Source organism: Oryza brachyantha, chromosome 1, assembly GCF_000231095.2.
Source record: "Oryza brachyantha chromosome 1, ObraRS2, whole genome shotgun sequence".
Taxonomy (NCBI): Eukaryota; Viridiplantae; Streptophyta; class Magnoliopsida; order Poales; family Poaceae; genus Oryza; species Oryza brachyantha.
This window is the reverse complement of record NC_023163.2, coordinates 21900874-21971363: the sequence shown is the minus strand read 5'-3', so window position 1 is coordinate 21971363 and position 70490 is coordinate 21900874. Positions and strand designations below refer to the sequence as shown.

General features: G+C 42.9%; 5 protein-coding genes and 1 pseudogene across 8 annotated transcripts; 1 reads left to right on the top strand and 5 right to left on the bottom strand.

The window, feature by feature from the left end:
- Positions 1 to 7582: 7582 nt before the first annotated feature.
- Positions 7583 to 9698, bottom strand: LOC102700844 (E3 ubiquitin-protein ligase At4g11680-like). Its single transcript, XM_006644514.3, has 3 exons — positions 9131 to 9698; positions 8661 to 9015; positions 7583 to 8263 (listed from the first exon to the last, which is right to left on the bottom strand). Exons 1-3 carry the CDS (start codon positions 9556 to 9558, stop codon positions 8120 to 8122), a joined length of 927 nt encoding a protein of 308 aa, XP_006644577.1. The 5' UTR covers positions 9559 to 9698; the 3' UTR covers positions 7583 to 8119.
- An 18784-nt stretch (positions 9699 to 28482) lies between these two features.
- LOC102700570 (myb-related protein Hv33-like) lies at positions 28483 to 30198 on the top strand. The gene is made up of 3 exons (XM_006644513.1): positions 28483 to 28874; positions 28991 to 29120; positions 29234 to 30198. The coding sequence occupies exons 1-3, from the start codon at positions 28730 to 28732 to the stop codon at positions 29865 to 29867; spliced, it is 909 nt and encodes a 302-aa protein (XP_006644576.1). The 5' UTR covers positions 28483 to 28729; the 3' UTR covers positions 29868 to 30198.
- Positions 30199 to 35121: 4923 nt separating this feature from the next.
- On the bottom strand, positions 35122 to 36140 carry LOC102711216 (dehydrin Rab25-like). The gene is made up of 2 exons (XM_040520122.1): positions 35706 to 36140; positions 35122 to 35603 (listed from the first exon to the last, which is right to left on the bottom strand). The coding sequence occupies exons 1-2, from the start codon at positions 36138 to 36140 to the stop codon at positions 35406 to 35408; spliced, it is 633 nt and encodes a 210-aa protein (XP_040376056.1). The 3' UTR covers positions 35122 to 35405.
- Positions 36141 to 36497: 357 nt separating this feature from the next.
- Positions 36498 to 41469, bottom strand: LOC102710938 (chaperone protein dnaJ 10-like). 3 transcript variants are annotated; one of them, XM_015838015.2, is made up of 10 exons: positions 41275 to 41457; positions 41027 to 41201; positions 40857 to 40916; positions 40262 to 40344; positions 39904 to 40066; positions 39558 to 39687; positions 39090 to 39248; positions 38811 to 38983; positions 38455 to 38535; positions 36498 to 36930 (listed from the first exon to the last, which is right to left on the bottom strand). In XM_015838015.2, the coding sequence occupies exons 2-10, from the start codon at positions 41111 to 41113 to the stop codon at positions 36853 to 36855; spliced, it is 1014 nt and encodes a 337-aa protein (XP_015693501.1). In that variant the 5' UTR covers positions 41114 to 41201; positions 41275 to 41457; the 3' UTR covers positions 36498 to 36852. The 3 variants fall into 3 exon arrangements, with proteins under 3 accessions (XP_015693501.1, XP_015693495.1, XP_015693504.1); XM_015838009.2 differs by having other exon boundaries at positions 41027 to 41198; XM_015838018.2 differs by having other exon boundaries at positions 36892 to 36977; positions 41027 to 41198; positions 41275 to 41469.
- Positions 41470 to 42343: 874 nt separating this feature from the next.
- On the bottom strand, positions 42344 to 49959 carry LOC102700283. 2 transcript variants are annotated; one of them, XM_006644512.3, is made up of 16 exons: positions 49194 to 49959; positions 49023 to 49107; positions 48357 to 48459; positions 48140 to 48224; positions 47579 to 47662; positions 47399 to 47502; positions 46496 to 46610; positions 45834 to 46270; positions 45333 to 45414; positions 44984 to 45157; positions 44860 to 44913; positions 44270 to 44362; positions 44122 to 44187; positions 43963 to 44009; positions 43153 to 43833; positions 42344 to 43014 (listed from the first exon to the last, which is right to left on the bottom strand). In XM_006644512.3, exons 1-16 carry the CDS (start codon positions 49308 to 49310, stop codon positions 42627 to 42629), a joined length of 2715 nt encoding a protein of 904 aa, XP_006644575.1. In that variant the 5' UTR covers positions 49311 to 49959; the 3' UTR covers positions 42344 to 42626. The 2 variants fall into 2 exon arrangements, with proteins under 2 accessions (XP_006644575.1, XP_015688169.1); XM_015832683.2 differs by lacking the exons at positions 48357 to 48459; positions 49023 to 49107; positions 49194 to 49959 and having other exon boundaries at positions 47579 to 47655.
- Positions 49960 to 53538: 3579 nt separating this feature from the next.
- Positions 53539 to 57947, bottom strand: LOC102710654 (annotated as a pseudogene).
- Between the last annotated feature and the right edge of the window lie 12543 nt (positions 57948 to 70490).

The window sequence follows — 70490 nt, the reverse complement described above, 5'->3', positions numbered from 1 at the left end:
GAGTGTGGCCTTTTGCCACTTTCCACGTAAAAACACCGTGAATTGGCAGAATTTGGGGGATTCGGAAGAAACGTGTAGAATAATAATTGAGAGAAGATACGAATAAGTAAATGGTGGGAAGATTGTAAAGCACCAACGAAGTCTATAAAGTTTGAGATTTTCCTATAGGGCGTTTTTGCTGTGAACTCACAAAGTATGATTTAGCCCAATTATTCGCATATGATATTATTGCAATATGAAATACTATTGTGGTATATGCACTTAAATCAATACGGGTATAATACATGTCCTAGCGGCTAGCGTATCTTTTGGTCGACATGTTCTTAAAGCTTACACCGGCCAAGCCTAATGAGTGATGGCATGGTCGAGGCATCCCTGCTCCTGGCGCTCGACACATAATTGAGATAAATTGAGATAACTATGATCTTTCGATGAGTTTAAGATAACTATGATTCATGGAAAATATGTTGGCGATCCGAAAAATCAGACTACCCTTGTACACATCAGGTGGTATTAGAGTGACGGTTGATTAATAAGTTTTTTTTATCTACCTATAACCAGAAAATAGTCATAAAAAAGAGATCGTATCTATTACCTAGCCATCTTGAAACGTTGTGTTATTGTTCTTTTCAGTTTTTGGTTTGTTAAGTTTTTGATTGGTTGCAATAACAAATACCCCCTCATGGCTGGACTGACTATGCATCTGTCGTGATTCACGATCGCCTCTAGAGTTGGTGTAACGATTGCTAAGACGTAGCCGGATCCCCAAAGACCCTCCATCAGTTGACTTAGAAAGATCAGGACATCCTCATACACATTATTATGCTTATGATTACAAGCCAAAATTTAAACTTTTAACATAGTTGATTTTAAATATTTTTATCATAGTTTATTTTTTAGTCTTTGTTTTTGTTTTTAGATCGCTAAAAACATTCATATAAAAAGTATATTTACGAATCATTTGTAAACATGTAGTTTTTTTTTCTCTCAGAAAGCAAAATGATCACCACCGTCGAACAACTGGGGTGTCAGGAAAATAAGTTGTCGCATATGACTCGTATGGGTCTGACAACGGCTTGTTTTTGGGTATATTTGAAATGGGAAGTATGGGCTCGGTATGATAAATGTGCGTGGAAAATGTTGAATAGGAAAGAAATAATATGATCTATTGTATATTATTGATCATCGTGGGTGTATTTATAGCGTACATAAAAGATAAAATCTTAGAGTATAAATTAAATATTATATTATATCTTTTCAAGATTTTGTCTTTTATCTCCAGAGTTTCTATTAGACTCTGTTATTTTTAACCGTATATATCTATGTGTCTAGCAATGTGTTCTTGGGAGAAGATAGACTTAAGACAACAGCCAACAGAGATAGGCTTAAGACAACAGCCAACAGACGTGTTGGGTCCGATACCACTTTAACTAGGTCATGAATTCGAATAAACTAATGACTTTGGGACCACGTTGATCAACAAATGTGACAAGTCATATATGTGGAAAATATTGGAGAGGAGAGAAATCAAATGATCTATTGTGATCTGTTATATTCTGATGTGTATTATATTAACCCTCGTGGGTATATTTATAGGATACGTAGGAGATAGAAACTTGGAGTACAAGATAAATATTCTATCGTATCTCTCTAGGATGTTATCTTTATCTCTAGAGTTTCTATTGAACTCTATTATCTCTAACCGTATGTATCCATATCTCTAACATTCCCCCTCAGTCGTAACAGGAGCATAACGAACGATTGCGACTGGATTTGAAATCTTGTGTTTTACCATCTTTTCTTCTTTGTCTATCCATCATCAATTGCATCTTTGATGTATAGTGTCATCCACCTTAGTGACTGCGTCCCCTTCTGTGTTGTCCCTTATCTTTCTCCTCTATTTTCTCCCGCAATCACAGCGGGAGTGTCATGGACGATAGCGATAATACGGACGCTTTTGACTGGAGTTGTCCAGGATGATTTGTTGTAATGTATGTCGAGTTAGTCGATCATGGGGTAGCCGTGGTCATTGTAGACATGGTAGTTGATGTAGCCGCATATAGCCAAAGGCGAAAAAAAATTGGAGACGGAGCTGCGATCATAGATGAGGCACTTTACAGATGTCAGATGATACCATTGAAAACGTCTTTGCATATGTCAGAGGATGCTTTTAGGTCATCTTGCAGATGTCAGAGAACGCCGTTGACGTCGGGTCACCAATTTTTGGTTGTACTCCGTACGTCGTGTAGGAGGTCATCACCATAGTGATGCCAGGTTGATGCAGTTTTTACCTGTCGTAGATGACGCAGTCGATGCCGTCGTTGATGAAGCGTCTTGCAGAGATTCTTGTCAGAGGACGCGAGATGAATGTCCATCATTATGGATGAAGCGGCGGTGTTATTCCCATGCTGATGTAGACCATCGGTAGTGTATTGATGAATGTTGTTGACGGACGTGTTGGTTTGGTGAAGACGTCTATTGCTTGTTGGTTGATCGATGTAGCCGCACCTCTCCTTCTGCCGCTATAATTTGGGGATTTTGTAGAGAGAAGAATTCTAATCTAATCTAATGTATAGATGGGGGTGGCTAAAAAGAAATTGATATAATATTAATTATTGGAAGAATAATCTAATCTAGGGATAATATATGGGGATTACATAGCTAATTGAAAGAAATTGAATGCATGCACGGTAACGTCGGTGAAAAGAAAGCGTTGAATGCATGCTTCGCTAGTGGCTGGAGCCGTCGATGGGAGTGTGCTGTATGGCGCGTGCGTCCTGCTCTGGCGCATGGATGCCGATGACGACGGATGGCTGGCGTCCTCGTCGACTTCCCGCTGGATGGGCTCGCCGGCGGCGAGTTGCCACCGGCGTGCGACGTAGACTCAAAATCGACGGCTAATGTTAGGATCTAGGCTCTGATACCATGTGAAAAATATTGGATATGAGAGAAAATATATGATCTATTGTGATATGTTGTATTCTTATATGTATTATATTGACCCTTGTGGATATATTTATAGGGTACATAGGAGATAGAAATTTGGAGTACAAGATAAATATTCTATCGTATCTCTCTAGAATTTTATCTTTATCTTTAAAGTTTCTATTGGACTCTATTATCTCTAACCGTATGTATCCATATCTCTAACAATATAGCTATCATACAAAGAAGGGGAGCAAATCAAACTAAAGTGAATTAGAGGAAAAATTTGGGACCAATCGTTCTATATGAGGATATTAATTTCATGGTGACATTTGGGTGGAGGTTTGCAATATTACTATAAATGAATACAGAGAATTCTATTAAGTCGTGTTATTTTTTTCTCTTTGCATAATACGCACGGCTACTAATCTGTAGTAGTCTGCGAATTCATTGTCAGTTAACTTTGCATATCTGATTTAGTTACAAACATTTATTATTATTCTATTTGTACTTACGAAGCAACACACGTCACAAGGATAACCAACCATCTCCACGTCAGCCCATTCCCCCACCATCACCCCTAATAAAGTTAGTGCAATTAAAAAATAACCGATAGATATGAGTGTTGAGTCAAAAAATAACTTTCATCACTCATTCAACTCCCTACGTGTGTTAGTTAAAAATTAACTCAAATGCCTAGCATGTATTGTGTTGTTCGATAAGTTAAACTTTAACTGCATAATATAAAAGCATGACGTGCGTTCATTGGCTTATATTCATGCTTCAGTAAGTTAAAATTTGACTGAAAAGAGTCAAAATTTAACTCACTTTATTCAGGGCACCCTGCAAGTAATTCAAAAGTTAAAATTTAACTGTATCTTGTATAAGAGGGGTGGTTGCTCTATTGGTAGGTGGTGTGGGGTCTAAATTGGTTGTGATATATCATGTGTTGTTTATTACGTAGCGCTAAGAGTTGTATTGTAGTTGTATATATGTTTTATTTATAAATTATTTTTTATTTATAAATATATCATTTTGTTTTTTCTTCCGTTTACCATTTTAATAACTATATACCTTTAATACATTTTTATCATACCATTACTATGAAGTATCGGATCTTTATTTTTTTCTAATACAGACCCCGCAAAAGACCTCGCTCACAAGCAGAGGCAGCACCGGCGCCTCATCCTCCGACCACGTGTACCCTGCCGATCATGCTAGCACTGTACTCCCCACGTGGCCATGGCCCACACCGGTGGGCGATAGGATCGAAGTTGCACGCTACTCGGTGGCTTGGATCGTTTTTACAAGTCCCTTATCACACGTTCACGGTTGAACGGTAATTAAAAGCATTAAATATAAATTAATAATAAAAGTAATTATATAAATAAATACTATTTAATTAGATAAATTTTTTAAACCTAATTAATTCGTGATTAGCAAATGTTTACTATAACATCATATTCATAAATCATGTATTAATTAGGCTCAATAGATTCGTCTCGCGAAATAGTCCAGAGCATGGAATATGTTTTATTAATAGATTATATTTAATATTTCTAATTATTGTCCAAACATGCGACAGGACTTAAAAAAAATTGGACGTATCCAACAGGCACCTGGTCCCTTGTCTGCTTTGGTAATAATGAGCAAAAGTTATACGTATAAATAAAAAATAATTTGTAAATAAGTTATTGTATGCGTCTTGAAATAAGTTTATTTTTTATTTTTAGATATGATATTTGAATTTTGATTTTTTTGCGATTAATATTTTTATTATTATTAGATGATAATACATAAATACTACTTTACATTTGACTAAATTTTTGAGGTTTTTTCTATAAAATTTTTAAATAAGACCGATGGTCAAATGTTAGACACAGAAACTAAAAATAAAGTTTTTATGAGAGGGAGGTAGTATATATATAGATATATTCTGAGTAATCTAAAAATAATTATGATAAAATTCTTAATAAAAATTTAAATTTGGCCTATAGATATAAGGGAAAAAAAATAGAAAACGGGGGCCATGATCGACGCTCTATTTCCCCGGCCATCTCCGCGCGGTGCGTCCATCCACCGTCTCCGTCGCTTCCCCGGCCGGCGAACTCTTCCTCAGATGGAGTATTTTTTTTTTTCCTCCCTCGAAGCGTGCCGGTGCATGCCGTTACCATTGACCTAAAGTGGCTGCACGTACGCATGCAACGCATGCAGGGTGGTGGGCACACGATCGTCGCCCGCAGCTCCAGTCGTACTACACGTGAGGACTTCCTATTACGCCCATTAATTCCACGCACGATCGCGCGAGGCGACATGTGTAGAGTGTGTGTTTTGGCGTGGGGCTTCGCGTGATCGCGTCCGTGGAAGAAACGGCACGTCGATCGGCTGCGAGGGCAGAGTCTCGCTTTCACCGGCCGGCGGCCAGTCGTGGAACGGCATCCTCGTAGCCGCCGTCTTCCCGGCTTCCCGCAGGCCGAAGCGACGAAGTGGGCTGGTTGATAAATTGATATAGGTCAATATATTGGGCCAAAAAATGTTGGCCCACTCAGGACCAGGCCTATACAGTACTTGTATATTACAGAGCTTGGAATTTAGCCAATACTAACAAAATATATGTGCATTTCAACGGGAAAAAAACTAAAAATTACAATAACCATTTGAGTTATTAGAGTTCAACTTTCGCTTGAGATTGTGGCATTTTGCATGTGTACATTGTGGGCATGATGGATTACAATGTTGGTTATTATATCATGCTCCCTTCATCCCAATGGCCCGATTGTAAGGAATCATCTAGCCTTAAATCACCGAAGGAAATGAGACGCTAAAAATTCAGAAACAAACCGTGTTGTTTCACACCTCAAGATCCCTATTGTTATTAATAACTAGCATGGTGGCCCGCATATTGCGCGTATAGCATCATTATAAATTTTTCTCTCATAATTACAATATGTGTTTTTATGTTTTATTTTTAAAACATTAAAATTGGCAATATAATTTTTAAACTCTTCCTTGACTTGACCAAATTTATATGTTTGATATTTTAATTATGGACATTGTAATTCATATGTATATAAAGCAAAAGTGATGGATCTTTTACTATTATCATATTTATAAAATAAATTAATGATATCTAACATCTATTGTATATTTGTTTATCTTCATTTTTTCATCTTTATCTTCAGAATATTAGTGATGTCTGCTTAGTATCAGAATATTATTTATTACCAATATTCTTATATTTTATTTCGTCGTTGTTGGTATAGTTTCGAGGATTAAATCTCATTTGTTAGTTGCATTTTTATATGGACACAATTATAAAGCTATTTTCATTTTCTTCAATTAATGTGTGTAACAATTTTCAACTAACGTGAAAATTATATTTCTACATAGACTTGTCTTTTAGTTTTCTCACTTTTTAATCACCTGTATATTTCTCTTAATTAATAGATAAGAGTCCATGTAGAAACATTCTCTCGATTGTGACTATTTTTAGTTTTGTATCAAAATTTTAGTTTTTTCCCTAAATTGTATTTATACCTGGACTCTTTTCTCAATATTAATTTTAAATTTTTATCTAAATTTTATATTTTTGGAATTTGTATTTCTACATGGACTCATATTTTAATTGTTATTCCTGATTTCATACTTTTTTAAAATCGTATTTCTAGTTGATCTCTGATTATTTTTTTTATTTTTGACATTAATTTGATGATTTTTACACCGTCGGAGTGAACATGGTGTGTAGTTAGTATAGTTAGCAAACAAATACTTGTATAGCTCCTAGTTGGTGAGAGACCATAAATGACTATTGTTTTCCAAATATAAAACATGCTTCCGATAGAAAAGAGTCCAAATTTTCTACGTAAACAATACATGTACAGTCCGATCGATTTTTTTTGTTTTTCCTATTGTTCCTACGTAACGTAAACAATACATGTATAGTCCGATTGATGTTTTCCTTGCTTGTCCGATTGATGTTTTTTTAATTTTTCTTAATCTCAGAATTTCTAGCCCGTGAGGAGCAATATGGAGGGCTCCTTTTCCTCTTACTTTATATATATAATAGATAGATAGATAGATTTAAAAACTTGTGATGATCTTCATAGTTTGACCTTCAAAAAAAATTAAAACATAAGCATATTTTCCATACATCATCTTATAAAATCCGCCACTGCCACTCGGTCTGAACCTCTATAACCACTTTGTCTACGTGATGTCTCCACATATTCACAACACCACTCACCAAATTCAAACTCGTGATATCTGCACCGCTCTCCCTATGCTAAACACAAGAAGCTTGCGTGGGTGGGGGAGGGAGTCCTTCAATCTCCTTCTTGAGGGGGTTCACTCTCCAAAGATGGCGTGCTAGGTAGGGGAGTGCGTTTTAAACGTCCTGAGTTTTGCGGCTCCTTGCTCCTCAAGACAAAGTTGCCCCCGGTCAGCGATGGTTTATCATGAATTGAGAGAATATTATATTATTAAGAGAATATTGAACGATGCATCACGTTTTGTTGAACATATGATTTACTATATATTAATTAATATATCAGTTATATAAGTTTGATAAGTTAGGTCAGAGTTTAACATTGTATTACTGTTTTAAATATTTTACATAAATGTGAAAGTAAATATGATATTATGTGGAAAAAAATATCGATGTTAGCCGTGCAATATGTGACAATATATTCAAAATAATGATAAAAATAATAGAGAGGTAATCAGCGGTCTCGATCGACCGGACCATGTATGTTGGGCTGCCATTTGCTGAGAGGCGTGAGCCGCGTGACAACTTTGGCATGTTCTCGTTTGGTTTCTGTCGGAAAAAAGAAAAACTAACTACATACGCATCTCGATCGACCTGGCCTGGCTGACCACATTCGAGAGATGCAACACTACATCAGACAACACCACAAAAACGAAAAATAAAATCTCTTTTACACAGTTGCCGCCTGTATATACCTAGCCTATTATAATCCAAGCCTATATATCGATCACACGTTGCGACTCCAAATGCCGCAGCTGCATGCATAAATATCCCTCTTCGCGTCATCAGCAATATCGAACTCTCTAGGTCAGTGCAACGCATGGTTGGCGTGCCAGAGTACGTTTTTCCTTCTTCCGCGCGTGAGGTGCGACGCATGCGTCGTCGGAAGGCGCAGCAGTATCAGTAGCTCCGTATTCATATCAGCTCGTTCTAGCTGAGCTCTTGCTTGCAGAGAGGGCAAGAGGAGATGATCCTGAGCCATCTGTCCACGCATTTCAGGTGGAACATGTGCGTGCACGGCAGCTGCCTCACCTCCTCCTTCTCCTTGTACTGCGCCAGGCATATGCAGCACTCCTGCCATTCATTGCAGCAAATATATATGTGAAAGCAATGACAATTGGCACTAGCTTATGCTAGCTATAAGGTGTTCATAAGCACCGGACCATCGGGGGAAAAAAAGGCAGGTTTTAGTAGTTCTTATCTTAGAATCCGCCCAAAAAGGAAGACTGTTCTAGTTTGGTACGCGCGTTTTCATCACATTTTTGTTGGGTACCCTATTCTGGCCAATAGCCGAGTTCACCAATCATTTGTTTGGCGAGTTTATCCCCCTTTCTGCGTCACTGAACTTCCCTTACCTCGCCGCACGTACAGACATGCATGCTGCTTTGCTACTGCCTAATCATCTCTGTGCATGCGAATTAACTAATCTGCGATTAATTAACACGGACGCGGCAATGGAACGTGCACCCACCTGATCGTCGTGGTCGCGGTCTCTCGGCAAGTCGGGCTCCTTGAACCGCCACTGGGGCAGCGCGGCCAGCTGCTCGTCGGAGGCGCCCCGGCCGACGGACGCGGAGTTCATGTTGTACCCGAGCGCGTAGCCGACGGCCGGGACGAAGCAGCAGAGCAGGAGGAAGAGGAGGAACGGGAGCGAGTAGACGACGGCGTTCCAGGCGAGGAGGCCGATGCAGAGCGCGTACAGCCTCGGCGCGCGGTGGAACGACCCGAGCCGCGCGTCGAACACCCACACGTTGCCCATCACGAACCACATCGCGAAGAACAGCTCCAGGAACGCGCGAGCCTTGTTCATCAGGTACGAGCTGTTCCTGCATCCCGCAAAAGCAATTTTTTTTACATCAACAAAGAAAGCGAGCGAGCGAGCGGCGGTTAATGTTTGCAAAGTTTTTGCACAGAGATGTACGGTGATCAATTAGCTCGAACCTTAGAGGGTCGCTGGCGCCGTGCATCTCGGGGTCGTCGGAGAGCGCGCCGCCGCGAGCGGCAGAGGACGAATGCCGGTGGCGCCAATACAGGAGGGGGAGGCTGAGCACGTTGCCGACGTTGTAGGCGGCGACCCACACCCGGAGCGGCCACGCGGGGCGCTCCCCGGGGGAGGTCGCGACGACGGCGGTGGTCACGACCATCTGCGCGACGATCACGCCGAGCTCGAGGGCGAGCCAGCCGGGCGAGTTGAAGGGGTTGGAGCCCAGGTCGGACCTCGGGCCGTTCTGGTACTGGTACACCCGCCGCAGGAAGATGAACCACCGCGCCCTCGACATGCGCGCCACCGCGCGCATCGTGAACGCCGACACCCGGCCGCCTCCGGTGCGGCCTGTCCCGGGCGTCGCCGACGACGAGGGCGGCCGCATTGTGGTGGCTGATCAAGGGGGAGGGGCATTGGGCGGGCGTGGCTGATTTGAGCCTCAAGAGATAAAATGGGTGGGAGAGAGAGGGAGAGGAGGCGAGTGGGGTTTGAGATGGTGACCAACAATCTAACGGCTTTGCTTTGGCGCCAAGAGTGGAGAGGTCGTGATGAGGTGAAGATAAAAACGGTTGGCCTAACCGTCTCCTTCCCGCCAATGCTTCTTCTGGCTGACTGGCTCTCAAGCTCTGCTGGCTTGTGTTTGGTTTTGTTTAGGTAGGACGCAAGGGGATCGGTTCGGCGGATGGTGGGCAGATGGCATAACTCAACCAAGATTCCTTGCTTATTTATCATCCTGTAGTACTAATACATTGCATTTTTCCTAACAATATTATATTAGTTTTATTTATCAGATGTTTTGGTTGAGATTTATCCATAAATCAAGAAATATGTTTATATATGTATCTGAATTCAATAACATCTATGTGAATCTAGGTAGAATAAGAACGGATGTAGTACTTTTGAATATTGTGTCTCCCCATTGTATTGGTAAGTGCTAAAGTGCAACAGATAAGAACAGCATTACTTGTCTGAAACTATATATTGTGTGTCATACAGTTCATGTCAGTCAAGGACGATTAGAGAGATATCATCTGATGCATCCGCCTCATCCATTGTGTTCGATCGAAGCTACTAAATGAAGCTTACACAGCAAACATCACAGGAGTTGATTCGTGAAGCTGCCGCCGAGGACCCAGAACTCCTCTGTATAGGTTGCACGTCTTTGTAGATGTGGTAGGCAACTACCAGCAGTCAGCTTCTTCATGTTGGTTGAGAAATCCCGTTTCTGACACGGCAATTTTTTTCTTCAAACCTTTATATGCATATTCACGGCCGTCGAATTACCGAGACGCTCGATGTTTCGGTATCAATTGTCGTGTGCACTGCATGCAGATTAGCAAGCCTCTGCTTCAGCTAGCTCCAATCGGAACTAGCAGGTGAAATGCCGGACGCTATTTCGATCGTTGCATCGCATGGCTCCTTCCTGCACGGGTGATCTGCAAGTTTGGCAACTGAAGTCTTCGTGGGAAGGAAGGTGAAACGCCTCCCTCTCTCTGTCTCTCTCTCCTCTCTTTACGCGACGGCAAATGCCGTGCCTACTACACTTCGCTCGTAAAAAAAAGAAAGAAGACCATTACCAGTTTGGTAACACCTAGCTAGTAAACGGACTGGGTAAACAACAATAAAATGGACATTTAGACACGTTCAAAAAGTGGTATAACTAGAATACCATCCCGAAAACGTGTTTATTTAAAATGCTGTACCGAGGGAGTGTTTCCAGCTACTTTGTCAATTTTTCTGGTTTTTTGAGTTTTTTTAAGTTTTTTGGCTCATCAGCCGAACGACGAGACGAAAATGTCCCTGGTTCTAGTTGAATCAAACGTGGTCTGGTCTAGCCATCTAAGCCGGCGTCTTCTTCCTCCTAGGCCGTCAGTGACGCAGCGACCCCCCTCTGCCCGGATGCTACGTTCAATAAAGGGCCTAGGAGGAAGAATAAGCTGGCTCAGATGACTACACCAGACCACATTTCATTCAACTGGAACCAGGGGCATTTTCGTCTCGTCATCCGGTTGATAAGCCAAAAAACTTTAAAAAACTCAAAAAGCCAGAAAAATTAGCAAAGTAGCTGGAAGCACTTCCTCCGTACGGCATTTTAAAAAAAACGCGTTTTCGGGATGGCATACTAGCTAAACCACTTTTTGAATGTGGCCAAATATCCATTTTCTCTTAAACGGCAGAGCTCACCTAATCTACGAAAGTAAATACACTACGGCCCAATTGAATGGATCTGTGCAGGCAAAAATGTCAGATTCCGGCCGCAAGATCATGATCGCCAAATTCTCTGGCCCATACCTTTTCTGGGTCAGTGAATGTGGACCTGTTTTCCGAGAGCGGAACAGCAAAAAAGGCCCACAATAACACATGGCCGCGCGGTGGGATTTTGGGGGGTTTTTGGGTCGGGCTTCACGCGGATGGACTATGTGATTGTTAAGTGGCGTGGTCCGTGCGTGCGCCCGAAACAGAGCTGGACACCGTTTGGTGCGGACACGATGGCTACACAGGTAGGCGTTGCGGTCTGCGGGGAACAGATCCTCCTTCCAAAACGAGCCAGTGCCCATGGCGCAAAAACGAGAATGCTTCTATGCGGCTGTCCGATTTGGGTAGATCGGACGCGCTGCTCCGCCATCAGGCACGCATGCCTCCGAGCGGCCTAACTAGAAATTTTCGGAACTCAAACTCCGTCATCACATAACAATTCCTTTATACCATGATCACATACATATATATTATCCCATCCATTTCACCTTATAGGGCTTTCTAAGATTACATAGATTTATATGTGTGCTAATAAATTTATACACATAAAAAATAGGGACGGCTACAGTACGGTATCTTATTTTAGAATAGGATGATTCTAACGAGGTATCGAACACGATACCTTATCGGTATTAGATTTTATACTGGAACGAAATGATTTTGACGAGATATTAAACATGATATCTCATTGGTATTAGATCTGATACGGCACATTACTAGGTGATACAAGATAGATAACAACTGATACTCGGTTAGTACCTTCAAGTATCGTATATGGTACATATGAGGTAACATATAGTAATAAATTGATACTATCTAGATATCACCCATATTACCTACTATGTGACCTATATGATTTCTATGAGTATACTTTGCAAGTAACTAGCAACGTAGGAACCGAATCAGCAAAAGTCCTGACTTATAGAAACCAAATACAATAAGCAAATTTACAAAATTACGAACCGATCAGAGATTTTACCCTCGGAAAGCTCCGTCGCGGCGGCAGAGACTCCAACGTTTACCTCGCCAAAGCTCCCCCAATGCAGCCACTGTTCCATCATGCCATCACCCTTGCCTCGCGCCTCCTCGTTCGTGATAACCAGCGCATCACCGCGCTCGCCCGCACCGGCGACGTGGCTGCCGCACGCCGGGTGTTCGACGCCATTCCCTGCAGCGACGTCGTCTCCTAGAACGCGCTCCTGACCGCGCTCTGGTGCACGGGCCGCGACCTGTCCACCACGTGCCGCCTCTTCGACGACATGCCCTCCCGCAACGTCATCTCATCTCATGGAACTCCATCGTCTTCGTCTGTCTTGCGCACGGCGACCTCGGCGTCGCCTCCGCCTACTTCGTGCATGCGCGCGCCACAACATCGCCATCGCCTCGTGGAATGTCATGCTCGTGGCCCTCGTCCAGCTCGGCAACATGGAGGACGGGAGTAGCTGGCTAGCTTTGGACACAATGCTCAGCATGTTGGTCAGTTGTACCGTTGAAACGGTATAAATAACGTAGGATAGTATTTTTCTAAAAAAATATACATTTATACATGGATAAATCTAGATAAACTCAGAAAATCTTATAATATGGAACGTTGTGAGTACAAACTTGGTAAAAATGGGATAGGAAAATAGAAATAACATATTACAAGATTGATAAGAAGTCGAAAGTTCAAAACTTTAAATATTAACATAGATGGTTCAAATAAGAAAGATCCTACGTACACATAGAAGATTACGATGTCACCGTTTATTATCTCTTGCTCACTAATTTTGTAAAATACATCTTGCTTAATAGTACTTAGATTTCACTAATTTGTTATCTCCTTTTCACCAAACACCCAATTGCCCAGCAGAAATCTTACTATAACATATTAACAATATGCATAGAGATTGAGGGCGCATTCTTTTACCTCTCTCTTTCCAATCCATATTCTCTCATTTTTCGTGTGCACATCTATTGAGCAAATAAAATATATTTCAATTTTTTATATAAAAGCTGCTTAAATAATTATATCAATCTATTTTTAATTTTTTTATAACTAATAATTAATTATATAGATTTATCGCTATGTGTTTCACGTGGGTTACTAACCCTACCGTCGAACACGACCTGACTCCTTCACATTTCGCAAGTCATTTGAGCACCAGTAAATAGTAACGAGGTATTGCACATTTGACTATATCTCTTCCTCACAAAATACCCAATTGTCCAATACAAATCCCATAATAACAAATTAACGATATATATTGAGATTGAGCCATTCACATTTCACAAGTTATTTGAGCACTAGCAAATGAGCATTTTTTCCATCCCTAAAAAGGTACCATGAGGTATCATTATTTTCTATGTAAAATTTAATATCTACTAATATTTAATATACCAATAAGTACTAAATTCTATATACGTAACTCCTGATGCTTCTTTCTAGCAAATAGCTACGGGGCACCGAGCATTTAAGAGGAAATGAGGATTGGACATTTGAGACTTTGAGTTACCTCGATTAGACTAGGGTCGGGGTAGTCGGGCAGAGAGAGGGAGGGGCAATGGGACCCACCATGCCAAGGGACGACTATTGAGGGTTCGATGGGTAGGTGGTCACTGGTCAGGGGCCGTCGGGTCGGGGCAGGGTGAGCCGGTGAGTGTGTCACCGCATCGACGCCCTACGGCATCTGATGAGTGACACCGTCACCCACTTGCTCAGTACGGTGACCGGGAGACGAGGCTGACAAATTCTCCCATGCAGGCAGACTAACCTTAATCAAATCTGTTTTCTCTTCTCTTTATATTTATTACATGTCCACCTTTCTTTTCCCTAAAAAGCTTATTTCTAAAATCACAGCTATTATTAGGACTTTCTGATGGACATGTGTACATGAAGGGCAAGACTAAAAACCTCTTTGCCTAAAATCCTAGGAGAATATTTGTAGGCCAATTCAAGAAGGAAGACTAGGCATTAGAGATGTGCAAGCGGTTAACAAAAGCATAGTCTTCAACTTAGCTTGGAGATTAATCACAAATCAGGAAGAACAACTTCCGCGACTTCTCAAAGGTAAGTACCTCAACAACACCTCCTTCTGGAAGGCAAACTCAATTCTATCTTTGAGCAGGATGAAGCTATCAAGATTATGCAGGTACAAATTGTTCATAACTGTTCCAATGATAGACTTTGCTGGAAACATACAAGCAATGCAATTTGCAATACTAAAAGTGCATACAAAGAATTCATCAAAATGATTTGGAAGGACAAATTTATGCCTCCTAAAGTTAAAACTTTTGCTTGAAGGTTGGTCAGAGAAGCTCCGTCCTCTACCAAAAGGCTAAATCAAAAAAAATGATTAATTTTCAGTTGTCTGTGGTAGATGCGGTCAATCTGAAACTTAGTTCTCTAAACTTGTATGCATGTGTCATCTAGGTCCCTGAACTCTCAAAATGCATTTTTGAGTCCCCGAACTCGTCCGGGGTGTCATATAGGTCCAAACGAGCTCCAACCCACTCCATCCGCTGACGTGGCATGCCACGGTGGCGCCTACATGTTGGTGGTGCCACGTGGGTCCCACATGTCAGTTTCTCTCTCTCCTCTTCTTTTCTCTCCCTTCTCGCAGGCGTCACCGTGGCATACCACGTCAGCGGATGGAGCAGGTCGGAGCCCGTTTGGACCTATATGACATCCCTGGACAAGTTCGGGGACCCAAAAATATATTTTTAGAGTTCAGGGACCTAGCGGACACATGCATACAAGTTTAGGGACCGCTGGTGCACTTCACTCTTTTTTTATTGTCCTTTCAGTCAACTAGCTGGTGGCGCTTTATTTGGCAATGGAGGTGGCCAAATTCTCGATCTAGAAGGAATAATGTTTCTCACATACAATCAGACGATTGCGGAGACCATCAAGAAAGTAGAGTTTGTTGCAGATCCAAGACATTGCAGTCTTCTGCCCTTCTGGAGCAGAATTCAAGCTGAAATCCTATAAAGCTTCATGCAGGTCAAATGGATCCCTTGAGACACTAATAGGGTGGCGGATTTTTTAGCAAAAGAAGCAAAGTTTCTTAGCACCCACTTGCCTACTTATAAGTGTCATCACAACAACTCGAATATACAATATCCTAACACAGATTGACATGCCAACTCTCTAAAGAATAGTTTCCACTCTAATATCTGTATGATAGAACAGATATTTTGTTTCTAATAATATTATTTGCTGGCTTTCAAAAAAAAAGAAAAAAACGACACAACTGATTAGGCGGCCTCGGCTAGCGAAGTCATGAGAGCAGCGTCGGTAATCGAACCATGTGTGGACATGACTATGATTTTATATATGGAAATAAGTTTATCTTCTGCACGTTTCTGTCTCGTCGGTAAAGCGGTGTAGCCATGGAAGCTAGCCCTGAAAGGCAGAAGGCATGGCCGGGCCGCAAATCTCTTCCCCTTGAAATGGCAAGCTAAAGATGATCCCATCGATGTTGATCGCTCGAGGATGCAACGAAATTAAGGAGTCGAGAAAATAACATAAAGGAAGAGGGGGTGGAACAACTGGAAAGGCAGAATCAACAGAATTCTATGGATTCTATCACTGCTTGGACAGGAGGAACATACTCTAGGCCCAGGAAAACGACCACCAAAAATATTGGCATGCCTTTTTTAGTTGGGAGAAAAAAACTGGTTTTCTCTGTTAGTACTACAGTCTACAGAGCATTTTATGATCCTAGGTGCACATGCAGAGATAAGGACCGTGCATGTATGCACATTTCATTTTATTTTTTTCTCGTCGGAAGCTGTCCATGTGGAGTATAGCTACAAACTTGAAAATACGAGAGTAAATAAGCTAATTAAGCGTCAACCCAAAAAAATACTTTAGCCGTTGTGTACTTAACCACCCATGTCAAAAAAGCAAAAAAAGAAAAAGAAAACAATATGGGTGGACAGAAAGCTCATGGCTCGTTAGCTCGCTCGACTCGTGACAAATTCAGCTCGGCTCGGCTCGTTTTATTTTTATAACGAGTCGAGCTAGCATTTTAGCTCGTAAGAGATAACGAGCCAGCTCGAGCTAGCTCGTGAGCTGCTCGCGAGCTTAACGAGTTAGACCAAAGACACGTGATTCGCCAGCGTTCATTGATTCCATCCCGGAATGCATGTGTTCAGTACTTCATTGGTTCACCATGTGATTTGTTGGTTCAAACTTTAATATTTAAATACAATTTCATATGATTTGCATATTTGAACTAAAAATTTGCTTATATAATCTATTGAAAAATTATTTAGGTTAACTTTTCAGACATGGCTCACTAGTCTAACGAGCTAACTTGAGCTTTGCAACGAGCTGAGCCAAGCTAGGGTTTTAGCTCGTTACGATAACGAGCTGAGTCGAGCAACTTGTTATCTTAACAAGTTAGACCAAGCCGAGCCGAGACGAGCCAGCTCGTTATCCACCCCTACAAAACAATATGAAGATGGGGTGGGGCATGTTGGAAGTGGGAACGATGGGCTATCGGCAGGTTGCTGGTATACCGTTGTATACTGTAGACATCCATCCAGTCACTGTACAGTAGGCAGATTAGACATATACCGTTGTATACTGTGCATGCTACTTCGTACTACCAAGAAAAGGTCAGCTATCAATTTTTAATCACCGCTGTAATCAAGCTGTGCCGCAGGAGAAGGAATTCTAGAAGCATTACACGCCCTCGGCTTTTCTCGCTGATTGGCTGACGGAGACAGCGACGAGACGGACACTAACACAGAGAGGGGTCCAAAGTTTTGATCCACCTTGTGCATATATAGTTAGCTCCATGTTTGGGCACAGTGGTGTCACCCAGCCCCATCACCATTCGATCGACGTGTTCTTTCCAAATCGCGATTAACGTAACATTGAAGTCAATGATCCCCACGGTGATCGATTAAGATCTCTAAACCAATGCGATTACCGGGCGATTAATTAGGGCCTGGTGTATATATATATATATATATATATATATATATATATATAAAATCCGTCAGTCGCTCATACTGAAACAAGACCCTTTCTAGAGATACATTGCTGTCGTTCTACACAGAAAATTAATTTCTTAGTTCTTTCAGATGGTGGCATCGCTTTGTGTGCTTTTATGATGAGATGTACGTGGTTGTTCGACGTCTCATGTAGGGTTACTGTTACGTTGGACTGTGCTAAAACTCTTCTTTAGTTTCCCGACTTGCTGTTCGACCTGAATGAATGGATGGACGGATGCGACGATGGATGGAACGAGGCATGCACACGTCGTCGTTAAAGGTGGCGTTGGTTACACGATCTCCAGCGCACCTCGCCCGATCGACATCTCGGGTGATCAGCCCAACTAGCTAGATAGATATAGCTTGGCTGTCGTGCACTTGTCGAGCAACCATTGCGGCGGCGCCGGCGAGGGACGGACGGGAAAACAAAACAAAAAAAAAAAATCCTCAAAATCACCGTTGATTCGCTGGCCTGCGGCACGCAGGCGACGGCAAACTCGCGATCGCGATCCTCGTGTGAGATAGGCCGGCTAATTAAGCTGATAGCAGATCGCCTCCGGCTTTCCGCCGCGATCGTGCCGACACTCCCGGCGGCCACAACCTGGCGAGTGCGCCATGCGGGGCCTGCACCGTCGGCATTGGACACTGGCGTCGATCGACCCCCACACCCCCGCGGGCCGCGGCACACTCTATAGCAATCTATCCTTAGGTGGAATATCGCACAGCGCGCGAAAGCAACCGCTTGCTCAGCTCAGCTCTGCCATAGATCGGTGGTCGGTATGTATGTCGTGCCAGTGCTACTGATGATGGCATGATTGTGGCACGCGTTCAATCGAGGTAACTAGCTCCCTGAATCCTGAATTCCTGGTCGAGATTGCACGGAGAGAGAGAGAGAGACCACGCACCGCCGCTGGGCCGGGCCGCGCATGTCCATCTAGTAGAGTAGAGTCTTAGCGGGTGTCTGTTTAGCTTTTTTTTAATGGAATATTTATAAATAAAAAATAATTTATAAATAAAAATTATATATACGTATTTTTAGCGACATAAAATAAATTCAGGTGGAAACACCAAAATTAACTTCAAATTAAAAATTAAAAATTTAAATTTTGACGTATAAGTATGTAGCAGCGAAAAGATAGATGTGTTAGACTAGGTATGGGGTGCACATGGGGTATTGGGGGCCGATTAGTCAGTAAGGCAGGTTTGGTTTATAGTACTAGTCAATATAAACCTTACCAAAATATAATAGCAAGCCAAAGTATTGACAAACTTAATTAGGGTCTTATCAAAATTTTGGTAGAGTTACCTTGGTTGTTTTGGATTCTGGAACTAATGCTCGGACAATTCTTGCATCGCTTGGCATCAACTATGTGTAGGGCCGAAAACGGTACCAAATATCTCTGTCCATAATGCATTTTTCCTTGTACCGACCATTTATCTTGGCACTTTAAGTAAATAGAAAAAATGTCCATGCGTGGCACCACTCAAGTTAATTTTAATTATCCAAATTAAAATAAATTTTGAAAATAGTATTGAAAATAAATTATGTACCGAGTTGAAAGTAATAAATTATTATCAACATACAATTGATTTGAGAAACATACATTAAACCTGGTTATACTATTTTCAATCAAGCTCTCTAAGTCCGGCTCCTTTTGATTTTTTTTATTTTATGCAACCAAATTAAAATAAATTAAAATATTGTGTATAGAGAAAAATATAAAGAAGTCTGAGATTGTGTAGAAAAAACACAAAAACTAAATTTAGATTCTATAGAAAAACACACAAAAAATGAAAATGTGTAGAAAAATACAAAAGTTTGTACACAAATTACTGTGAGTAGAGAAAAACACAAAAAAAAGTTGAGGTTGTATAGAAAAATACACAAAAAATAAGAAAGTGTAAAAAAATAAAAGAGTAAAGTACATGGCTGGTCCTTAAACTTGTGGCGCGGTACCACTTAGGTCCATAAACTTAGAAAGTGCATATTTAAGTCCATGAACTCGTTTTAATGTCTAAAATCATGGACCTGGATGGTACATTTAAAATAAGTTCATGGACCTCAACGTGTATTTTCTAAGTTTAAAACGGGAATGAATGTGTGTGTGTGTGTTTTTTTTAAAAGATCTCTACACAAGGCGTGTGTGTGGCGTTGTACGCCGTTGTGGTCACGACCAAGCTGGGAATTGAACACAAACTGTCAAGTTCGTAGAGTTGCGCGCTATCCACCAGGCCAAGAAGCAGATTATGTACTTCTTATGAGCGCAATTCAGTTGAAAAATCATTCTTGATTCGGTTTTGATGGACGCCAAAAACGTTGCATATTTTTATAACAGTAGAGAAAATATCCTACCGTTAGAAGCATAAGCGTAACCGGGAATGATAGATGGTTTTCATAATTGTTTGTTTGTATCTCACTATAGCGTTTCATAAGTAATTTCAGGAAAAAAAAAACCATACACAACACAAATAAATCTTTAGAGTAAAACACACCTCAATTAGCCCTAACCCTTATAAATTATTAGTGTTTGACAGCTATGCCATCATCATTAAGTATTTCTGTTAGTTGCCTCCAGCTTTGACTCCTCATCGAGATAAGGGCATGTACAGCGATGAGACAATGGTTGTCTATATATATTCACGTCAGATTAATTATCCTACGTGGCATTATTTACTCAAGAAAAACTTGGACGTCGTCTCTTCGTTCATCTACTGCTTGGGCGCGTGCTTCCAATTTCCATGCAATCATTTTTACATAAAAACTTTATGTATTGGTTGCCTGCAACAAATACAAGACATAAAAAATAATGTATTAAATATTATAGAGAACTAAATAGATAATCTATTGTATAACTTATCTATTTAGTTGTCTGTATATATAAATAGACACCAGTTGTCTGTACTATTGTATAGGCCCTAACGTGTACATGATGGTGTGGTAATTTTTACTGATTGGCACGCGTGCAGCCATGGCAAGCAATTTCCAACAGGTTGTATCAGCCCACACATTTAACTTTTTGTCACTTTTAGAAATGTTACCTAAAATATTTGCCACCCGTTGTCTATGACACGTGGGGCCTCATGTGTCTATGACATGTGAGTCTAGTGACAAATATGTTAGTGTCATTTCTAAGAGTTGTAAAAAGTTAATTATTCCCGTATAGCAAGGTTTCGTGGCTTTGGAAGGGCATGAAAGGATGACTCTCCACGTGCGAGCACTGTGGACTCAGTCGTGGAGTCATGGCCTAGATGCTCGGATGGGCCTATATGAGACCCACTAATTATTTAGTGGTAATATAATCCTTTGAATGCTTTCTAAATAGATTTATTTTAATAGAAATTCTTGAGTTGCCATTCTATGGTTCTATTAAAAATTTGAAACTTTCAACTTGAATTTAGAACTCTATTGAAAATTTAAATAACTCACCCAAATTTTGAAATTTTTAACTCAAATTGAAAAACATTATGCTTGACATTTAAAAAATCCATCATATTGAAAATTCAATAAATTTTGAAAAATTTTAACTCAATCTTTCAAAACTTTTGACTGAAAATTTAAAACTTTTAACTCAAAATTTATAACTTTACTCAAATATTTATTATAGAAAGTTGATACTTTCTATATAGTATATAATCTAAAAAGGAGGGATTAGGCTACGGAGAGGGTGCGTGGGACCATGAAAACCGAATCAATCGTAAATGTGTGCACTCGGGAAAAGAAAAACGGTGTACATGGTCTGTGCGTATAACTGGATGGGAAAACATGTGATTTTGTTTTAGAACGGAGGGCGTGAGTGTATACTAGTTATCTCTCTTGCTTGACACTATATGTTGATGTGTTTTTGTTATTAGTTTTTGAAAGATTGAGATATGATTCTGTTCAATAATTCTGCTTCTAAGCTACCGATGGCGTTAATATCCTCCCCGTTTTTCCCTATTCTACTATTATGGTCCGTGTTTTCAAGTATAGCAGCAATTTTGGCTTTGGACATTTTCCGAACATTTCAACTCCTGTTTTGACCACAGCTCCATCTACTTTATATTGATGCAGGAGTGTACATAATTTAGAAAAAATAAAATAAAAGAAAACGTAGGCATAATATGCTTTTGTGGACATGCATGATAGGAAGGTTCCTTGCAGAGGTTAACGTCACGAGAGAATCATGAACAAATATTCGCTGGGAAGCAGGTGGCATGCAAGATTTTACGCCCACCTTTGAAATATTGCATGATCTCCGGTGAGGTGAACTATGGCTACGGCCACGTTCTTCCTCTTATGTACCTAATCCAGATTTTATCGTTTTTCACGCGCAAGTTTCTCGAACTGCTATCCGGTGCTTTTTTATTTTCTACAGGAAACGTGCTTTCAAAAAATTATATTAATCTATTTTTATTTTTTATTTTTATAACAAATAAATAATTAATTATATACTAATCTATTACTATGTTTTTTTGCCGGTTACCTATCCAACTACCGAAAGCGACATACGTTCTTTTATTAGAGGAAAATTATCTACTTTTTTGATAATATTTTATAGCATAGACAATGAACTTAACTATTACAAAAACAAAGTTATAAGTCTACTGTAGAAATACGAGATGATCAACTCTATATAAAAATATTTTGTGAAAAGTGCAGCGTTTAATCGTTTGAGAAGTACGAAAGTTGATGAATAATACCATGGAAAGTTGTCTGATATGATTATTCACGGCGCAGGTTGCAGCTGTATCATTTTCACTGAGGTAATAATGCTTACAGTTGACATTATCTCGCACACACAAATAAATGTCATATCATTTGAAAAAGGAGGACATCGAAATTCAAAAGGTATGGCCAGACACTGATGAGCTCTCACACGAAACATGACAGATGAACATAACTGCAAAGACTAGGGAGTGCCAGCCCTGCTTCTGGCGTGCATGTCGGTCGGCAGATCATTTCTGAAATTCTGAAGCCGCAGCTCGGATGGCAGACACACACAAATATACTTATAAGTCCAAATTTAAATTTTTAATCTTAAATTTAAAGTTGATTTTGTGATTTTTTACTAAATTTTATTTGCTAAATCGCTAAGAATAGTATATAAAAGTTTTATTCATAAATTATTTTCTATTTATAAATATTGGATTTTTCCATGCAACCGCCCTTGTATGATTTATGCTGTTGATAACGGTGTGCTCCATTTGGTAGCACTCAGTGCTCCCTTGCTCTAAAATAGAATCATATTGCTAGTTTAGATAAACTTATTTGAACATAAATATGAACTCGGAGCGAATACAATAAGAGATGTAAGTTGACTATAAAAATTACAAAGTCATATTTATCTCTTATATTTAAGTTCTTATATTTACGTGTAGGAGAGAGAAACGTGGGCTTAGATTTACATGTAGATTCTAATGCAACATATGTGTATAGGAGGAGGTGGGTCATACAATAAAAGATGTAATATATATTTGTGTGTAATTATTATATAAATTGACTTTTTATTAACTCTTAATAATATAAAAAGATTTTAGGGCAAACAATTAGCTCATCTATTGAACTTTGCTCCTGTTTTACGAGAAAGAGCCAATAGGCTAAGGGCTGAAGGCACCTCTGCTGTCTCTGCAGTGATTTATCCCCATTATTCCATTACTTTGCAAAAGCTCTGCTTGGAGTGCCGGTAAGACATTAACATCCTTACGCCCGGAAGCTCGAGCTCCGATTGACCAAATAACGGTACAATTAGCTATTTCCGTAACATTTCAACGTTCACCGTGGGAACAGTACTGATAGTTTGTTATCAAGCAACGAAACTTGCGTACGGCGGGCCATCCTCGTGGCTGGATACGGATTACACTCGCACGGTCAGATGATTAACTGTTGCTTTGCCCATAAGTTTTTCTAAAATATGCATCTGATGCACGCATATCATACAGGCTGATACGCAGTAATGACGCGCAAGATGTACTCTAATTGTCTTGGCACGCAGCACGAAGATAATTATGGCCGTGAAATCAAGCCCGGTAGGATTCCGTTTCAAATCAATCACACCGGAATGATGATTAGTCAGTTAAGTATAGCTCGGAATGCACCAGAAACTGGTTCCATTTCTAGATCGGGCGGCAGCTATTGAAACGACGCAAAGGACGGCGGGAAGAAACAACGAATCCAACAGGAATCGTCTGAAGAACGGAAAGTGCAGTAAACCGAGCGTACGGACACTCTCCTTAGAGCAAGGCTAATAATATAGCCAGCAAGCTGGCTATAAAATTTTTTATAGTCTTCTCTTAGTCCACTCATATAGTAGTTAGCTCTTTACCATTAATGCAAGACCCACATGTCACTCTCACAGAGTTTCTTGGTTCTTGTACCTGAGCTGGCTACAAGCTTATAGCTCACTTACACTCTTTCACATCTCCTCTCTTCTCCACATAAGCATTTAGCCAGCTTATAGACTGCGGTTATACTTGCTCTTACTATGAAATGCGGCTAGCACCCAAGCTTTCCGAGCTCCAAGCATCAGGACAGTTGGGACAGGAGAGTACCACTGATTACCGATTAGTTATGTTGATTGGTTTCCGTTGCGTAACCTCCATGGCTCTAGCTTAGTTGCTACTAGCTATTAGGCTATTAACTACGTACCTTAGCCCATATCTTGTCAGTGTGCCGTGAGAACGAGAAAGAGAAGAAGGAAAGGAACAGTACGCACTATCCAGCCAGCCAGCCAGCAAAGCGGCCTCCTGATGAAAAAAAAGGGCAAGCTGAATTAGGTGGGAAGGAGAATTAATTAGTGCACGGTTCGGTTCTGCATGGCTTGAGCAGGCGCTTTCCATTGCAGCTAGCCAGCAAGCTCAATCATGCAGGTTACTCATGCAAGGCAAGTGCACATCACGCCATCTTTTCGTGACAGCAACGGCCTCTAACTCGTAGCATTAGTAGTACGTAGCGGCAGCGTCGGGCGCACCAACCTCGTGAGCCCAGAGCTAGCGGTGACGTCGTCCCGATGAGTAAACAAGTAGTAACACACATGTGGCCGCGCCGAGCCAGTGTGTGTGTGTGTGGCGTAATGTGATGTGTAATGCAGCCACTTAGCTGCTAGCTTTGGGTTTGCATAACTTCAAAGAGGAGCCACCATGATGCACCACCTCTTTTAGTTTGTTTTTTTTTTTCCTCCAAGCTCTCTCTCACCTTTGCCCTTTTACTTACTTTCCTTTATAGAGGAGGCATGTCAAGATCAAGGCTCAGGTAGGAGAATCCTTTTGGCCACAATAGAGACATGCACTTGAGGTAGTAATTCCTAATTGATCGATCGGCAACTTGCCGGGCGATTCTTTTACATGTCACCCATGCATCCTGCATACTACCACGTAGTCGTCGTCTTAGTTAGTGCTGTGGAGGTTGGGGGAGCGGTAACAAGTTGCCATGTACTAGTGGCTACGTAGCTCGTAGTCGGTAGTCGGTAGTGCTAATTCTTCCTTCTTTTAGCTGTCCACTTGTAACTCTGAAATAATCAGCGTCAACTGCAAGTATGCACTGCAGTTGCCCGGCCCCCTTGGTACTACAACTGGAGTTCCTTTGAAGAAAGAAAAAAACAGAGTACAAGAGGGAAGGAGGATGATAACAGTACAAGTTGTCAACATATTTTGTGTCCAGCTTTCTCCCCCCTGAGCCTCTTTTTTCTTGTGGGTGAAAAAGAGGGCAGCTTGTCTTTTAGCAACTGTTGTAGATCGGTCGAAAGGGAAAAGCTGCCTACCCTGGTCCTGGTACTCGGGTAACTTCGTCAGAAGAATTGGAGAAGAAGCATTGTCGCATATGGAACACGTAGATCATCCCAATTTAGCAGAAGTGTAACATTACGTTGACGCACATTTCTTGGGTTTCACTCATGCTGGTTTACCTGGCAAAAAAATTTGCCTTTTTTTTTTACGGGTGACACGCAAATCCTGCCTCCAGCATTATAGTGACTCCGCATTACTATCACCACTTAGCCACCACTTACATACTATGTGTTGTTCTTTCCAAGCAATTAGCTTTTGCAGACGATGGTTAGGCAAGTGATCGATCACTGAGCTTGCCTAGCTAGCCGAGTAGCAGTCTCTGAAGTCAAAAGAGGGGAGAACCAGACAAAAATGCTCTGTACTAGCCATTCGCAGATCTGACCAGTCACCGCAAACACAACTGTTGATCTTGTTACCCCAACCCAACCCGTGAATGCACACCCTCATACATGCATCCATCCCCAAAGAAACATCACGCAGACGATCACATATTAATGAGGGTGCTATGGCCTGCCTATAGTGGGTTAATTAGGGTGCAATTTGGAGTGCGCATGCAGCTGCAGTTAGCACCGGCGGCCGTTAGGCATAGGTCCCCCGACTGAACTGAACTCGACATGTACATGGAGCAGGCTGGGAGCTAAGCCTGAGCCTGATTGGCCACCAAACTCGCCGAGGCCGTGCGCGCGCGCGGGGTGGTCTCCGCGCTACGCTAACCCCAGCGCGCGGCATGCTTTCTCCGGCGCACGCTAGCTTGCCTCCCCTCCCCTCCCCTCCCTGGACGGAACGGACACAACCCCCTCGCTCCATCATTATCCTTGCGGTTGTAGCCTCGATCCACGCTGCTCTCGTCTCCCATCTCCTGCACAGTCATACTGATGAACTAGCTGCCATCATTCGGCACGAGCCTTTAAGCTACACTAACCAGGGTCACGGCACTGGCTATTCGGTACAGGGGGCACTTCAATTAAGTGGTAGTTTCAGATCGTTTTCGCGCTAGCTAGCTAGCTAGCTAGGCTGCGTTAATTGGCCTGCAAGAACAACATGAACACGCACGTACGTACGCACCACCCGGTGGTGTGTACCGGTAAGAAATTCGTTGCAAACTTGCGATGCATGCATGGAAGGTTAATTTCGTGCTCTTAATTAGTGCCTAGCTAGGGCCTCCAGATAGACGGAAACGAAATAAAAAGGTTGACATGTACAACTCGATCGATCATGCGTGTGCTTTGGCGCACAAGTTTTGTTTTGTTTTTTTTTTCTGGCGTGGGAGGCTAAGTGCTGGGGGTTAAGCGGGTTGCCCTCCCCTGCATGCAATTGCTAGCAGCTATGGCCAGAGGCTTTTGGGGACCCTCGCTTTTAGTGTACTGAAAGCTGAATGATTGCACGATTGATCGAGGCACGCACTGCAAAGTACGTAGTACTCGAATTTAGGATGGAATCGATTGATCGTTCGATCGAGCCGTCTGGTACGCTGGACTGAACATCTGTATCTCGCCTTTTCCTTCTAGTGGTACGAGGGCCAGGGCCTGCTGTACCGCTTTCGTTCGTTTGTTTGTGCCCGTTTTGTTCTGCAGTAACTTCGGCTAGGCAAGGCGGTTATTCAGGCAAAGGCCGTCATCTCTAGCTCTTTTACTCAGGTCATTTTGTTGTCTCTGATTTCTGCTTAATTTCTTGCAACTGATGAGACCAAAGCGTATGTGTTATTTTCACCTTTCGGCGAGAGTAACTTTCACCTTTGCATGTCTTTCTAGAACAAGCAAGGTTTTTACCCCCAGCACCTAAAATTAAAGATATTTTACACTTTCAGCATTTCTACTGTGTTACAGAAATTCCACTTTCTCTTAAGAGAGAGAAAAAAAAAAAGAAAGCATCAGTTCCTTGCTCCCCTGTCATAAGTCTACCTTTGGACGGCTTCTGTACATAGGTAGCGAGCTGTTCCCATCGCATTAAACATTTAAACTTACATTGAGATGAGCAACCATCTTTAAAACAAATAAAATTTGAGAGATTTTTCTTGGAACCGAACAAATTCGGCCCTGTAAAAATTCCTTTTAGTACCTCACAAAAAGGACTCTCTACGTGGAAAGACGTAGACGTGGGGCCAGCACTGCAATTCTAACTGTCGGCTGCTATCCTATCTCAGGATCTGGTGGACAGTGATCAGTTTAACCCCATCCATGAAAAATAATGCCGTATTTACACGCACGAATACGACGTCCCCGACCGGCCGCAACTTGGATGGCAGCTTTAGCTTCCGCTGTCGCGCGCTTGCGCGCGCACGGGGCTGCCTGCCTGCTGCCATGCCATCCGCAAATCAACACGGATGGAGCGCGACAGTCGGCAGCAGAGGCAGTAGCTACTACCCCTATTGGCGTGCATGAGAACGGGCGCCGCACACAGTCGGTACGGCCCTTGTCGACTGTGCCTGGCACTGGGAAAATCTACTGAGGACGTGGCCAACAGCGCCATCTCTGCGTTGCCCGGCGGCAAACTGTTTCGAGCACACGAGTGGATGTGTGTCTTTATGTTATCTAAATAATCATTAAAAAATATTTTTTTAAAAAATATAGATTAATATAAGTTATATCACTCCATAAACATATAAGTTTAAATTTAACTTCTACAAATTGTAGAAAAAAACAAAAACAAACTGTAATATACGCATATTCATAATTATTTTTGTTACCACATATGAAATCGAATTTAAACTTGTATATTTGTGGAGTTATATAACTCATATTAATCTATCTTATTAATTTTTTTATATTTTTTAATAGCTATTTAGATAACATCCACATGCGTGCTAAAGGACTGTCCATTCCCTGGCACAAGCTAATTAAGCAATACGGAGTACAGTGGTAGTACTATTTAGCAGCAGGAGGTTAGCCGTACGGTTGATTTAGCCCCACAACGAGTACGAGTGCTGCACGCTCGGGCGTGTTTTTTTCCCCCGCTGCTTAGCTTAATTAACTCGGTCGTGTAGCTGCAACTTGCACAGGTTCCTGGGAGAGATTAATAGTGACATGGTGTACCGCGTTCTTCCCTAACCATGTGTTGAGGCAAAAATCTTTGTCATAATCTCCAACTAACCCAGCTTTTTTTTTTCTATCTCCGTCCTTTCCGTCCTGTACCCGCGGGACCCTTGCCGCTCGCTTTCGCTGGGCCTCTGCGACTGTGCTCCTCTCTTCTGTTTGATTTCTCTCACGAATTTCTCACACGAACCGGCGGGGTATCTTAGGCTCCAATCCATTGCGGTGCAAGCACACCGAGCCGCACGCACCCCGTACGTACGCACACCGCGCCGCGCTGGCTCCGTTTGCTCGTTGGCTGCTTGCTTGCTTAAAGCCCACTTGATCGCTGCTCCGCTGCCCCCTCGATCGCCTCCGCGCTCTCCCGTCCCGCGCACGAACACGCGTACGTGTGCAGTAGTTCTCGGCACGCTTCCCCATATATACCCCTGGCGCGCGCGCCCAGCCGGCGGCCTCGACAGATCGAACACACGCCGGCAAGGGCAACGAACCCGCGGCAGGTAGCTGCTCGCGTGTCGGGCGGGAATGGGACGGCACGCGTGCTCTGCCGCCGCCGGTGTCCAGCAGAAGCTGCGCAAGGGGCTGTGGTCTCCCGAGGAAGACGAGAAGCTCTACAATCACATCATCCGTTACGGCGTCGGATGCTGGAGCTCCGTGCCCAAGCTCGCAGGCATGTCGTGCGCCCATACCACTCTCCTTGGTGCTCTGCTCTTTTGCGTGCATGCGTCTCGGTGTCTCACCGGTGTGTTGCCCGTGCATCGCTTGTTGTGTGCGTGTGCTTTACAGGGCTCCAGAGGTGCGGCAAGAGCTGCAGGCTGCGGTGGATCAACTACCTGCGCCCCGACCTGAAGCGGGGCAGCTTCTCGCAGCAGGAGGAGGACGCCATCGTCGGCCTGCATGAGATCCTCGGGAACAGGTTGGTATTGTGCACCCGCGCGCAATGTGTGCCGGTCTTTGACATCATCGTCGCAATGTAGGGGTGCTCTGTTTGAGATAAGTGGCCTGATCAGAGAGGTGAATCCGATGCAGGTGGTCGCAGATTGCGTCGCACTTGCCGGGGCGGACGGACAACGAGATCAAGAACTTCTGGAACAGCTGCCTGAAGAAGAAGCTGCGGCAGCGCGGCATCGACCCCAGCACCCACAAGCCCATCTCAGCGTCCGTTGTGGCGGCGGCGGCGGCATTGGACCCGTCACCGGAAGACCAGAAGCCGGCAGCCACCGCCGACGGCTTCGCCCTCAAGCAGCAGCAGGTGTTCGACCCGTTCCCGGTGACCGACAGCTTCGGCGGCGGGTTCGACTCCACGGGCATGGCAATGTACGGCCACCTCGGCGGCAAGAACGCGGCCGGGTTCGTGGACTACAGCAGCGTGCTGGACGTGTCGGAGAACCTGGGCTACGGCGAGAGCTCTAGCAACAGCAGCAACTGGAACTGCGGCGTGGGCGCGCCAGAGGTGAACAATGCGCTCGAGAGCGAGGCGCTGCATTGGGCCACTGAGAGCAAGGCCGAGCCTTTCGTCGGCTACGGCGGCGAGGGGGACACCATGGAACACAAATTCGTGCTCCCCTGCCATGGGCAGCAAGAGCAGAGCATGCCACATTTCGACTTCGACGTCGGCCGGGGCATGGTGGTCGGCGACTTCAACCTCGAGTACTTCCGATGAAGTTTTTGTGAATTACGCCATTATCGTATATATATATTGTTCCAACCCATTTTACACAAAGGGCAAGACCAACCGGGAGCGTAGAGACTGTACTATGTTAATTTTCACTAGTCCATACTCCTTAATTAACTCCTTTCTTAATGTTTTCTGCATGGCTAAAAATATAAATAAAAGGTATAGAAATGTGAACACTCTGTAGTTACTAGTATGAGATTTTGTAAGAATAAGTTTCTTACACTTGTACTCTGTATGTTGCTGTCACTGGGAGGACTTGTGTGCTGTGTATTCCTCTCCTGAAGAAGGAACAATCAAGGTTCTCACTAATTGCTTGGTCAGGTCGCTATCCTGTTTTTTTAGCTTTTCTTGATTTGTGTCCCACGAAAGCAATGAGAAAGATAGATACTGTTTGGGAGCACCATCCATGATAGTCAATTCCAATTATTGTTTAGGAGCCGTAGTAATGCTTGGACAACAATTTCGTGGCATCGTTAATGCTTCTGTTAGCTTGTAATCCAAATTTCTCCTCAGGTCCCTTTTGCCAAAAGCTACGTGCATCACTCCCATGATGTAGTAGTAGTAGAATGAATCTAGTGGTGCTTGAAGAGAAACAAACGGTAATTGGGATTAAACAAAGACGCTAACCACTCTGCTGTACCTTACTATTCTAAATACTCCAGAAACCAAACAGGCGAGAAGTTTGTTTAGATTGGATCTTTTTCATGGTACACCCAGTTTATTTTGCGCAATCCATTGTCCACTGATCCAAGGGCTAAATGTTGCTCCTACCTTATGTTATTTAGGTTATATTAAAGCAAGCTGTTGTAGTAGGAGTAATAAGAAATGATCGATGTCTCCTTAACCTGATTGAAAATTCGTAATTATATAAAAACATACTATAATATTCAATTTTAAATTAGAATTGCAGTGCACACATTTATAATTTTCACAAAGAAATATAACAAAGGTTAAATTCAAAAACCGTGAATCGCATATCCGCATATACATCATTGCCATTTATTTCAAATTCAGATTAGTATCACCTCGTCTATTTGCTTCTGCCTATGTATATAGGCCAAATTTTGAATTTTTCAACCTTAGATTTGGAGTTGATTTTTTGGGGGTTTTTACTGGAGTTTATTTTTAGACTTGCCTTTTAGATTGCTAAGAATGCGTATATAAAAATTTTATTCACAATTTTTTTTATCGTTTGCAAATATGCCGTTTGGCACAATCACCCCCTATGTAAATGGATGCTTTTAAATATGTAAAATCGAATCTACTGTAGAATTACTGTTCAACTATATGCATGTAAAATTCAAATATTCTGAATCTGAAACATATTTTAATTTTATGTCTCATATTTCAAATGAACAAAGTTGAAAAATCGTTTGTTTTGCGCTGTACTTACACGCGTGATTAGATTTCCTTTTTTTGCACAATTGAAATTCTGTTCATGCGTGTAAATTGCATGCATGTAGAGTACACCTTTTCTTGCATAGTGGTTAAAATGTGGACAAAAGTAACTATGGCAATGGCATCAACGTTTTCCTGTCATGTTGTGGTTCATTAATTAGGATGTGAAAGCATATTTTGTTCATAGATAAAGAAAATAAAAATCAATTGCGAGGAACCTCCGTCCCATAATAACTGTCATTTTTTGATTTATGTGTCCAATGCTTTAACCATTTATTTTATTTGAAAATTTTGTACAAAAATTAAAAAATAATCACGCATAAAGTACTATTCATATTTTATCATATAGTAACAATAAAAATATTAATCGTAAAAAAATTTAAATAAGACGAAGAGTCAAAATATTATATCTGAAAATAGAAAAATAACCTTATTTCAAGACGAAGGTAAGGTAGTAGCTCTTACCTCACATGAGGTAACATGGAGCACTCTAAAAGAGTTTGTCTGGTATAATTTAGTTGGCAATACACAGATCATGATATGATGATAGTAAACAAGTTAATTATTCATTCAATGGTTGATAGTACATATCAGTAGTAGTGTAGAACACATCATGGGACGCGAGTCCGTCAATTTTGTCGGGGCGAGCCATGATGGTTTGTTCGATGCCAAGCCCCTGACCGCTGTTAGCGACAGAAGCAATGCACGATGGCGAGAGACATCGTCGTGAACTTCGTGTATCAAATCAAGCCTAGGCGCCAAAAGAAGCGTCAAAAAAAAAAAACGAACAGGCCAGTCAATAGCGGGTTTCTTTACCGTGCAAGCCATCCGTGCCGTGGGACGGTGGATTCGCGGTTACCGTGGACGCCATTGAAACCATGATAAATTTAAATTTAAAAAATTGAATTCAAATTCTGGTAACCACGCGGTTTGTCACGGTAACCACAGCTTATACAATCCGAGACATGCAAAATACAAAATAATTTTAAAATAATCTAAAAAATAGAAAAATATGTAACAAATAAATTTGCATTGTAAGTTAAGTACCAACATGTTACGAATATGACCAAATCTTATGTAGCACTGCCGAGATAAAAATTATAAAAGAAATTTTAAAGAACTATGAAATTATAAGAAAAATAAGAAATTAGTAGTTAACTATATAATGTTGACAGTTCGGATATGTTTTTAGAAAAACATGGTCATGACTCATGAGTTCTCCATGTTGCTACACAAGATTAGAGATTCTATCTGCCATAATGCATCTGCATTTATTTAACTAACAAATAAATCATGTATTTTGTACCAAGAATTATGTGTATTTATCTTACATACATATCAAGTTACAAATGTAACCTAAATTAATTGACATGGAAAGCTATCAATATGAATTAACAAGTTATATTTATAATTTTGATTTTCTATATAATCTAACCAGACAAATGTACAAACATATCAAATACATGTCCATAAGTCAATCTCATAAAAAATACTCCTCATGCCTAGTTTTTCATATAAACATGTACCTATAAACAATTTTTACCTTATAGATTATTATAAATTTCCTTTTTTCCCCTCTTGTTTAGTAATAAATTTTTAATCATTCGTTTCATCTATTTCTTGCACCAAACTTCACTATAAATTAATCTCTAACACATATAATTTTTCTACTAAGCTTCTCAAAATTTTTAAAATCTTCTTAAATTTAAATGGTCATACCATGGTATACCAAAGCCATACCTTGGTGGAGACCACGATTACCACGATGGTAAGTACGGTAACGTGAGGACAGGTGAATACGACGTAGCATCTTCCAAGCAAAAGAGCACAACAGCAAGTGCAAAATCATCGCCCCCACACCGACGCTTCCACAAGCCAAACCAGCAGCCACACCTGCAAGCGCCTCAGCAAAAACTTACCACCGTTCCGTAGACACCAAGTTGGTGGCATCGTTTCCTAATTCCGAGAGGCCCCCGCGTGCTTCGAACTCTGCAAAACATCCGATCGATCTGATCCGTTCCTGATCTGTATTGGTGGCCTTGCACAGTGGCACTGGCCGATCAGCAGTCAGAAGAAGGACCAGACAGCGAGAGGAACGCACTCATAAATGGGGGCACACTGCGGCGAGATCTCGCATATATAACGCATGCGCTACGTGCACCGTGGTTCCCAGTTGCTGGGGTCGATCGATCGTTCGACTGGTCACGGCGAGTGAACAGCGCCGGAGGGACGGACAAGCAAGCAAGCGATCGACGAGAGGACGGGGGAATAAAGGTGGTGCCGCGGCGGCCACCGGACAAGGTGGCCCCTGTCGCGCAGCAGCGGGAGGGGAGGCCGCCGCGGGTACGGCGTTTTCCCGCGGCGTGAACGGATGGTCGTTGAACAGAGGGTGCACTGGTCACCGGAGAAGGCGCTTGCAAGGGCGAGGGTACGGTGGGGGCGGCGATCGTTGTCGATGGGATTGCTGTAATGCTGTTGGGGATTGAACCGGAACAGCGGCGGCTATGTAGGACGACGTAGCAGCTGGGCTCCTGGGCCCCGTGGCCCTTGGATTCTTGCCCCCGTGTGGCTAGCTCGTACGCATTTAAATTCTAACGTACAAACGCATATGCCGCTGTCAAAATTTAAATTCTAAAACGTATAAAATTGAAGTTTTAGAATAGTTTTAGGTTTTTTATCATACTTTTTTAACGTTTGTGTTCAAATCATTAAGAGCTATAAAGGTTTTAAATACAAAATATTTCTTTTGTTATCCTTGGCTAACCAATGACGCTCTATGTCTACGTAACTATATTGTTGTGTGTGCATTTATCATCTTCCTTTCTTTTTCGACGGTCTACCACAATACCACCGATCTATATACATGTATAGCCATTATCACTACCGAACTAGTATAGGATTATTACTAGAAATCTAGACTGAGGGCTATTGTTGACTGATCAATACTGAGAGCGGGGATCCGGGCTGGTCTCTTATTTGAAATAATTAATTTTTTGTCGTTTTTATATTTGGTCAGATTTATCATTGGATCTATAACTATAACATATCTAACATATCATGTACACATAAGAGTCCATATCCAAGTGTTAAATCTGTTATCATTATTCTTAAGATCATTCTTTAAGAGTGAGAAAAAGTTAAATGCTTTTTTTTGAATAATTAACTTTTTTGTATGGTATAGACAGTTAGCATAATACCCCAGAAATAACCGATATATACAGGCCGGTGTAGACCACAGTTAGCATAATACCCTACCTATGTATGGTATCTTACTTACGCTTGCTAAGATGAAGAAATTGCTTACGATCCAAAAGGATGAGGAAGCGTGCTATTGTTAATGACAGATCCGTATTTAATTTCGTGGGGGCACTTTAAAAACTCAACTATTCTGCATATTCCAGTCTATTACAGATTTTTGTGCTTCCATACAGTACAGCTTGATGATGATTAATTTTATATTAAAATAACAAAATAATAATGTTATAATCAAGACTAAACCGTGTACAACTTACACTATTAATTATGAATTTTAAAATTATGTTCTGAATCAAGAGCGTGAATTCGTTTCTAGTCGAGGGAGCAACCACGGACTGGTAAATTCTTCTCTCTTCCGGACCGGGGCCGCTCGATCTGCGTAGCGCGAGCACCATTGGAGGCATGTGCACGGCAGCAAACGCGTTTCCATCGTGGAGTCTTGGTCGTTTCGTAGCCCACTAGCTCATTTTGCAGGCCCGCCTCATCAGCCCGTAGCGAGGACACCACTTGCAAAGAAACATTAACCGTGTTGTGGCTTTGTGCAGAGGGATTCAATTCGATCCACACATTAACAATTCTGTGCGAAACGTAAAGCACTCTCAAGTCTTAAAAAGCACAAGTATAACAAGATCCCGACTCTCGATTACTGGATACATGCCACTGTACAACTACCCATTTAATTAAATACCGAGAACTCAACTAGAGCCCTGAAGCAAACGGGCTTAAACATTTTATGGTACAACACAACGCCTGAAACAAAAAATAGTGCGAGATTCAAGGCCACCGATAAACTTACAGGCTAGTTATTGATCACGTGTATTATCATATAGGAGTACGTGCAGAACGATGAGTGCGTGCGCGAGCTCTGGCTTAGTGGTGGCCGGGGAGTTTCTCCTTGATCTTCTCCACGATGCCCTTCTTCTCGTGCTTCCCCGCTGCATGCGTCCCCGTCCCGGCGTCCCCGGCCTTGCGCTCCTCCTGCTTGTGGCTGCCGGGGAGCTTCTCCTTAATCTTCTCCTTGATGCTCTTCTTCTTCCTCCGCCCTCCTTGCCCGTCATCCTCGGACGACTGCCGGTCGATCGGCACAGGTGAGTCAGAAGCTACCTTTAAGGTACTAGGAGCACATCGGCCAGGCCAGGGCCAGGCACATGACTTGAAAAAGAAAGTTACCGAGCTGGAGCTGGAGCTGGATTTGGCGCCGGAGCTGCGCAGCGTTTCGCCGAGCGTCGCGTGCTGCTCCTCCCTGGTTGGAGGGAGCTGCGCGGCCGTGCCGCCGGCGCTGCTGACCATGCCTTCGTACGCGAACGCCTTCTCGCCTGGGGGCACGCCGCCGTCGTGCGGGTACGCCGCGCCGCCGCTTACCACGCTCTCGTGCGGGTGCTCCGCCGCCCCGGCGAGGCCATAGCTCACGCCGTCGCTGCTGCCGTAGTCGCCCGTCGACACCGCGGCGTCAGAGGGCGCCACGTACCCCGCCGTCGCCGTATCGTCGGTCCCGTTCGCCGCCGGCTCGTCCGGGATGGGGTTCCCGTACTGGTCGACCGGCGGGACCGGGTACCCGTACTGGTCGACGCGCGGGTACGGGTGCCCGTACACTCCTTCCGCCATTGGTTGGTGTGTCGCCGAGCGAGCTCGTACGTACCTCCGTTCTAACTCGGTTTCCCTCTGAGCCTTTGAGCCAGTGAGCAAGTCGGTACGTGAAGAAGCTGATGAGAGATTCGACGTGCCGAGTCGATGTGCTCGTATTTGTACGAGAATCACAGAAACGGGAGGCGAGGGACGGTACGTGCAGGCGAGCCACGTGTGCGCTCATGCAGCTTCGTAAGGACGGCGCGCGCGACCGGAGAAGGGCACGTACCCGCCGGGTACGCCACGTACGTAGCGGCCTGATCAGGAGTCCGGAATGTTCCGGGTGAACAGTAAAACGACACATTTTGCCCGAGCAGATAGCCATCAGAGCTCCCGAAAAACCGATTGTGTTTTCGCTAACATCCAAAATTGCCTCCAAAACATCCAAAAATATTGATGAAACTGTAGAGGATATGGACCAACACATCGGTCACTAACCAGATCGTTCGACATTAGTAATATTTTTTTTACCGTTCTTAAAAATATCTCTCAAGATATCGTTAATAAAATTTTATACTAAAATTAAAATTCTTGATAGGTCAAGATTCTTAAAATGATATAAAAGCCCCTTCTGAACACAACCAATGCCAGATGCCTCCCCATGGTACGTATGGAAAGTAACACACCTTGCAGTTAATCACAAAATGAAGCCTCGGCGGAGCGGTGGCAGATGCTGGTTCTGATGATCTGATTAGACCGACGTGGTGGCTTCTGCAGTGCCGGCCTCAACACGCAGGCTGTTTTCGCGCCGGCAGTGTGATTTCGCACCCTGATTTCACATGGAAAACGGGACCCAAATCGTTATGATTTTGCAACCTGATCATCCATAGAGAAATTACAAGGATGGATTTCAAGTCAACATGCCAGGTAATAACAGTTGCCAGTTAGCTTGACAATGAACACATAAAAGGACAAATGAAAGCAGAACACGCATTGAGAGAATGAGAGGTAATCATTTTTTCTAAAAGGAACAAATCAAGAAAATACAAAGACAGGTAGGGGTATGAAACCACTCATACAACATACTGTTCGCGAATTCCGAAAAGTGAGCATGCTCCATTTTTTAATTTGTGGTACTTTTAATTTTCATTTTGAAAAGCAAACTGTCCTAAAATTTATTTTCAAAATATGTACTATTTAACAACATCATCCCACGTGATGAGACAATATAACACTATCACGCCATAATCTATTTGGTGTGACAGTGTTTATGAACATCCTGATCTAGCTAACATGGCAAAACTGTTGCACATTTTTAATATTCATTTTTAAAAATAAATCATCTCAAAACTTATTTCTGAAATATACGTGTTCTCGCCACAAAGGTGTAAGAAATTAAAAAAAATCATGGCTTGCTAACTTAAGAGAATAAGGTACACGAAATTTTCTTTTGGAAATATGGCAGGAGCCGCCTTCCTGCCTTTTTCTCATTAAAGGGGAGCGAAATTATACGAAAATAGTCATGAAAAATGTTTCTCTAGCCTTGTTATGGATACTACGGCAAAGACTGTAGATGAAAGTCATTCCCATACTTGCCTTATTTGTTGGTTATGTTATAAAAGAAACTGTGCACGAAGGCAAAGTCAGTTTCTGTTACGAATTGCATTCCTTCGAGAATTGTTGAAGAAAGCCGCCCATCGGACAGCGGCTCATCTACAAGACAAGTTCCCTTGCTGTTTTTAGCCCCACTACACACTACTACCCCTTGCAGGATAATTAACTGATGGTAGTAAAGGGTTGTCAAAATGTATAGTTTGCACACATATACCTATCATCGTTGTTCACCTTCCAAACAAAAACACTGAGTAGTTCTCTCGAGTCTGAACTAGCTTTCTATATAAATTTTCAAGCACCACTATACGCACTAATATTTTTTTACAGAACTCTTATGAACAAAATTCTTAACCATTTGATTTAACTATATGATAGTTATAGCAAATCTAGATTTACTCACAACATGCCACAACAGACTTTGTAAGAGTTCAGTAAGAAATATTTTGTACACATAGCCTTTTCCTAAATTGTCACCTCTTTGATAATTTTTAACTGCATAAGAAATTCTCCCCATAAAACAGGCCAATGGTGCATTAATTTAGCCAAATGCATCCAATTTCCAGCCAGGTATTTGTTCCAAGTTTTTAGTACCAAAACTAACTTCAATGTTTTGCGATTTGTAACAATATTTGCCAGAATGATCGGTAGTACTCAAGCCCTGATGACTAGAGCAATCCTTCTTTGACCTTTAGTGCACACATACTAGATGGAAATGTAAGAAATATAAAGCAAAACTTACTTGGAATATTGTCCCTAGCTTTTTCAGTCCTTTAGCTCGCACCTTCAGAACATCTTTGGGAACAGTATTCTCTTTCAAAACCTGCAGTCAAAATGGATGTCACAATTATCCATGTTTATATGTTGTTTCTTGGGTTTTTTTCCCATCCTTAAAAATTATCTCAAGGTACCAAGAATTTTAGTATAAATTTTTGGTACTTCAAGTTACAATGTATCTCAAGGTATCACACTTTCTTGAGGTACTTTTTCAAGAATGGTAAAAAAACTCTTGTTTCTACTATATCTCGAAATACAACCATATATGCACGGTACTGTAAACACTAAACATAAGCTAGAAGCTGGGTGGATAATGCTTACTGCTTGACAAACACGAGAAAGCGTTGATTCAATATCGACCACATTAATTTTCCACAAAGAATTCAACATTGCATCCTTTTTCTCCTCAATACTCTTCATAAAGTGCTCTTCCTTGTCGTCGCCCCCCTCAATCTTTTTTATCCCCTCTTGTAGCTGTATCAGAGAAATTGCACCTACATTAAAGGATCAGACTCGTCAAAAAAAGAATGATGTAGAATACCGAAGGGTCGGACTCATTAAAGAGTATAAGAAATGGTAGTACAACATCCTGTGATGTACCTGCAGCTGCATTAACCTGTGACTTTACGTGGTGGCCCTTGTCTCTCACCCACTCAGCTATGAACGGCACACCCATATACATTCTGCTTTTTCCAAGTTCTCTTGCCGCTTGACGAGCATAAATGTAGCCAATAGTGTGAAGCATAGCCTCTCCAAAAGCTGAAGAATCAATTAATATAAATTAACAAGCTGAAAAATACAAGCGCAATCTGTACACTTACTGTACAAAGTTAAGAAATGGAAATCAATAGATTGGACACTAATATCCTTGTCTGATTAAGTATCCTAGAAACTTCAGTCCACTAGAGACAAAGGAATTAAAAAAACCACTAATTCAGTATGAATCTTAACAGAAAATGCAGTAGCATGAGTGTATATACAGGCATACAGCAGCAAAAGTTGAACGAAATGCCCATGCTTATCAGAATATACAGGGTTGCGAATAGGGCTGAAGATGGATGGTTATACCAGCTTGGGACAGACGCTGGGCTTCAGCACCTGCCCAATCTCCAAATTCATCATGTTTTCCATCAACATATGGTTGAAGTCTATCCTTAAGGCTTTGAATAAGCTTTTGCTCTCTTTCAGTTTGCAACTCCTGTGATCCATAGATGTTATTAAGGTGTAAGCTTTGTGAATTCTGATCTTAATGAAATTTGGATGGTCTACTTGGCCATCCCGGCAAAAAAAAGTTATTAAGGTGTAAGCATGAAGAATGAACTACCAACATTGAGGAGATCGACACTATCAACCTGGGAACCCTACTAGATAAAATCTGCGACACAAGTAACAGAGCATTATTGGAGCATCGTACTTTTATCTTGTCTTGGATCCTTGCCCTTGCCTCTGTAGTATCGGATTCTTCCTCAGTCTCTACTGATGCCACAGATGCCAGTGCAAGCTGGCCGACATAATCTTCAAAATAGTCGCTCCCAAAAAGCATGCCAAAGACAGCAGTTGGATCGATCATGTTATCCCTGAGAAGACATTTTAAAAAGATCAACAACTTTATATTGATAACTGATAGAATGTACATGCAGCTAAAACTTCAGAATGTTTGTGCAACTGAACTTTCTTTAACAATGTGGCCAATTCCGTGCTATAGCAACGAAGCATTTGGAACTTAATTTCAATCCAAAGTTGATATAGTGACCGACAAATTCAAGACTTACTGCGGAAGACCTTCTTTCCCATGCTTATCATAAGACTCCTTTCTTACAGGATCACTGAGTACTTGATAGGCCTCACCCAGTTCCTTGCAAATGTAACCAATTTAATTCAATAATCCTCCTATATGGGTAGTGGGTGCATCAATATGACATTTTAAATGCAGAAGAAAGTCATCGCTTTTTCAAGTGGTGGTATGGTGAAATGTTTGGCTGGAAAGGAATTGAAGAATGTTCTTTCCCATGTTTAATTCAACAGAGAACAAGTTGTGTTGCTAGTAATCCAGAATATTAACCAAATAGTTTTAGCCCTCAAATACATAGACTAGATAGAACTATGAAAATGACAGAAAGTTGTAATTGTTTTTCTGGTATTGAACAGTGTATTAAGATCTAAACTCTTCTATTCCTTCCTACTATCAGTAGGTAGAGCTCCTACCCTTCCTCTAAAAAAATAGTTAAAATGAACCATATTTTATCAGGAAAGGAAAAAAAATGATAAAGAACAGACTTAACCAGAACTATCATCTCGCTGCTTCCTTTCCTAGAACATTGACAATCACGCACACAACGTAAAGCAGAAGCAAAAAGATTCTACTACCTTGAACTTCTGCTCGGCATCAGGATTACCGGGGTTCTTGTCAGGGTGCACCAACTTGGCCTACAGAAACCCAAACAATCGCAACAACAGCTGAAACCAAGGAACCATCGACAAACACATTGCACTGCAAAAAAACACCGGCGATTCGATCTCGCCCAAGAACCGGGCACCTTGAGGTAATACGCCTTCTTGATCTCTGACGCGGAGGCGTCGGTGCTGACCCCCAACACGTCGTAGTACGTGCTGTCCACCACCATCGCTGCAGGGGTCGTGGCCAGCGCCGCCGCCTCTTTCTGGATCGCGCTGCTGCAACTGAACGTCGGAGCCCGACGAAAAGATCGGCTGCTGGAGAAAAAAGAGAGAGAGAGAGATGACAAGGGCAATCACGAACCGGAAATGCTGAGGAGAGAGTGGTCACCTCAACGGATCGGGATTCTCTGAAGTCAGGGGAGTTGAGCCCGGAGATGATGGGAGTTGATGCGATCATGTGGTCAAATGCGGGGAAATGGTTCCTGGGTCAGACGGAGCCCACCACTTCCTCGTCCTCCACTCTGGCTAGCTCCCGACCTCCCGTTGGCTGCGTTGGGAGGGAAGCATCGGTGTCTGCCTGTCTGCTTCCTCTTTCCAGGCTCCCGGTGGGTCATGGATCCGGTTCACATTAGGCAACTTAAGCATCACACTAGGGCCATCCAAATAGTATCTAATGGTTGAGTATTGTTTATTGAAGGTAAAAACACTGTACATGCACTGTAGCAGTACCACTGTAGCATTTGATCTATACCATTCACTGTAAAAAAATGAAGGGATGAGATTGCACGCAGTCATTATCTTGCGGTCATAGTGATGACTGCATGAAAAAAATGAAAGGATGAGATTGCATGCGGTCATTATCTTGCAGTCCTACTGATGACTGTATGTGATCCCAATTCGTGGGTCATGTGTACATGCAGATGCAGCAAAACTACAAGGCTGTTTGGGAAGTTAGATTTTAAGAAGTAGCTGCTAGGTAGTCATCTTCTAAGAATCTGAAAAAGCTCATGCACCTAGTTTCTTCAGTTTTTGTATTTTTAGTTCATTTTTCAGAATCTATAACCACAAGTTCTTAGAAACTGTGGACCATTTAGAACACTTCTAGTAGAAGCAACTTATGAAAAAATTACAGCTGGAAGAAGCTCCCTAAACAGCTCCTACTTCTGGCCTGGCTTGGCAGTTTGGCACATATGCTCTCCACACTGGGCACGTTCGCAAGGAGTTGTTGTGTTTGAAATTAATGGCGCACATAAAACAAGAAATATTATTAGCATATAATTAATTATGTATTAGGTATTATAAACTATAAAAATGGATTAATTTGATTTTTTTAAAACAACTTTTATACAAACATTTTTAGCAAAAGACATAGCATTTGGTAATTCGAGAAACGCGGAAAAAGAGATAGATATTAGATGGCACATGGTCAATCGAACGCGCACGTTGATAAATGTGTTGCCCGCTTTATTGCCAAGTGCTAGAAATGTACATGTTACACCATGTTACACGGGTTGTTACACGGTGACGGGGCCAAAGCCTTGTACTAACTAACCATGCCACTAGTGGCACGGCTAATGCTTAAATATCTTTTTTTTTTTGAGAGAGAGAGAGCTAATGCTTAAATATCAGCACAGCTTTTACCAGAAACAAAACTCACAGCGCTATTACCTACTAGCCTATTAGTGATGTAAGCAAAAATGTTGCAACTTACAACCGGAGGCTGCCGAGTGCCACTATCTTCTATACCGGGGAAACAGAGAGAAGAAACCCCGGCTTCATCTTCTGCAGCAGTACGCCGCAGAAGGGGCAATATGGAACGGCCGGCGTTGACAAATCAATCGATTCGTTACCATGAGGGGCATCATCCCAAAAGGATGTAGGCATGGTGAAAAATATTTCCGGCAGCAACTTGTCGACCGTTCCTCCGCAACACACGCAGTGCCATGTTGGTTGAAGAACAGAGCACAGCCGCATCGATGCTACGCATCTTGACATTTTGTGAGCTTCAGCCGGAGGAGCAGCAGGGTTGCTACCACTGCACATGGCTGCATCTGCGGACTCGAAGGGGACCGGTGCGGTGCAGTAGCTGCAGTATTCTTCAACTGAGTACTCGCACACTAAGTTGATCCTGCATGGCACCAAACAATTACTATACAGGTTGATTGGTTCAACATCCAATTTAACTTTTTCAATGGAGCCATTTCGAGACAATTCCACTAAACTAGTTTCACATATTCTATGTCGTTTCGCAAGTGAAATGGTTTACCTGTCTCCTAGATCGCTGATCCTCGTTCTGAGAAACTTGAGCCCGTTGTGCACTTCTCCATCATTCATGGATGCCCAAGAATCCATCTGCGCAACTCCAATAGGAAACCAACTGTTTTCAATATGGGCACCCTTGAGCAAATAGGCTGCTCGGTTCAGGACAGCAGAAAAAGTGAAAGCCACGAGCCTTTTTCGCAGCTCCCTTTCACTTCTTACCAGAAGATTGTTCCACAAATCAGCCATTACATCATTACCTTGGTCTATACCAGGAGAACACTGCGCACGATCACTAAGCATTACTTTCCTACAGATGATATTCAGCAAGTGCAGCTTCCGCAAGCTGACTTTGGGCATGTCATGAATTGAATGTGACGGAATGTCGACAGAAGCACATTGCGGACCATCTGGAAACAAACCTGACACCCATTTATGCATCAATGTCTCAAGAAAGGTAGGTGCAGATTTCTTAAACCCTTGTAGTGCAGCAATGAGATCCCATAAGACAAGCACTCTTTCACAATTTTCATATCTCTTCAGTGACCAAAAAATGTTAGATCCCCACCACAAGAAATTAGTCTCAGATAAGGCTGCAGATTGCAGACTGTGGATAACGCTATTGTCTGGTGGAATACCAAGAAACTGACCACCAATCCAAATGAACTCAACCACTGCCTTTTGTGTCCTGTTGTTTTTATTCATAAAATTATTGTAAGGGCAATGCATTTTCTAAATGTTAGATAAAATAAATCATTAATTAGATTCAAGCATAGGACCTCACTACTTCCCATACTGAACTCCCAAACAAAATTACCTGGCTTGATACATCTGATTTAACAAGTTTGGATCCAAACTGCGCACCTGAAGGACATAACATTCATCAATTGTTTTAGCTTATATATGCAAGCTCCAAGTACAAATGTTTCACAGTTAAGCAATATGTGTCAGATATAAGAGATAGCCTAAAGCATACCACAGCAAGCATTAGTTCTCCAGGTGCTAGTGCAAGGCCATAACATCGATCAGATACTTCTGTGAGCTGCATGAACATTTCAGATGTCAACCAGAAGAAAAAACATGTACATTCAGGATAAAGGGATAACAATTGAGTATCTATTTACATCTATGGACTCTTTCAGCTCCGGACTATGTGTGTGCATAGGAATTTCTTCTAGATGTGTTTTGTTGAACATCCAACAATGTGCAGAATTATCCTGGTAAAGAAACAAATATTATCCATAAGCAAGTAACAAAAAATCAAGAAAAGAAGTTAACACAGCGCATAGGATTTTATGATCCAGCAGCAAAGGCATAAAATATATCTTTCAGAAACTTCAGCTTTCCAAGTCTAACCTAACACAATTCCAAAATACTACAGAAACCAACAAGTCTCTCCTCAAACTGTCATCAGTTATTTATGCAAATAGCAATCAATAGGACTCATCAAAACCATCACATGCATCGATTTATCTGAATTAATCTAGATGTTCCGTGACAAGTTATATAAAGTAGATTTTTTTTTCACATGGATCTTTCCATTTTGTAATCAGCAGCTAGCAACATTGCGAAGACACAGAGTGCATATAAGAAGAACACAGAAAATAGTTTACGCTTTCATAGGAAAGCAGAAAGCTAACATACTGTCAAAGGAACTATGGTTTTATCAAACAGTCAGAATTAATTACAAAATGCAACGACGTCCTAAACGCACCTGACTGCAGCTGTATAAACAATGCCCATGAAAACCCCATGACAGACCTGTCACCTATGGTAATATTAGATACCTTTTTTCTTTTATCATGATGGAAATACACTAAACCAAAAGGAAATTTTACCACTTGATCATGAGCGTCACATGTATCAATCTTCTCAATTTTGTTGCCCGATATGTTCCACGACCATGCTTCTAGTGACCCAGATGCTCTTCCAATTGCCAAATTAATGGAGTCGTCATGCTGAGCTGATGCAGATAATGAGATTGACGAGATCGGTGCTGAATCAGTAGTGACCTGACAGTGGAATGTTTGGAACAGAATATTTAATAACAGGAAGGCACTAGCTGGAACTACAAAGTGCAAGATGGGTATTTCAATTTTATTAATAGGATATTGGATGGGTTATTAGTCATATATCAAATCAAATATGTATATCAATAGACAACAGAAGTTAATGGTAATAATGTACCTCAGCCACTAATGTCAATGGCACTTCTTTTGCAGATGTACATTGATTTAACCCTTCAATATCACCCATCCATATCTTTGAGCTGAAAAACCCCAGCAAAAGGAATTTGAAAGGCTTTGAGTAAATGAGGTATTCCCTCCAGTTTTTAATATTTGATGTTGTTCATTTTTTGACCTATGTTTGACTATTCGTCTTATTCAAAAAATTTGTGTAAATATGCAAAATAAAAGTCATGCTTAAAGTAACTGTAATGATAAAGCAAATCGTGGCAAAATAAATGATAACCTATGTATTTTTTTATAAATAAGATGTGTGTCTAAAAGTTAATGACGTCAAACATTAAAACTAGAGATTATTGGGAGGACTAAGGAGGCATCAAAATTTCAGTAGTTTATGCTTAAATTGTGAAAAGAAAAAGGATACACATTTAAGAGTTGCCAAGCTGTCACATCACAGGACAAAATGTAAATTCCTTTACAATGGTGACAGAGTTGTACTGACCTTCCGTCTGAGCATCCAGTTGCCAAAAGCAACAAAGGTTTTGAAGAGCCTGAAGCAAAAAATTCCCAACTTATGGCAGTGACCCATGATAAATGAGCTTGAACAACCCCAATGAGCATTGGATCTCTGGTAACCATGCCAATATCTATTGCGTAGTACTCAGGTTTGTGTATTTTCCAAAAGGAAACACTCCCAGACTTGTAACCAACAGCTAGAATGCACCAATTTCCCGTGAAGTAAGAGCTTCTGTCAGGTGATGGCAGTACTGGAGACCATGCAACTACGAGAGAAGACAAAAGTGCTTCACGACATGAATACTGTTTTGCTGTAATAAGAGGAAGAGATTTGTGTTCTCCATTGCAGGATAATGGTGTCTGAATATTTTGAGAGTTGCCTTGACCATTTCTGACAGCATAGACATGTCCAGGTTTTGTAGCCTACAATTACAACCAGTTAAAGGATACAGAAGGAATAACATCATAGAAAATAGGGTATGTACTAGTATGAATTAGCAGGACAAACAGTTCTTTCCTTAGCTAAGAAACAAGGTTTAATTAGCAGGACAAATAGCTCTTTCCTTAGCTAAGAAACAAGGTTTACCTTTTAACAACTAATGAGTGTACACTGGGACTTAAACCTAAATGTGAACATGTAAAATCTACCTTCTTTGATGATTTTTTCTTTAAATTAGAGATGGGATCAAACAGAAAGTCTGCATCCTCTGAAGCATCTGTGCTGTCCTTATCATCATCATCATCATATACGTAGCCTACAAATCTGTGTTAAAAATGAAATGCAATAATTCAGGCCAATATGGTGATAGGGCAAAAATAGGTTCTTGCAAGATAATGGACGAAATAAAGGTATGTGAAAAGGAAGGCAATATTCAGTCACGGATAGGTTGATAATTGTTGATATCAACAAGTAGCGCTCTATAATAGTTTAGCAACAACCCATCTCAAATGCCTACAGTTTTTCCATCAGCAATAGTCAGAAATTCAGTACCTGAACAACATAAAAATTGGTCAATAAGAGCCTCTAAAGTATCAATCTTATTCCAAAACAACAGATGACAAGTGTGACACGCTAAACAAGAAAGAACTACTTTAGACAACCACATTATAAGCAACCTCTCTCCACCTAATGGTAGAAAAAATGGCCATTGTGCAATCCTTGGAAATTTTGTCTGATTGTCTAAGTCAAAGAATGAAAGACAAAGGAAAAAACTGACAGTTTCTATTATTCCATTTTCAATTTGTTGGAGATTATCTTCGATTTTTCCTAACTAGCATTAAAAATAGCATGCACAGAATATTCATTCATTGACAATGTACCACCAGAGAAACCCAGTATAGTCAATACAAATTGCGCTAGAACCAGTCTGCCAGTGATGAATATATATCTTTCCTTGGAGTGTCATACAAATAAATTTTATACTCGTAAGCACTTTATCTTACATGAAATTGTAAGCATAGAACCCAACATCTCTTTTTCTTGAACTAACCCCTTGGACCATTTTGTTATCCCAAACTTTGATGGTGAGTAAACAGAAGAGTGTGACTCACCTTGCTGCTTTTCTTTTTCTTCGTTCTGTACCCCTTCTTGGAATAGGATCTTGTAGTTCACTAATACACACAAATCGCTGATTTTGTTCAGTATTTCCCTTTCCCTGATATATGGAAGACAAACTTTCTGTAAGTTCACACAGTACCGTGCATTTCTGAGATAATCAATGAAAGGGGTACCTGAGGAAGTGAAAGAGGACCATCATCCTCTCCAAATTCTATATCTTTGTAGTACTTAAACAGCAACTGAGATATATCTGCAACCTAGACCAATAGATTAGGTTGACAGGAAGAATACGAGAAAACAAAAGAACACATACACCCAGAGATATCATAAGCATATGTAACTGATAGGTTCACATGATCTCACATGGTGAATGAAAATATATATTTTGCCTAATGGTAAAAGGAAACATGCAAGGGGCATGACAAACAGCAATAAAAACAAAGAGAAATACAAATAAAACTGCCAGTGAACAAGTGGTTGAATGTCCACTAGGTGGCATGACGATTGCTAAGCGTATTTTAACTGCATTGCCTGTACAATATGTTTTGATTCCTATAGTGATAAACTAATGTAAGGGGCTACATGGTTGCATGAGACATGGAAGATTGAACATGCACAGGACAAAATCAGTGTGGATAACAGGAACTTGGCAGGTAATCAAGTTGCCCAGCTGTCAATGTTTGTATAAATTAAGTTGGTCAAGTCTTAATAATACATTAGCTGAACATGCTTACCTGAACCCATTCATCACAGAATTCACAATATGGTGACCGATAAAGCTTTACATGACCATCAACAGTGCAAACAGCCAACAGACAACTGAAATAGACATCATATAGAAAAAAAAAAAGAACAGAGACCAAATAAGCAAATGATCCAAATAGTACTTAAGAATAAATCTTACAGAGACAAAAAAATTGCTGTGATGAAATAACTTAAAAAGACATATACCCGGAGTTAGGAGCAAACCCTTGTTGAGACCATGAAATAGACCGAGCGCACGGTTCTGTTTCACGTGCTAAGGAAGTGGGCACTATACATGGTTCAAATATATCTGCAAGATAAGCAATAAAAACTGAATGCTGATCGCACCGTCCATCTAGTTTTACTTTCAGTTGTCACAAGACAAGTTGATTGCCAAAGTTGCATGTGATCAAGATAGTTACATTTAGAGTTCCAGTTTTTTTTTTAATTTTAGTAGAAACTCAAATCCACGCTGCTGAATTGATGTTTAAGAAAGAGTAACTTCTACATGCACATTGTTGAATTGCATCTTCACATGCAATTAGTCCAAGGAATTGCTTAATAAAATTAAAGAAAACAAAGTTATTGATCATCTTCATTGTCATTTGGAGTTCCCCACCATGATTTCAAGCACAACACTCACCCACAAGGCCATATCATTTAAGTTGTTGACAGACACTCAAAAGTAAATGCTAAACTCAAGCTCTCCCCGTCATTTTTCTTACTATGCAATGATAACATAAAGAAACTTGACACTGAGCATCTCTTCCACTTCGCTTCTGAAATCAACTGTCCATCTAAAGTCTAAACTGATAACACGTGTAAAGAAAAAAGGAATGCAACACAATTCCTGTGTTTCACTGGAAACCATACCTTCTCTGTTAACGACTCCTATGGGAAATGGGTCGCTAGGACGGAGAACAACCAGTTCCCGAGGCCCCTCTAATGCAGCTGGGTTCTAGAATGAAAAAAACAGATGAACAGTCACAACGCCTGAGAGGACAACATGGCACGAATGCATTAACGTAATGAAATCACACATACCAGGATAGTGATAAGGTGACCAGAGGCAACAGCCACCAAGTTCTCACTTGACCAAGCGATTGCATTTGGGTACGACGGTGAGGCAATCAAGGTGGCAGCCTGGTAGTGTGGAGCCATGGCACTCACAACCAAGCCAGAATGGACCACTGCCTACTGCACCTGCACCTTGTCTAAGTTCTATCATCCTACATGTAAGTCCACATATTGCTTGCTTGACATGTGAGGAAAATTTTCACTGGAGAAGTCGGGTTAATCCCACACCAGCCAGCTCCCCTCCACTCCACTATGGAGAAATTCAGCTAGCCCTATTAAAGGAAAGAATAGTGGGGGAGATTTCAAACTGCAGGAGTAAGAGGAAGGAGGCTTTCTGCTCCCTAACCCTCGCAGCCGCCCGAACACGGCCGGCGGGATGGTGGCGGCGAGGCTTCCGCTGGGCTGGGGGCGGCGCGTGCGGATCTGGCGACCGGGAGACGGTTGGCCTGGATACAGCGGACAGGAGCGAGCGGTGGTACGGGCGACAGCGGGAGCAGGCGCAGGCGCTGGCGGCGGCGGGCGACGACAGGCGCGTGGGGCGGTGGTTGGCGATTGTGATGGAGGCGGCCGGGAGACGGCACAGGCGCTGGTGTTGGTGACAGGTATTGGCGTCAGCGGTGGAGGAGGGAACCGGCGGCGGCTTGCCTGGCCTCGAGGCGTCAGCGGATGACGGCGAGTCGGCGACCGGCGCGCCTGCCGGTGGATTGTGGAGGTTTTATGGATTTGGATCACAGTGAATAGGGATTACAATTTTGCCCCGGGCTGGGTATCGGTATGTAATCAACCCGATAGGTATGAATACGGTATTTGGAAATAGCTTCAAGTACGATATGTTCTTACAATCCGAGTACGAATCAAACGACCCATATGGAACTGGTGCTGACAGGGCGAGTGCAACACTCACGGTACGCCTAGCGCTCGCCCAGGTTGAACCGTCAACCGTACGACGGTGGTATGAAAAACGTCATACGCGTAGCATCGCTTTATGTATTTTTAGGTATCTGACCCAATGATCATGGATATGAATTTGTTTTTTTTTACTTGTGGATATGTCCATCCATGATCCGAAAATCTAGTAGGTGGTAGCAGGATTCTGTATTTTATCCATGAGTTAATCATATCTAACCCGATATTCATATAGCGATTGATTTTAGCCCATCTCCCGTATCTATTTTTCATTGACTCATTAAAATAAGGGAAAATTATAAATATGTCATTATAATTTTGTAAAATTAGAGATATGTCATCCTGATCCACATGTCATTGACTCGTACGGGTCTCATATATCATTGAGATAACAATGGCATATTTCTAACTTTGCAAATTATAATGGCATGTTTGCAAATTTCCCTTAAAATATTGAACTTTGATGAAATTATGTTAGCCTGGTGATGATTTGTGTTGCTCTTTTAAACCATTGGTGAAAAAAATTACAATTTATTGATTGTGTTGCTCTTTATTTAATTATCTATCTATTGATATATTAATTATGGGAAACTCATTGATATCCACTAGGTATATCCATGCCTGACGGGCATTGAGTTCTATCCGTCAACCATATCAGCTATGAATTACGCGGGGTGAAGTTGGGTATAGGATCAGAAATGGATTTGCTCTACGCATACTTAACCTGACCCATTGCCATCCCTACAGGTGAAGTTGCTATTGTTACTACAACTTTAGTTGTAACCGATCAGAATTGTTGATAAGAGATTCGACGGTTGACTAGCAACACCACTCCAACTACACTGAATATCTTCTTCTTCTTCTTCATGTCAAGAGAGCAGCTCGGTTCTTCTTATTAGCTCTTGACAACCATGGGACCTTCGAGCAAATTATTAATACTGATGCGTTCAACTTGATAAGGAGATTCCATTTTTGTGTTTTGGAACGGTTCAATACCCTCGGCTCCTACCATGTTACTATCATTGTTATGTTTTTATGTGAACTCCCATGAGACAAGGAGCATGGCTTATCCACTAGTATGGTGTAAGCAAAGAACAAAATCTTATATACGCAAGGAAGTAGTTTCCATCAAGCAGCCCAAGGTCGTGCTCGTTAGCTCATCTCCTCCTTATTTGACCATACCAGTCCCCTCCTAATCCCAATCTACTCACCAACAACATCACGAGAACATCAGCCAACAACAACAAAGCTCTTGACTCTCCTCATGATTCCCCCGTTTTGGTTGGTGGCATGTTCTAGCGTTGGTGCTTCACTTACACCTCCACCGGTCCCTCTTGAAGCATAGGGAAGAAGAAGACTAACGAGTTGTTTATTTGTAGACCTCCGATGCTTCCTGGATGGTCAGATTAGGTACTACTTTGTTGTAGCAGCAATAACAACTTCGTCTGATCTGAATCCAGGTTCTATTGGGCATTCTCTTGTGGCAATGGCAGTAGCGGTCACTGGATCAGTGTTTTCTGGAGCAACGACGTGGACGGCCATGCCGAGGAGGCTCATCGGTGATGGTGGCACTAAGCGGCTAGTGTACTGAGGTGTTTCCCACCACAAGGCTGCGGATGAGGCAGCGACGAGGCTTATTGGTGATGGTGGCACTAAGCGGCTGCTGGATCAGCGACTCACTTGCGTGGGTTCTTGGATAGGAGCGACATGAAGATTTCTTGGCACCGGTAACATGAGCAACCATCTGATCGGGGCTTCTCGACAAGGTGGGTGGACTAGCTATTGAGCTTTCTTTCGCTCATAATATTATAACGAAGTTTGGGATATATATTAGTGTTGCTTCCATACTCTTTTGTGTAAGGTGTTGATCCTAAGTGTTCAGTTTGTTGCCGAGGGTTGTTGAGTCCTTTTTGTGAGGGTGTGAGTCTAAGTACTCTTATATGTTTATCTTGGTTGTTTACATCTATTTGGATGTAGAGAATGATTTAATATAAACCATTATCTAAAAAAGATGAAGGAGGTTGTCTATAGGAAATGTTATGTAGAGGTGGAGTAGTCGCAAGTCACCAGAGTCATAAGAGCGTGACAACTCTTTTCTGAGGCCAGCGGACTCGTTGCGCTAACTCATGCCCCCAACCACTACGATGACGTGGGGTAGTGTAGATGGACAGGCGAAGTGGTGCCCCAGCAACTGGTGGTAACTACCGTAGGGTGTCAGAGAGTGTGTGAGAGAGAGGGGGTCAAGCGAAGTGGCGCTCCTCCTCCAATCTGCCATGTGTCGCCTGAAACCACCCTCTGCAATTTTGTTGGTCAACTCATGCCACCTAGCACTATATGTTGTAGGCTCAATTGTTTTTTTTTTGTGATTTTAGGCTAGTTCTATCGTGCGCGAGGACATGTGTCACACTAATGCATGATGGTTTTGGCCGCATGGTTTGCACTTGGGAAAAGTCTACGTTATCTCCCTCGTATTGAATGAGTTCCACTCATGTCTATTAACCAGAAAACTGGATATGGATATTGGCCATCCCTAATCCCAACTATCAATAATAAGGAAAATAAAATCCCTTGGTAGTTTAGACTATGGTTTTATGCTATATTGCGCATGCGTGTCTTTTTGACCTGGTATTTATCCTACATAGTGGCCCAAAATATCAGTGATCTCATTCTTTTCCACCACCTCACTATCCTTGACTGATTGACATGGCTTCATGGGGGACTAGGAGAGAGTGGGGGAATAGAGCATGTCGTGGAGTGTCGCAAAGCCCAAGGTCAGTGAGATAGAACACACTGCGATTGGGGGGCTAGTGATTGTTGAGGATGGAAAGAGAGAGAAAGTGTTAAGGGAGAAATCAACAAGGTTGTAGTGGGAGTGAGAGCTCGATAGGCCAATACTATATAGGAGTTCTAGGAGGTTGTGATGTCGTGGAAGGTCAAAATGCTGGCAAGGAAGAAACTTGAGGAGGCCGCTAGCGTTGCTAGTATCAATGACTGTTACCTTCCTTACTGCTTTTGCAAAGCTAGAGGGGGAGAGAATCCAACATCGATGCCATTCTCACTCGACTTCTTAGATCTAGAAGCTGAAAGTGCAGCAGTAGCCCACTTCTCATTCATGTAGGTGACGCTGGTCACCAATCCTACCATTGTCTTCTCCGTCACCACAGAGATCCATCTAGCTTCTAGCTTCTGCTGCCTTCGCCTAGCTTGATCTGGACAGCGGCATAGAAGAGTAATCTACCTACCAAAAGATACAACTTATAGTATTCTAAATTTGCTACAAAAGTTATTGTTAATTCTCTAATTATTTTCATCGAATCAACTAATCACAACATTACTCTATTTAATTTCACCTACTTCTTTAATATCTGTGATCATTTTAAAGGTTTTTTATATTTAAGGATGAGCGCGGATGATTACATCATTTGACTACCACGAAACAAATTTAACCATCGAATATATAATTAGAAGAACTATTTGGATCTCACATTGGTCTGCCAGATAAACACAAACAAATGGCTTTTTGGATGCAGTGCAGCCAATAGGAAGTGAAGAAATTAATCCTCTGCTCTCTAGTCAGGTCTCCTACCTGTTGAACCTTCGCGTGACAACTCAGAGTTATTCCGTTTCCATTTCTAACTCGAAAAGAATCATATCGATGACCCCGTGCTACCCGCAGGTTGTCTTGGCAACGATGGCGCTCCGCACGCGATGCTTGCGGTCCGGGTCCGACTCCGACTCCTCCGACCACTCGATGCTCCCGAACACGTAGTTGGCGGCCGCCGTGGCGTCTTGCACTTCCAGCCTCACCGTGAACTCCTTCTCCTCCCCGACGTGCTCGAAGCTTAGCACGCCCGGATCCACCGTGACATTCACCCCAGCCAGCGCCTCGGTGACGCTGACCTCGTACAGGCAAGGCGCCGCGCCGACGTTCTTCACCCGGCGCCTCACCGTCGCGGAGCCGGACAGGCAGGGCACGGCGATGGACGGGTAGTTGAGGTCCTCGGGGCGGCCGTGCTGCTCGCCCTGGCTGCACGCGAGCGGCTTGCCGTTGACGAGCAGCGGGAGCGGAAGCGCGCTCTGCTGGGTCGTCGGCCTCTGCAGCGAGCAGAGGAAGCTGGCGTAGTCGGCCGCCGTGGTGTCGTACACGAGGCCCGGGTCCAGCGCCTGCACGGCGTTCACGTGGCCCGACCCGTAGGCGAACGGCGTCGCGGCCGCGCCGGTCTCGTCCCGGACCTTGCTGCCGTCGTTGTCCACGGTGATCGCTGCAGTGCCCAAACATGCGTGACACGGTGTTAAGACGTGAGATCGTACAGAGTTCTGTGGGTGCTTGCGCTGGCTCGATCGTTCGATCTGTCTAGCTGCAGTCTAGCTCACCGGTGGTCATGATCGCGGACTTGATCATCGCGGGGGTCCAGCTGGGGTTCTTGGTCTTTATCAGGCCGGCGATGCCCGACACGTGGGGGCACGACATGGAGGTGCCGGACTCTATGTTGTAGGGGACACGGCGGTCGTCTAAAGGCAGGTCCGTCGGTGAGACAGCCTCGCTGTAAGCTGCGAGCACGCTTACTCCTGGCGCGGTGATGTCAGGCTGCAAACAAGTGAACAACCACGTTATATCTTATTCCGTACTATCTTAGCATACTGCATACGTGTTTTTTTCTGTCGAGTATCTGTACGATTTACGGAGGAATGAATACGATGAGCATTGTGCGGTCTGTGCCAACCTTGAGGATCTGAGGAGTTATCGGGTTTGGTCCACGGGACGAGAATGCCGCCATCACCGGCGCTGGCTTTACGCCAAGCCTGGCACCCGATGTTGTGATGTAACCAACCGGGTTGCTACATAAACAGAATGAAAGACGAATTAGTCTTACCAGATGTACTGTTGAGCAGTACTAACAGGAAAAATGCTTGCTAATAGCGGCTTGTTTACTCTGTTGACCCAAGGTAGTTGAGCAGCTTGCTGCACTGGGAGTAGGAGACGTGGGCCGCCGCGATGACGTGAGGTCCGCGATGACGTCCTCCCCGTTGCCGGCGTCGTTGCAGAGCACCATGCCGACACCGCCGGCCTGCTTCACCACCAGCCCCTTCTCGGCTCTGGCGTTCACCCCTCTGGTGCACACAACCAACTTGCGGCTCACCTTGGTGGGGTCCAGGGAACCCGGCAAGCACAAAGTCCTGCACGCAGAAATGCAAGCAACGTCGATCGATCTGTAGGTGTCCATATGATATCTGTAGGTGTACTAGTATCACACGTTGTGGTGGTCGAATTTGATTTCTTACGAGTTGTTGCCCGATCCGTTTGCGGCGTTGGCGTTCTTCGCGTTGATCATCTCGTACCGGTGCCCTTCGGGGAGAGTGCTGTCTGACAGGCTTTGCCCCTGTAAACTGCCAATGGCATGAGCAAAAGTAATTATGTATAGTATTGTAATGAGTGTAAATTAACCTTGATGGTCGTGCTGCTGGTGTCGCCGCCGAAGGTGACATAAGCCGGGAAGTCCCTGTCCATGGTGCTCGCGCCGACAGTAAGGATCCATGGAGCCACGTTGGTGACCGATCCCGGCTTCGGGCCAGAGTTGCCGGCGGAGCAGACGACGGTGACGCCATTCTGGACCGCGTAGAACGTGCCGATGGCGACGGGGTCCGAGAGGTAGTCCGAGGCCGGCCCGCCGAGGGAGAGCGAGAGCACGTTCACGCCGTCGCCCACCGCCGCGACGATGGCCGCGAGGATGTCCACGCTGGAGCAGCCCCCGGAGTAGCACGCCTTGTAGGCGGCGACGCGCGCCAGCGGCGAGCCGCCCTTGGCCGTGCCCCTCCCGTGGCCGAACACGCTTGCGTCCGGCACGAACCCGCCGCCGGCGGTGGACAGCGTGTGCGTGCCGTGCCCTATGTAGTCCCGTGGCGAGTACAGCTCCGCCGCCTGCCCTGGCAGCCCTCCCTGCGGCAAGCTCGATGCTAGGTAGCCGAGATTGAAGAACCTCGCGGCGATCAGCTTGCTGCACGTACGAAATGTCACACGATTAATTACCTCTTTCCAAGAGAAGTCAAATAAGCTGTGGACGCTGATCGTGTTACTTGTTGCATTTGAAGGTCGTGTCGTTGCCGGTGATGCACTTGTAGCGCCCCCACAACGGGACCTGCGCATAGCCATCGTCTTTGAAGCTCGCCGATTCCGGCCATACGCCTTCATTTGAACGTTTGCAGAAAATATGAATCAGGACACTAGAACAGGTTCCGGATAGTGCACAGCACTTCAGTATAGCAGCTAGCCAGCTAGGTCGACGACAGCATATCTGAACCCATACTGCGTGATCCAGCGTAGGAACAGACGAACAGTGCCCATGCATGTCAATGCTATGCTACCATTTTGCGAGGTTTGAGTTGATCTTTTCAGTTCCGGTATTCTTGGGATTTGTTTTTGTTAACCTCAAGAGGGAATCATCCTGGGGTGATTGTTTTACTAATTTCGCGCATCTCATCGGCAAGCACGCACACGACGCACGTTGGTGATGCTCTATGCCGGCCGGTCAAATCCGCGTTCCATAGTTTTTTTTTCATGCTCCGGCCAAAAAAACAAGGGTACCCAAAAAACAACTAATTCAATTAATTTAGATAATTTAATACTCAACAAAAATGATATTCATTTTTCTATCTATTTGCTTTTTGGGTGGAAAGATATGATAACACTACCTTTTAACAAATGTAATAACTAGATGGATACCCCTCGCGTTACTACAGGAAACTGTGTGATAATATAGTAGATATGAATTCTAAAAAAATTCTTACCTATTATACAATTTTTTTCATGTGATATATTTTTATGTTTTTATCAATTATCCATAGGTTATAAATGTTTGAATTTTATGGTGTGCATTTTGGGAGAGAGATGTAATTTACACTCTTGATGAATCATCTAAAGACTAAAAACAATTGAGGTGATGTGAAGAGATGCAATTTACACCCTTGATGTATCATTCTAAGGCTAAAAATAATTGAGATTAATGATGTGGATTAATTTACACTCTTGATATATCATCCTAAGGCTAAAAACAATTAAGGCGATGTGGCAGAGAATATTATTAACTTTATAGTAAGTAGGGATTATGCATGTCTCTATTTGTTTCTTTTTACTTCTTCGGTTACAAAATACCCACGTATTTTAGACAAAACTTTTGACCTAAATAATAACGAGTTAATTATTAACCAGCAGCCGTGTGTATATCGATAAAAAAAAATCCGTAGAAAGTGCAACCGATGCTAACCAGAACAGCGGGCCGGGTTTACCTGTGTCGACGTTGCCGATGATGGCGCCCTGACCGTACTTCGCGTCGTCCTCCCACGCGGCGGTGGCCGTGCCGTTCTGCTCCAGCCCGAGGAATTCCCACGAACGCGTCGTGTGGAGCTTGTGGAGGACGTCGGGGATCACGGCCAGCACCCCGGGCAGCTCTGCACCCACCCATCATGAGTACGCGAAAACCCTCGTCAGCGACGGATACGAACTACCATTTCCAGGGGAAAACGAACTACATCAAGATCACCGTCCGGTTTACGGGGGATATATAGCGCGTACGTTTGATGGGTCCTGTGAAAATCTCGTCGATCTGCACCACGATCACGTTGATGGGGCTCAAGACGTACAGTAACTGAAAGCTGCAGATTTTTTTTTCGACACAGTAATTGGAACATTAGTTGCCTGGCTAGTGCCGACGTCTATAACGGCCACGCTAGTATTTTCTAGTACCTGGTGACGACCGTAGCGAGAAGACCAGAAGGAGAGGCCGGGACGTCCTTGAAAACGATCACATAAGTCTGCATGGATCAGAGATCGTCAATATAGAACATTTAATCGCAATTACATACTTGCTGACTTGCTGTGCATGTGGGAAAGACATTTTGCATGTCCCCTCGTGGCTATCCAAATAGAGTAATTTTACATTCCAACGACAAAACTATCTCGAGATACCGGGATCTCATGGTACCAAATCGTTTCCGATCGTTAGATCTAACAACACACATCCTACTCAGCTAGATCTAATGATGAGAAATGATTTGGTATCTTAAGCTACTTTTTGTTGGACCGGAGCAAATATCATCTAAATAACTGTGATTTTTTTCAAAACAATGATCAATATGTGATACACTCCTTCTATCCCCCAAAAATTCACTTTTAACCTACATCTCATAAACCAATACAAATCTATAATAAGTAAGTGCCATTTGCTTTCTCAAAATCTCAATACACATGTCCTTTTTTTTAAAAAAAATCAATGGATTTGTCCTCGACGTTACCAAACTACAATGCAAGAATTGTTTTAAGAATAAAGTCTGGTTGGATAAATAAGGATAGCTAAAAATAAAGTTTTCATTGAACGGGTGTAGCAAATTTTAATATCAGTTCACGTATGTATAAGTCTATATGACTGCACACGTATCATATACATGTTATTTATGTTTCTATTTGCATAGGGTGAGTTTAAACTTGCGTATTTGAATGGTAATGATATATTATCCTTTTAAAAAACAAATATTAACTAGTATTTGAATAATATGCTAGAAACAAATGCATCCTCAAAGGAAAAAAACATATACATGCGTGTTGAAAAGGGCATCTTTTAAAAAAATTGTTATAACCATTTTGAGATTATGTGCAAAAGATGGAGGGACATTAACTTTTTTTTAAAGGTCACCGGAGAAGAGAGATTCCCCAGCTGAATTTAAATTTAAACCGTAGTAAAGTACACAGCGTCTAGAGCCAAAAGAAGGAACAGAACAGGCGGCCCGCGGACCGCAAAGAGGTGCGGGATGCTAATAAAAATAACAGAAGGAACAGTATTGGAGGGATACCAACTTAATGGGCAAAATGACTTTCCCGTGTATAATGCATAGTTCAAGAGAGGGTAAGAGCGAGAAGTGCAGGAGCATTGCCTTTGTGGCAGCCAACGACGGCGTATGCAGTGTGAGGAGGAGCACCAAGGCGATGAGAAAGAATACTCGGGATCGTCCCCTCATTCTGGTGATCTGGTTGATCTGCTACGCAGCTTGATCGGGTTCTACAGTGGCATGGTGTACATGTATACAATTTATAGACTTCAAGGTCAACACTGCACGGTGCTTAAAGTTTATTATCTTCATAGGGACGAGCACGAGCTCAGGTACTCACTGCACGGTGCTTAAAGTTTATTATCTTCATAGGGACGAGCACGAGCTCAGGTACTCACTCTGTCCCAAAATAAATCAAATTTTTGATCATCTGTGTCCAACGTTTGACCATTCATTTTATTAAAAAATTTTTAAGAAGTTTTAAAAAATAGTCACACGTAAAATACTATTCATGATTTATTATTTAATAAAAATAAAAATATTAATCATAAGAAAATTTAAATAAGACGAAGAGTCAAATATTATAGATAAAAAGTAATCACGTTGGGAGTGATCGATTTATTTTGGAACGGAGGGAGTAATCACGTTGGATAACCTAGCAAGCAGCAGCAGCTAAGTCAGTGCTTGCCAGATTAATGGCTCCGTCCACTTGCGTGCGCATCATGCAAAGCAGCTAGCTGCTCAGGATTACCGCAACAACGAAAGGGTAACAACAACGTATGACATGAGTTAACTCATGAACACACTACGGGCCTTTTTCAGGGTCAGCAGTGTGCAGAAACTTCGGCTCCCATCATTTCGCTTTCTATACAAATAAGCGAAAATACGTTTTTATAAATAAAAAATAATTTTCAGATAAAACTTTTATATATATGTCAATAGCGACTAAAAACAAAATGCGTAAAACAAACTATGATAAAAAAATCATAAAATTAAATCCAAAATTAAATTCTAAAATTAAAATTTTAACTTATAAGCAGCTACAGCTGCGAAACGATAGGAGGCTTCGACTTGCACCTAAGCAAGACCACAGTAGTTGTAGTTTTTCCAAAGCTGTATTCAGAAGCGGCTAGAGAGGGTGAAGGGGTGTTTGGTTATTGGTCCCGCTTTGTTATCATGTACGGATACAAACCAAATTAAGATTATTAAATTATTAAATTTTTAGCCACACTACGACAAGGCTAATAAAATATTGCCATACTTTTTTTCACTAATACTCTCGTATTTTTTATATGACGCTGTTTATTTTCAGGTCCATGTTTAACCTTTCGTCTTATTCAAAAAATATATAATTATTATTTATTTTTATAATATGATTTATTATTATAGAAAATTTAAGTATGCTTTATAATTTTATATATTTAGATATAAATTTTGAACAAGACGAACGGTTAAACGTAGATGTAAAAGTCAACGGTGTGGTATAAAAAAAATATGAAGAGGATATATAAGATCCAGTCTAGTTTACTAGAAGAGAGAATCTTATTATGATTGTAGCTGTGATCAAACAACTACCAAATTTATCACACCTTAGATGTGACAAGTTGTGGCCATGAACCAAACACTATGAATTTTTTTTTTCCAAAACGGAAGGCAGTAATTTTAATTGCTAGGAGTATGTTGTTCCTGAGTTTAGAAGCTCCTTACTAAGAGAAGTTGCTGAACTGAATCAGAATTAATTAAGGAAATGATGTCTATGGTTAGTGATTGAGTAATTTGTTTTTCTCTGTTAAGCAACCAAGAAAAGTATATGCTCACCAGTAATGCATGAACAGTAAGATAATGCAGGTAAACTAAATATATTAATTATAGTTGGACGTGGCCAGCTATCAGCCCTGAACTTTTGTTCTAAATAACAATAAGAACACGATATGAAATCTGAGATAGCATGCTTGTGAGCTTTGTTAATTTGCTGGGAATTGACTCGAGTTTATTTATTGAAATCAGGTGACAGGATTTGGAGATCCGCTGCAGACTGATAAACTATTTGCCCTCCTGATTGGAGTGACCAATATATGAATAATGCCCAGAAGTGTATAGCTTAGTGGATTTTAGGTCATGTAATATGGTATAAATAGAGGATCTAGAGCGGTGCATATCTCTTAGATCGTGACCTAAGCATAGTAAGAGGAATAGTTAACGAGGGGATCTTCCCTTTTTCTCTAGCACTATGCTCCTAATGTTTCATAACATAAAACTTTCTAGTGTGATCTATATTTATATGGATGTGTACGCGTGCACACATATATAATCATATACATTGATCAATGAATAAATCTAGGTAAAATTAAAATACCTTATAATACAAAATGAATGAAGTACCATTTATATTCCGATAACTTAATGCTCAGGCTCATTTACACTGCATGATTTAGAAAACACGTAAACTAGGTGGTATGCCAACTTGATAAGGAATGTCAAGAAAACATAGGAACTGCTCAATCACATCGTTTGGATGCTTCGAAGGAAAATAGTGCAATAATTTGGAGATAAAGTGACATGAACAGAAGTTCTTTATAGGTTGAGGTTATGCTAGATTTTCCCTGGAATTCCTAATTCACAAGGATTTCAAAGGGCTCATTTTTCTCCCAATTGAGCCCATATATTTTTTCCAAATGATTCATAACTACAAATTTCCTCCAAAAATGAAAGGACCTTCAAGCCATCTAGAGTGGGCAAATAGATATACCTGAAAAACATAGTACTGGAATTAAATTACTATTGAGAACTTACCAATCTTTTCTTTCACACAAAAGAGATTGATAGGAACTTCAGATCTCTAGGTTTAGCCCCTCAAGAGGAATGCAACGAAGGCAACAATCACATCAAGAATGAGCCAAGGAAAATGAACAACATGGTATAAGCAGAAACACGAACAAGTAAGGAAGTCACAAGGATAAATGCAAGAAAGATGATAGGGACGTGCTTTTTAATCGACGTTCGGATCCTAGAGATCCTACTCTCCATTGAGAGACTCCAATGAGTTGGACCTCACTCAATCCCAAGCCTCACCAAGATCGCACCGTAGAAGAAGCCTATGCCTTCAAATTTCTACCAAGGCAAAGTCGTTCCTAAGCAACCACCGACTCCACAGAAGGGCAACCATCTATTGCATCTGATGAAGATTGATTGACCTAGAAACCTCCAAGTCCGAGCTTAGTTTCTACTAAAGTTACATCTTTCCCTTGTGGACTTTAGAGGAAATCGTATAAACTCTCTTAGGCTATCCACAACGATCGAATGCTCGCGGGTGACACCTAGCTAGCAAGGAGGATGACCTTCACGATTAATAAGCTTAAAGACGTAACACTGGAGTCGATCTCCAAGTGCTCGATGTGTGTCACGCCCAGAAATTCTTCACACGAATTTCTGAACTTAATTGTGTATTAAAATTCCTGTCCAGGACCAGTCAGGGTACACAAACAGACAATGTTGATTACATAACCATCATTCTTAGAAACAACAGAGAATAACACTTATTCTAATGAAAATGCAGTGGAAAGGAAGGTAGACTAGCTCCAGCGGATAAGGCTCCAGTCCACAGGCAAAGCTTCAACGGTAGGCCAGCTTACTCCTGAGAGTCTTCTCCATCGGACTCAACTTCTAGCTCTGGAGGGGGAAATTGAGCAAGGCTGAGTACAAACCACCGTACTCAACAAGTAGCACGGGAAAGAGGGTAATAAATGATACATAAGGATCATCAAGGACAGGCTTAGGGTTAGTTGCAATAAAGCAGCACTTAAATAAATAATAGAGATTAAACCGAATAAAAGTAATTAAATACGTTAAAAGGATAAGTAAATAACAGTTGTAAAATACCACAACACTGTCCAATGTTACACCACGTTTCGACAGGTCCAACGACTACTCAACGTTACACCATGTTGTAGTAGTCCCAAGTAAAAACCAGTTTACCCAAGTCATTAAAGGTTCACTAATCACAGTGAAGCTGGGAGTTCGCCCGTAACCGTGGGCACGACTATTCGAATAGGTTATACTCTGATTAGAGGTGTACTACTGTACCCACAAGACACGACTCCACTACACTTGAACGTGCGCCGACAAACCACCATGGCATACCGGAAAGGAGACCGTGATAGGACTCGTCACATAACCATTCCTATTTAATCGTACCGCACTTCAGGTTTCATCCCCTCCTTTACACCAAGTCGAGCAGTCCCCTCTTGTGCCTTGGTAGATCCGGAAGCAGCAGAGGCTTTCGTTACACAACGATTGCCCGTCCATACTCCATCACGCCTACCCTTCCCGTGAACCGGTCCTTAATTGCTATGGGTGCGACTCTCAAAACCGTGCACTCACAGCCCACCATTAACAATATTTTAGTTGCCATTAACCCGAACCGGGTAATGAATCATTATTACAGCTATTCTGAGCTAATCATGATTATTAAATGATACCATAAGCTACTTGATCTAAGCACGGCTAAGCATTAACCTAGGCCTAACTCTAGTCAAGTTACCCCTGGTCTAGCATGAATAAAGTTGGATAATCAACGGCATAATAATAAGGATTACCCGAGAAATAAATACAGTAAATACTTTAACTAAAACAATGCATATTTAAATAAATAAAGCGGGGAATTTGCAATAGTAGGTTCAATATGATCAAAGATGAGTGCCACTTGCCTTGCTCTGGCCCCTGGGGTACTTCGACGACGATCTCGAAGTAAATCGACTCTTCGGTGGGGTCCGAATCTAAGCGACAAAGCACAAAAATAAATAAAACAGGTACAAACTCTACTGAAACAGCAAAAGAAAGTATTTTAATGGATTCTTGACAATTTTATGAATTTAATAAAATTTGAATGGGCCTAAACGGAGACTAGATGAATTACTTATGAATTTTACAAGTTTTCTGGGTTTTCAACTAAACAAAAAAGTCCTAAATCGATTATTGCGCAATTAATGGGGCTGCTGACGTCAGCGAAGGGAGCGGAGGGCGGCGCCGACAAGTGGGCCCCACAAGCAGTGAGAGGGAGGGGTGAGGGGAGGATGACGTGCGGGCCCGGGGAAGAGAGAGGAAGAGGTGGCGCCGACTCACGAGTGGGCCCGGGGAGGCGAGAGAGAGACGGAGAGGCTAACGGGTGGGGTCCACCCGTCGGGGGGGGAAGGAAAACAGGGGAGGAGAGAGAGATGGCGACCGGCAGCGTTCGGCGGCGGCAACTGGCGGCGGGGCGCGGCGGCCTCGGCGGTGCGCACCGACGTGGAGGAGCGGCGACGCGCCCGCGGAGGGGAGGGCAGCGCGAGGTGACGCGGAGATGGCCCGGAGGCGGCTCCAGCGCGGGGAGGAAGACGATGGCGATGGGCGGCCGAGATGGCGACGGCGTGCGGCAGCGGAGGGCGGTGGCGTCGCGAGGTGGCGATGACACGGCGGCCGCGAGGCGACGACGACGTCGGGCAGCCACTTGGCGGCAGCGGCAGGCGGCTTCCGGCGCGAGGCAACGGCACAGGCGTACCGACGACGACGGCGGAAGGAAGGGAGAGGGAGAGGGGAAGATGGAGGCGCTCACCGGCGACGGGGGAAGTGGCGGCGAGGTCGGCGACGACCGGGAACGGGCGACGGTGAGCGGAGAGGTGGCGGCGACGTCCGGAGCGCGGTCGGCGGCGCGCGGACGACGAGGTCGGGCGCGACGGCGACAGGGACGAAGAGGCGGCGAGGGCGCTCGGGTGCCCACTGGCGGCGACGAAGGCCGATAGAGAGTTGGCAAGGTCGAGGCGGAGGTGGCGACGCGGACGGGCGACGGCGAGCAGTGCTCGACGGCGGGATCGGATGCGGCGGCGAAGGAGGAGGGCGCGGCGGCGACAGAGCTTGGGCAGACGGGGAAAAGTGGCGGTGGCGCGCGGACGACGTGATTTATAGGGGAAAGTGCCGGCAAGGGCGGGGCGGCCGGTGGAGACTGAGTCACGCACGCGGGCGTGGCGGGCGGCGGCTGTTGGGGTCGGTGACGGCTCCGGCGCGGGCTCGGGTTCGGCCGAGAAGGAGGAAAGCCAGACTTCGGCGACGTGGGTGTGAGGGCGAGCGGGCCGGCAGCTAGGCCGAGACGGCTTGGCTTGGCTGCATGGGGAAGGTGCGCGCGGCGCGGGGAGGAGGAGGAAGCGGGCCGGCTCGGCCGGACCGGGCTGGGAGAGGGAAATGGGGAAAAAGGAAAAAGAAAGGAGGGAGGAAAATTGGACTTCGGCCCAATTTGGGAAGGAAGGGAAAAAAGAAAAAGGAGGAAAAAAGGAAAGCCCCACTTTTGCCGAGTTTTAAATTAATTTGTTTGGCCAAATTTTATACTTCTTCAATTTGAGTTTAAATCCAGTTAATCGATTTGCGAACCACGATTTAATTAAATTAATTTCTTTAGAGGGATTTTTCCTGAGTTAATTAAGCCAATTATTATTTACGAATATCCTTTACGAATTTAGGCTTGGGATAAAACTTCGGGTGTGACAAACCAACCCCCTTAAATGGAATCTCGACCCCGAGATTCGGAGGCGCTAGCGAAGTGGTGCGGATGGGCGGCCTTGATCTCATCTTCTTTTTCCCATGTCGCTTCTTCTTCTGAGTAGTGACTCCACTGAACTCTGCAGAATCTGATCACACGGTTCCAAGTCTTCCTTTCACTGGTTTCTAGAACCCGTGCTGATTTCTCCACATAAGTCAGATCTTCCTGTAAATCGATGTGCTCGGAGTTGGTCTGTTCTTCAGGCACACAGAGGCACTTCTTGAGCTGCGACACATGGAACACGTCATGGATTCCGGCCATGTTAGCAGGGAGTTCTAACTGATACACAACTTCTCCCCTGTGTTCCACTATTCGGTATGGTCCCACAAACCATGGTGCCAACTTTCCTTTGGTTTGAAACCGGTGTACTCCTCGCAAAGGTGTGACGCGAAGGTACACATAGTCTCCTGCTTCAAAGGCTAAGTCCCTTCGACGATTATCCGGATAACTCTTCTGTCTGGTTTGAGCTATCTTCAACCTTTCACGGATTATTCTGACTTTTTCTTCCGCCTGACTTAAAACTTCAGTCCCAAAAACTTGACGTTCTCCGGTTTGATCCCAGAAGAGGGGTATACGACACTTCCGACCATACAAAGCTTCAAAAGGTGCCATCTGCAAACTGGCTTGATAATTGTTGTTGTATGAGAGCTCTGCATATGGCAAATTCTTATCCCAAGTTCCACCAAAGTCGAGAGCGCACGCTATGAGCATGTCTTCAAGAATCTGGTTTACCCTTTTCGTCTGACCATCTGTTTGCGGAAGATAAGCTGTATTGAAATTCAGTCGGGTTCCCAATTCTTCCTATAGCTTCTGCCAAAATTTCGAAGTAAACTGACTTCCTCGGTCAGAAACAATCTTTTTAGGTACTCCATGTAGACACATGATCCTAGCCAAATAAATCTCAGCTAGTCTCTTCCCTGAGTAGGTGGTGTGAACTGGTATGAAATGGGCGATCTTCGTCAATCGATCAACGATTACCCAGATCGAGTCATGACCGGCAGCAGTCCTCGGTAAACCAGTGATGAAATCCATCCCGATTTCTTCCCATTTCCATTCTAGAATCTAAAGAGGCTACAACAGTCCTGCTGGCCTTTGGTGTTCTGCTTTGACTCGTTGACAGACATCGCACAAGGCGACATATTCTTCAACTTCTATCTTCATACTAACCCACCAAAACTTTTCCTTGAAATCCTGATACATTTTGGTACTCCCAGGGTGAATAGAGTACTGGGTTTGATGAGCCTCTTGAAGTATCAACTCCTTTAGCTCCTTGTTATCCGGTACACACAACCTGTTTCCCATCCAGATTGTTCCATGTTCATCTTCTGAAAAATCTCAAGCTTTACCAACCGCATATTTTTCTTTAGTTCAGCTATCTCCGGGTCAATTGCTTGGGCTTGACGAACTTGATCCACCAAAGTTGGTTGCGTCTCTAGGGCTGCCATAAAACCTTGTTCGACTATGCCTAAATTTAGTCGTTCAAACTCTTGCTACAACTGCTCGCAAACTTCCGTTGCTACCAAGACATTGCAGTAATTCTTCCGGCTTAAAGCATCTGCAACCACATTTGCTTTGCCCGGGTGATAATGGATACTTAAATCATAATTCTTGATTAATTCCAACCATCTTCGCTGGCGGAGATTCAGATTCGGTTGTGTAAAGATATACTTTAAGCTCTTATGGTCCGTATACACTTCACACCTGTTGCTAATTAAGTAGTGTCGCTAGATCTTTAGGGCATGCACTACGGCTGCTAGTTCCAAATCATGAGTCGGGTAGTTACCCTCATGTGGTCTCAACTGACGAGAAGCATAAGCAACCACCTTTCCTTCTTGCATCAGTACACATCCAAGTCCTGATCTGGAGGCATCACAGTAAACCTAGAAGTCTTTCGTTTGATCTGGCAAAATCAACACGGGTGCTGACACCAATCTTTGCTTGAACTCTTCAAAACTCTTGTCGCACTCGATAGACCATCTGAACTTCTCTTCCTTTTTCAACAACTGTGTCATTGGCTTCGCTATCTTTGAGAAATTTCCAATGAACCGGCGGTAATAGCCCGCAAGTCCTAAGAAACTCCTGATTTGGGAGACTGTCTTAGGTGGCGTCCACTTTGTTACTGACTCCACATTGCTGGGGTCTACTGCTACACCTTGAGCATTGATCACATGACCGAGAAACTTCACTTCACGAAGCCAGAAATCACACTTGCTGAACTTGGCATACAACTAGTGTTCTCTTAGCTTCTCTAGCACGATCCACAAATGTTGGTTGTGCTCTTCTTCTGACTTGGAGTAGATAAGAATGTCATCAATGAAGATAACCACAAACTTATCCAGATATTCCATGAACACCTTATTCATGAGATTCATAAAGAATGCCGGGGCATTAGTAAGTCCAAACGACATTACCGTACATTCATACAAGCCGTAGCGAGTAGTGAATGCTGTCTTGGGAATATCTTCTTCCCGAATTCTCAACTGGTGATACCCTGATCTCAAATCGATCTTGGAGAAAACTTTGGCTCCCTTCAACTGATCAAACAGATCATCAATCCTTGGCAGAGGATACTTATTCTTGATGGTGACATCGTTCAAAGCACGATAGTCTACACACATTCTCTTAGTTTTGTCCTTCTTCTGAACAAAGATAACCGGAGCACCCTAAGGCGAGGTACTCGGTCGGATGTAACCTTTCTGAAACTGTTCATCCACTTGCTTCTAGAGTTGTTGGGGAGACCGTCTTCATCTTCAGCAGAAGTGGACTCACTGCTACTAGAGACTGTGACGGTGCCATTGCGGTTCCTCGCAGTGTTGAAGGGGGAGACACCTTCCTCGGGCACAGGGGTTGGGGACGTCGGCACCATCTGCATCAGCGGTCTTGGTTCATCCGGGGCACCAGGGTAAGACTGAACTCTTGGTGGCCCGCGGGTTCGCTTCCTTGCTGTGAGACAAAGCCTCGCACCACCGGGCTCCGGGAGTTCTTTGAGTCTAGCATTCTCCTTCTTCAAGCAGTCGATCTCATCCTGTAGACGGATAATCTGAGTGAGCTTGGCGTCGTTCAAGGCCTTGGATGCTTCATGGAGGTCGTGATGCATCTGGTCGACGACCAGGGTGATACCGGTATGCCGAATGACGGAACGTCAGGTCATGCCTGGCCCTGAGCATTGTCATCAGACTGTAGGCGGCCTCCTGGCAGGCATGCTCATGTGAGCCTCCAGCTCCTTCTGCTTCCATGTTAGGAAGGTAATCGAGGATTTCGTGTAGCTCCAACCTGACACGGTGGGGAAACTCGCCTTCGAGAGGGTGGATTGTGGTGTACTCTGGCTCATAGGGGTATCCTGCCGTGAAAGACACTTTTGCCAACTCTGCCACAAATCTAGCCATTCCAAGTCCACGGTGAAACAAGGGGTGGTTGGCCATCTAAAGAACAACAAGGATTTGGAATCAATGGATGCAAAATTTCATTTCAAGATAAATAAATCATAAAAGAAACAAAGTAAACAAAGTTTTACCCATAAATCAATTTACTTACGCTTTTAACCAAAGGGGGTTTTGTCTTTTTAAATGACTCACGCTTTTGAAAAGCACTAACCCATTTTTAAAGCACTCTAACTTTCACAAACAATGCATAAACATGAAAAGCAGAGGGCTCTTAGGGTTTCTATTGGGCTGATCCTACGGTCAAAGGAGGCTCTGATACCAACTTGTCATGCCCAGAAATTCCTCACACGAATTTCTGAACTTAATTGTGTATCAAAATCCCTGTCCAGGACCAGCCAGGGTACACAAATAGACAATGTTGATTACATAACCATCGTTCTTAGAAACAACTGAGAATAACACTTATTATAACGAAAATGCAGCGGAAAGAAAGGTAGACTAGCTCCAGGGGTACGGCTCCAGTCCACAGGCAAAGCTTCAACGGTAGGCCAGCTTACTCCTGAGAGTCTCCTCCATCGGACTCAACTTCTAGCTCTGGAGGGGGAAATTGAGCAAGGCTAAGTACAAACCACCGTACTCAACAAGTAGCACGGAAAAGAGGGCAATAAATGATGCATAAAGATCATCAAGGACAGGCTTAGGGTTAGTTGCAATAAAGCAGCACTTAAATAAATAACAGAGATTAAACCGAATAAAGGTAATTAAATACGTTAAAGGATACGTAAATAACAATTGTAAAATACCACGTTGCGACAGACCAACCACTACTCAACGTTACACCACGTTGCAGTAGTCCCAAGTGAAAACCAGTTTACCCAAGTCATTAAAGGTTCACTAATCACAGTGAAGCTGGGAGTTCGCCCATAACCGTGGGCACGACTATTCGAATAGGTTATACTCTGATCAGAGGTGTACTACTGTACCCACAAGACACGACTCCATTGCACTTGAGCGTGCGCCGATATACCACCATGACATACTGGAAAGGAGACCGTGATAGGACCCGTCACATAACCCTTCCTATTTAATCGTACCACACTTCAGGTTTCACCCCCTCCTTTACACCAAGTCGAGCAGTCCCCTCTTGTGCCTTGGTAGATCCGGAAGCAGCAGAGACTTTCGTTACACAACGATTACCCGTCCATACTCCATCACGCCTACCCTTGCCTTGGTACATCAAATAGTTCGAAGCCATGCTCTAGATCCCACCTTATCCATTCGACATGTGGTTAGCACTTAATTACTTCCAGGGTTTCATGTGAACCGGTTCTTAATTGCCATGGGTGCGACTCTCAAAACTGTGCACCCACAGCCCACCATTAGCAATATTTTAGTTGCCATTAACCCGAACCGGGTAATGAATCATTATTACAGCTATTCTGAGCTAATCATGATTATTAAATAATCCCATGAGCTGCTTGATCTAAGCACGGCTAAGCATTAACCTAGGCCTAACTCTAGTCAAGTTACCCCTGGTCTAACATGAATAAAGTTGGATAATCAACGGCATAATAATAAGGATTACCC

What these genes read in the sequence shown, in the direction of transcription:
- LOC102700844 (XM_006644514.3), bottom strand. Translation starts at nt 9,558, where the DNA reads ATGCGGCCGCCCTCGTCGTCGGCGACGCCCGGGACAGGCCGCACCGGA. An exon ending in GGCGCCAGCGACCCTCTAAG is followed by an intron (nt 9,016 to 9,130) that starts GTTCGAGCTAAT and finishes TGCGGGATGCAG; the next exon opens with GAACAGCTCGTACCTGATGA. An exon ending in ACCGCGACCACGACGATCAG is followed by an intron (nt 8,264 to 8,660) that starts GTGGGTGCACGT and finishes AATGAATGGCAG; the next exon opens with GAGTGCTGCATATGCCTGGC.
- LOC102700570 (XM_006644513.1), top strand. Translation starts at nt 28,730, where the DNA reads ATGGGACGGCACGCGTGCTCTGCCGCCGCCGGTGTCCAGCAGAAGCTG. An exon ending in CTCCGTGCCCAAGCTCGCAG is followed by an intron (nt 28,875 to 28,990) that starts GCATGTCGTGCG and finishes TGTGCTTTACAG; the next exon opens with GGCTCCAGAGGTGCGGCAAG. An exon ending in CATGAGATCCTCGGGAACAG is followed by an intron (nt 29,121 to 29,233) that starts GTTGGTATTGTG and finishes AATCCGATGCAG; the next exon opens with GTGGTCGCAGATTGCGTCGC.
- LOC102711216 (XM_040520122.1), bottom strand. Translation starts at nt 36,140, where the DNA reads ATGGCGGAAGGAGTGTACGGGCACCCGTACCCGCGCGTCGACCAGTAC. An exon ending in CCAGCTCCAGCTCCAGCTCG is followed by an intron (nt 35,604 to 35,705) that starts GTAACTTTCTTT and finishes ATCGACCGGCAG; the next exon opens with TCGTCCGAGGATGACGGGCA.
- LOC102710938 (XM_015838015.2), bottom strand. Translation starts at nt 41,113, where the DNA reads ATGGTGGTGGACAGCACGTACTACGACGTGTTGGGGGTCAGCACCGAC. An exon ending in ATGCCGAGCAGAAGTTCAAG is followed by an intron (nt 40,345 to 40,856) that starts GTAGTAGAATCT and finishes TACATTTGCAAG; the next exon opens with GAACTGGGTGAGGCCTATCA. An exon ending in ACAGGTTAATGCAGCTGCAG is followed by an intron (nt 38,984 to 39,089) that starts GTACATCACAGG and finishes CCTTTAATGTAG; the next exon opens with GTGCAATTTCTCTGATACAG.
- LOC102700283 (XM_006644512.3), bottom strand. Translation starts at nt 49,310, where the DNA reads ATGGCTCCACACTACCAGGCTGCCACCTTGATTGCCTCACCGTCGTAC. An exon ending in CATTGACATTAGTGGCTGAG is followed by an intron (nt 45,158 to 45,332) that starts GTACATTATTAC and finishes TTCCACTGTCAG; the next exon opens with GTCACTACTGATTCAGCACC. An exon ending in AATCAGATGTATCAAGCCAG is followed by an intron (nt 43,834 to 43,962) that starts GTAATTTTGTTT and finishes TAAAAACAACAG; the next exon opens with GACACAAAAGGCAGTGGTTG.